Source organism: Hakea prostrata, chromosome 6 (genome assembly GCF_041222555.1).
Source record: "Hakea prostrata isolate BN-2017 chromosome 6, UWA_Hpros_2, whole genome shotgun sequence".
In the NCBI taxonomy this organism is placed as follows: Eukaryota; Viridiplantae; Streptophyta; class Magnoliopsida; order Proteales; family Proteaceae; genus Hakea; species Hakea prostrata.
In genome coordinates, this window is record NC_142605.1 from 31,569,513 (window position 1) to 31,629,228 (window position 59,716).

At 36.7% G+C, this 59,716-nt stretch overlaps 5 protein-coding genes and 2 non-coding genes across 13 annotated transcripts; 3 read left to right on the forward strand and 4 right to left on the reverse strand.

Annotated features, from left to right (window-relative positions):
* Positions 1-963: 963 nt before the first annotated feature.
* TRNAR-ACG (transfer RNA arginine (anticodon ACG)) lies at positions 964-1,036 on the reverse strand. The gene has a single exon. It is a non-coding gene; the product is annotated as a tRNA-Arg (tRNA).
* On the reverse strand, positions 1,005-2,096 carry LOC149013382 (uncharacterized). The gene is given in 2 exon segments (XM_089158138.1): positions 1,005-1,882; positions 1,884-2,096. Coding segments are annotated over 2 exon segments (639 nt in total). The 5' UTR covers positions 2,018-2,096; the 3' UTR covers positions 1,005-1,377.
* A 1,309-nt stretch (positions 2,097-3,405) lies between these two features.
* On the forward strand, positions 3,406-33,094 carry LOC149013383 (Protein kinase superfamily protein). Of its 3 annotated transcripts, XM_089160242.1 has the most exons (17): positions 3,406-3,651; positions 3,748-3,831; positions 19,343-19,483; positions 19,597-19,667; positions 22,249-22,342; positions 23,676-23,753; positions 27,367-27,433; positions 29,229-29,314; positions 29,441-29,491; positions 29,830-29,877; positions 30,332-30,452; positions 30,624-30,804; positions 31,611-31,748; positions 31,926-32,053; positions 32,403-32,474; positions 32,559-32,756; positions 32,850-33,094. In XM_089160242.1, the coding sequence occupies exons 1-16, from the start codon at positions 3,442-3,444 to the stop codon at positions 32,711-32,713; spliced, it is 1,725 nt and encodes a 574-aa protein (XP_089016368.1). In that variant the 5' UTR covers positions 3,406-3,441; the 3' UTR covers positions 32,714-32,756; positions 32,850-33,094. The 3 variants fall into 3 exon arrangements, with proteins under 3 accessions (XP_089016368.1, XP_089016367.1, XP_089016369.1); XM_089160241.1 differs by having other exon boundaries at positions 32,559-33,094; XM_089160243.1 differs by lacking the exon at positions 23,676-23,753 and having other exon boundaries at positions 32,559-33,094.
* A 133-nt stretch (positions 33,095-33,227) lies between these two features.
* On the reverse strand, positions 33,228-40,515 carry ERS (glutamate tRNA synthetase). The gene is made up of 13 exons (XM_089160240.1): positions 40,185-40,515; positions 39,376-39,494; positions 37,670-37,791; positions 36,812-36,994; positions 36,533-36,651; positions 36,348-36,396; positions 36,126-36,227; positions 35,944-36,046; positions 35,751-35,814; positions 35,095-35,209; positions 34,725-34,825; positions 33,813-33,969; positions 33,228-33,692 (listed from the first exon to the last, which is right to left on the reverse strand). The coding sequence occupies exons 1-13, from the start codon at positions 40,445-40,447 to the stop codon at positions 33,462-33,464; spliced, it is 1,728 nt and encodes a 575-aa protein (XP_089016366.1). The 5' UTR covers positions 40,448-40,515; the 3' UTR covers positions 33,228-33,461.
* On the forward strand, positions 37,270-37,373 carry LOC149013385 (U6 spliceosomal RNA). Its single transcript, XR_016174250.1, has one exon. It is a non-coding gene; the product is annotated as a U6 spliceosomal RNA (small nuclear RNA).
* A 1,701-nt stretch (positions 40,516-42,216) lies between the features above and the next one.
* LOC149013386 (dolichyl-diphosphooligosaccharide--protein glycosyltransferase subunit 4A) lies at positions 42,217-47,222 on the forward strand. Its single transcript, XM_089159827.1, has 3 exons — positions 42,217-42,306; positions 42,934-42,969; positions 46,336-47,222. The coding sequence occupies exon 3, from the start codon at positions 46,336-46,338 to the stop codon at positions 46,447-46,449; it is 114 nt and encodes a 37-aa protein (XP_089015953.1). The 5' UTR covers positions 42,217-42,306; positions 42,934-42,969; the 3' UTR covers positions 46,450-47,222.
* Positions 47,223-50,020: 2,798 nt separating this feature from the next.
* Positions 50,021-58,971, reverse strand: LOC149013387 (D-cysteine desulfhydrase 1, mitochondrial-like). Of its 5 annotated transcripts, XM_089158788.1 has the most exons (7): positions 58,762-58,971; positions 58,509-58,622; positions 58,032-58,096; positions 57,740-57,931; positions 56,760-56,857; positions 53,590-53,651; positions 50,021-52,315 (listed from the first exon to the last, which is right to left on the reverse strand). In XM_089158788.1, the coding sequence occupies exons 4-6, from the start codon at positions 57,869-57,871 to the stop codon at positions 53,624-53,626; spliced, it is 258 nt and encodes an 85-aa protein (XP_089014914.1). In that variant the 5' UTR covers positions 57,872-57,931; positions 58,032-58,096; positions 58,509-58,622; positions 58,762-58,971; the 3' UTR covers positions 50,021-52,315; positions 53,590-53,623. The 5 variants fall into 5 exon arrangements, 2 of the variants coding, with proteins under 2 accessions (XP_089014914.1, XP_089014913.1); XM_089158787.1 differs by lacking the exon at positions 50,021-52,315 and having other exon boundaries at positions 52,324-53,651; XR_016173969.1 differs by lacking the exon at positions 50,021-52,315 and having other exon boundaries at positions 52,324-57,602.
* Positions 58,972-59,716: the final 745 nt, after the last annotated feature.

The window sequence follows — 59,716 nt, forward strand, 5'->3', positions numbered from 1 at the left end:
AATATTAAATATGCATGTAAACCTTATTGTGAAGGAAAGAAGTCCAAGGTAAAAAGCTTTCCAAGGCATCTCCTTCATGATAATGGAAAAAAAAGAGAGAAGCAAATCATTATATAGGGGCAACTGTTTAGAAGAAAATTTTCTTTCTTTCTGCCACGTTGCTTTTTTGACCACCATAGTCATTTAATAAAGTAAATATAAGTTGAATATTTTGAACATCATGCTTATTAGTGTGAAATGGAAGAGTAAAAATGGCATTAGCAAATAAAAGATGGAATATCTACGGAGCCTTTTTAATAATTTTTTTGGGTAGATTGAAATTCATTGAAGAGCAAGTGTGGAACACAGCCACAGAATTGTAACTCTTTTAACCATGGAGTGGAACATGATCGTGATAGTACATTTCACAGTTCACAGACAAGAACATCCGCCAAAGCATTAATAGCTCTACAATTAAAAGAAAAATTGCAAGAAATTGAAAAAGAGCAAGTTGTGTGATATCTTTAATAACCAGTCGCAAACTCAAAGAAACTAGCTTCTTTACCTCTTTAATGTAGTTAATTACCACCTGGCAATGTAACTCGATTATGAGATGATCCACAGCCAAAGCAATCCATTCCAATAAGCCATCCCTAATCTCAATTACTTAACCAACAGCAATATCATCAGATTTGGCTAAAATCTAATATTACCTTCTTAATCTCGGATTATGACTCCCACACTACAATTCTTTTCTTTTGAATTTTGAGCTTTTGCATTTTGAGCTGCATCACAATTAAGCTTGAATGTGCATTGGCACAAGATTTCCAAATAAAATATTTAACTTACGGCGCAGAGTCACACCTCCAAAATTAATTTCCAGACCTGCTTGGGTATAGTTTGATCAAGAGTTTAATGGCCAGACTTGCTGGAAAAGAATAAAAAAAATGTAATCCTCTTTTTCTTTGTTCAAAAAAATTTGAACGACTTCACTGGGGATCGAACCCAGAATCTCTGGTTCCGTAGACCAGCGCCTTATCCATTGGGCCATGAAGTCCTATGCAATGTAAGTGGCAACTAAGCTTTTCATACTTGAAAGGAAGAAGGAGAATAAAATGCAATATCGCCTTCTGATGTCATAGAGAGATCTAGATCGAGTTTGGCAGAGGAAGGCAACGAAAACCAAAAAGGTTTAGAGATTTCAGCACTTTCTACCTCCAGAATCCAATTGGAAACAACAACTTTCTACTATATCCAGAATTTCAGATTTGGAGTTGTTGGAATTGTTGTATACACAGGAGATGTTATAGTAAAAAACACACAAACACAAATAAATAAGAATGGTTGCGCATGCATTACTAACGAACCAATAATCATGGGTACAGAGTATGAGAAAACCTATTTCTTCTTCTTCTGCCGGTGTTTACTCTTCTCGTCTTCATCCTCGTCATCGTCGCCATCGCTCTCGCTGTCACAGTCAGAATCATCATCCGTGGGGGAAGAGGGATCAAGACGAGCTGAATCGATCGCCCACTGAATCACCTTTTCTACCTCATCTACTTCCTCCTCATCATCATCATCGCCCTTATTATCTCCGCTTTTAGATCTCAAAAGAGACGCTTGGGACTCTGTGAATGCCTTCGAAGAAGAAGAAGAAGAGGAGGAAGAGCCCTTGAGAGCAGCAAATCTGGCGGAAAGATCCGCTCCGAGAATCTCCTCCAACTCCTCTTCCTCTTTGCTTTTCTCTTCCTTCTGCTTTTCCGGAAATTGTACCTTCAAAGTAGCCGTCGAATTGGATGTCGGTTTTGGTTGCGAGGTTGGAACCTTCACAGTTTTTGACGATTTCAGAGCTTCGAATCGATGGGAAAGATCGTCATCGATTGGAGCAGAGGGAAGAAGAAGAAGAAGAAGCGTGAGCAAGGTGGGAATTGAGATTTAGATTGAGGAGGAGGTCATCCTGCGCCGCAAGAAGCAGCTCCTCCACCTCGTCTATGGATCTGCTCTTGTCGCCTGATGATCTTCCCTTCTTGGAACTCATCTTCTTGTGTTGTCCGATCAAGTCTTGTTGCTGATAGCTGCTGCCGAGCCTACAACTATGCTGGGGAAAGGAACCAACGGTTTGGTCCACAGTGTCAAAAGAAAAAGATCAAGTCTCCGAACATTAAAGTATCGGTATCAAGTCTTGTATTAGTCCGGGTCCACAGTGTCAAAAGAAAAATATCAAGTCTCCGAACTTTAAAATATCGGTATCAAATCTCGTATTAGTCCGATGATTTTAAAAGATGTATCGTCTTGTATTGAATATTTTTTTTTTTTGTAAACATCCTGTATTTGAATATCAGTTTGGTTAAATATGGATATGTATTGACCAATATTATATGCTATCGTAGAATACATCAAACCTTGAGCTTGTTTACGAAAATAAATTAAAATAAATAAATAATAATAATTAAGTAATCCAGAGAACAAATTTTAAATTTAGTGGTAATTTTCAGCACCTATCCTAAAGTTATCCAATAAATTAATGTCACCTTATGAGTTTTTCAATTCATTAGTAAGAGCTTGAGCAGAGATCATCTCCCTATTAGGGACATATTTCTTTACCACAAAATTAGATGGGTTCGTTCATGTGAGACCCACTGGGTCTCATCCTTATATTTTTTTATTTATATTTAGAAGTGATTTTACATCAATTATGTGGTGAAAAATCGTTAGAAAAGCAACGTTTATTCTCACAAGGGGGTGGTGATCTGGGCTTGATAGACTTTAGTCTTAGTTAATTTTTATTTATCTTTTTCTAATATTATCTTTATATCTTAAATGTAAAAACATTAACCATGAAAGCATGAATCATAACTCCCAATTTTGAGATCTCTATGTTTTTTAAATATAAAGTGGGATGTCAGTGTTTAAACTTTCATTTTGACATGCCAAACCAATATAATTTGCTTTTATTTTTTCCACCAAGTTCTACGAACAAGCGGTGCCATAATGAAGAAACTACGATTAAAAAAAATACATAATAATTTGTTTATGTTGAAAAAATGAAAGAAAAAAAACATGGGTTCGGCTATTTTGAGGGAAACGAAAAATATACACCGTTTATTGTTGTTAAAAAAAGATCAAAACATCAAGCCAATGAGGGGTTAGTCTAGCTGTAAAAGACCCGCACTCCCATGGGGAAGTTGTGGGTTCGCACACACTCGGCGGCATATATATATAAGTAAACATTTAATTTATACATTAATATAAAAAGCTACTTGAGGATGTAATCGTGGCTCGGGACTAGCCGGATGAATCTTAGATAAAAAAATAAAAAATAAATAAAAAAATCAAAACACCAATTGGTATCCGTGGCGGTATAACCAGAGCGGTCGTGCTGCCGTTTGACTTAGCTGCACTGTTTTCATCTTACGACAGAAAAAGAAAATCAAAATCAAAACCAAAATCAGAAAAGCCTCCATGAAGGCCGGAGGTTTCAAAATTGCCGCCAAAGCGACGAAAACTCTTTACTTTGTAACTGCCGCCGGTGTCGCTGGTCTCACCTTGCAGGCAGCGAACCCTACTCTCATTTCCAATGACTCTACAACTGTCTCTGCAGCTGCAAGTTTCACGGAGAAGGTTACTTCTGGATTCCAAGGCATTGTTCGCTCCTCCCGAGCTGCTTACACCGTTAGATTCTCTCCCTCAAATTCGGGTGTTGTTCACAGTTTCGTTCTTTTTATGCTTCTATCTCTGATCAGTTTGGTTATTTCTTACTTTCCGCAGATAACTTTGAGTATTGTTGATTATAAGTATTCTTTAGATGGTCTTCATTCGGAATCTGAAGAGTATCGCCGGATCAGGTCTGAGGTAGATTCTTTTCCTGATGTTAAATTTTTAAAGGATTTGTGTTGCTGTGAAAAATATTCTGCTGAAAGAAATTGTGGTTATATAATTATTTAAAGGTACTTGAGATTTAGGCGGAAATCCCTATTTGATATCATGGCTGAACTTGGACACTTGGTTTCATCACAAATTCAAGCAAATTCATTAACTGAGGGTTGAAATAGAACACTGGCAAGCAAAAATTGTAAAACTGGCTCATTTGGCCAGGAAATTGTATAATTTTTTACTTGGAGAAGATTGCTGTGATGATCTAAAAACGTGGAAACTGTTGAGGTGTCTGAGTCATACTCAAATATGGTTTGAGGTATTTGAGTTATACCCAATGTATGTTTTAAAATAGGTCATTGGATTAGTTACGATCCAACAGTGTAATGGGCATTTGTGGGAGAGTCCAATTAACCGTAAAACCTAGTGTTGTTCTGTATGTATGGCTTCAACATTAGTCCCAGAAATGTAAAGTTCAACTATGAGTGCCAGGTCGATGGTAATCTATACCAAATTATCTGACATTTGTAAATTGTTATGAATGCAAACTATGGCTTAGATGAAATTCGAACAATTCAAATAACATAGAATTGGATTAAGACTTTCATATATGATCTTTAACCCCATCTCCCCCACAGTTTTGAATGTTCGGTCTTTGTTCAATCCATTTGTAAGGGCATCTACCATGTTCTTGTTTGATCTCACATCTATCAAAGTGATCACTCCTTGTTCAATAAGATAATTCAGCATGACCTGTCTTAGCCTAATTTGTCTCCTCTTACTATTATAGAGTGAATTATTGGCTATTATTGTCGTTGCTTGATTATCACATAACAAACTCAAAGAGGTTATTTTTAAGTTAACCAATGGAATATTCAGGATCAAATTTCTTATCCACTCTGCTTCATCTCCTGCTATGACTAGAGCATATAATTCTTATTTCATAGAGCTCAGAACAATACAGGTCTTTCTCTTAGATTTCCACACAATAGCTGCTCCACCTAGTGTAAAAATATAACCTTGGTGGATTTGTTGTTTCTTATATCTGAGCACCAAGAGGCATCAGAATATCCTTCTAAAATTGGAGGATTTCCAGTATAGCAAAGGGTATAATTTATAGTACCCTTAAAGTATCTCATTAGCCTTTTGAGGGTAGGCCAATGCTTTTACTAGGATTAGAAGTGAAGCAACTTAGCATGCTTATTGTATAGACTATGTCTAGCCTAGTGCAACTTATTGCATACATGGGGCTACCAATCAATTTAGAATATTTTGACTGATTCACAGCTTTACCATCATTCGGTACAAGCTTTTTGTTTTAATCATATGGTGTCTCTACTGGTTTACATCCACTGTATCCCCACCTAGAAATTCGTTTTTCAATATAGCTAGATTGCCTAGGGTAATTCATTGTCCAGAAAAACTTATTTTCATGCCAAGAATAGTGTTTACAACATCAAGATCCGTCATGTTAAATTCTTTAAGTAAGGTTTCTTTGATTATTCACTACAAAATGATTAGAACCAAGAATCAGCATGTCGTCTACATATAAACAAATGATTATGACCTTATTCGACACAGACCTATAGTAAATGCATTTATTAGAGTTACTAGTTTGAATCCCAAAGCTCTTTACTGTTTTGTCGAATTTTTGATGGGATAATTTAGGAGCTTGTTTTTGACCATACAAAGATATATTTAATTTACAAACTTTATGTTTGAAACATTTCATGACATACCCTTCAAGTTGATCCATGTAGATTTTTTCAATTAGATCTCCACTAAGAAAGGTTGTTTTTACATCCATTTGATACATAACATAGTGTTCAATAAATGCCAAAGCAAAAAGAATTCTAATCGTGGCTAGATGACAGACCGGTGAGTAGATATCAAAATAATCCACTCCACTGACTTGAGTATAACCCTTAACTACTAAACATGCTTTATATCGAGCTATAAATCCATTAAGATTTAATTTCTTCTTCAGACCCAATTTGCAACCCACACACTTAGCATCTTTAGGTAAATCAACTAAAATCCAAGTGTTATTTTGTAGGAAAGAATGCATTTCATCATTAGTTGCCTCTGTCCATAGCAAAGAGTCCCTAAATCTCATCGCTTCCTTATAGGTAGATGGATCGTTCTCTAAGTGGTAAGGTATATAGTCTTCACCAAAATCTTTAGGTACTCGATTTCTTTTGGAAGTGCGTTTAGGTTCTAATTCAAGAATCATATTAAGATTAGTGTCAGAAGCAATTGGTTCAGATTCTATAATCGATTTTGTAACCATTCCTATTGGACCTGGTAAGGTCATGCCTTGATCTTAAAGAAATTTATCTTCGAAGAACATTGTTTCCTTATATTCTATCACCATATCGGTGGATAGATCTAAGAACCGGTTTGCAACAGTATCTTTTGCATATCTTAGATATACACAAATGTTGGTTTTAGGTCCCACCTTAGGTCTTTTAGGGTCTTGTATCCTTACATAAGCAATACAACCCTAGGTCTTTAAGAGGTCAATTTTACAAGGATGTTTATGCCACATTTCATATGGAGTTTCAGTCAATTTTGAGTGTGATAACCTATTTAGAATGTGATTTACAGCTAATGTTGCTTCTCCCCAATAACAAGTAGGCATGACAGTAGTCAGCAATATCGAGTTCAACATTTCTGTTAATGTCTTGTTCTTACGTTCAGCTATGCCATTTGATTGGGATGAGTAAGGTGCAATAGTTTCAAAATTATACCTCCAGAGGTATAAAATGTTTTGAACTCTGTCAAAGAATATTCACCTCCTCTATCACTTCTACGTCGTTTAATTTTTAAATTTAACTGATTTTCAACGCTACTCCTAAAAATTTTGAATTTTTCAAATGCTTCATCTTTTGATTTTAACAGATAAATATGACAATATCTAGAAAAATTGTTTATAAATGTAATTAAATACTTCCGTCCTCCTCGAGTTGTAAAATTTTTAAAATCACAAAGATCATAATGTATCAATTCTAAAAGTTGTGTGCTTCTAGAAATCTGACGAAAAAGTTTTCTAGTAATTTTTGTTTGGACACACACTTCACATTTGTTAAAGTGTTTAGAAGTATCTAAATGTATGTTGTGAGTTTTGAAAAATTGGACTATCTTCCTATAGTTCACATGTCCCAATCTACAATGCAATGTCTTAGGATCAATTAAACTTGAACTAGTATGATTTATTGTCTCATTTCCTAAACTTAATGTACATACCATTAATTAGATAAGCACAACTAAAGTAATGAGAATTAACAGATAAAGTCACACTATCACTATGAAAAGAAATACACATGCCAGCATTGCATAAAAGGGTAAGTGAAATAAAATTCTTTTCTAAATTAGGAACTACTTTAACATCTTTTAAAGTTAGAACTTTACCTGAAGATAAACTTAGATTTGCAGGTAACGTTGACAATGTCAGCTTTTACTTAACTTTTTATTTATCTTATAAAAAAATAATACAATAACAACAACAAGCCTTGTCCCAACTAAATGGTGTCGACTACATGGATTCTTGCCCTCCAATCAATTTTGTTCGAGGTCATGCTAGATACAAGGCCTAAGCTATACATATCATTTCTCACCACTTCTCCTAAGGTTATCTTAGGTCTACCCCTAGCTCTTCTAGTTCTTTCAATATGGATTATATCACTTCTCCGTACAGGAGCATTTATAGGTCTCCGTTGAACATGGTCGTGCCACCTCAAACGACTTTCTCTAAGCTTATCACTTATGGGAGCAACTCCCAGACCAACTCTAATATGATCGTTTCTTATCTTATCCATCCTAGTTTTGCCACTCATCCATCTTAGCATTCTCATTTCTGCTACACTGAGTTTATCTATATGATTCTTTTTAACAGCCCAACACTCTGCACCATACATCATAGCTGGTCGAACAACGGTCCTATAAAATTTTCCTTTAAGCTTAATGGAATACACCGATCACATAAGACCTCGGACGCACCTCTCCACTTCATCCACCCTATTTTAATTCTTTGGGAAACCTAGTTTTCTAAATCACCTCTTTTACTTATGATTGAACCTAGGTACCTAAAACAATCACTCTGAGGAATCTCTTTAGTGTCAAGTATCACCACCTCATCATCTGTCCGATCATGACTAAAGTTATAAACTAAATATTCTGTCTTCGATCTCTAAGTTTAAAGCCTTTTGATCCCAAAGCTAATCTCCATGATTCTAATATGGTATTAATCCCCACTTGGGTCTCATCAATCAACACAATATCATCCGCAAAAAGCATACACCAGGGGACCTCATCTTGAATGTCTTTGGTTAATTCATCCATTACCAATGCAAATAGATATGGGCATAAAGTTGACCCTTGATGTAGCCCAACTGTTATCGGGAATTCATTACTTTGTCCCCCCATTGTTTTAACACTAGTCACCGAATCATCATACATATCTTTAACTATATCTATATATTTACTTGCAACACTTCTTTTCTCTAGTACTTGCCAAATAAACGCTCTAGGGACTCTATCATAAGCTTTTTCTAGGTCAATAAATACCATATGAAGATCTTTCCTACATTCTCTATACCTTTCCATAAGTCTCCTAATTAAGTAAATAGCCTCCATTGTAGATCTTCCCGGCATAAACCCAAATTGGTTCTCCGTAACTGTAGTTAAGTGTCTCAAACGGGTTTCAATTATTCTCTCCCATAATTTCATCGTATGACTCATTAATTTAATGCCCCTATAGTTATTACAACTTTGAATATTTCCTATATTTTTGTAAATTGGAATCACAACACTTCTCCTCCAATCATCTGGCATTTTCCCTGTGCTCATAATCTTATTAAACAACTTAGTCAACCAAACTAGTCCATGGGTTCCTAAGCTCTTCCATACTTCAATTGGGATTTCATCAGGGCCTTGTGTCTTGCCGAGTTTCATCCTCCTTAAAGCTTCTTTTACTTCGGACATCGAAATTCTACGTATATAAGTTAGGACATTGGTGCCTTGGTGAAAAGTGTAATCGTCCGAAACATAAGTGCTTGAAGAATGCTCATTTAGTAAACTAGAGAAATAGGTTTCCCATCTTTTCTTAATATCCTCCTCACAAAGTAATACTTTACCATCTCCATTTTTAATACATCTAACATGGTCAAGATCTCTGCTCTTCCTATCCCTCATCTTAGCTATCTTATAAATAGATTTTTCCCCTTCCTTTGTGCCCAACTTATTGTATAACTCTTCATACTTCCTTTCCCTTGCTTTTCCCGCAATTTTCTTTGCTTCATTTCTATCCAACCTATACCTTTGAAGATCCTCAACATCCTTAGTTCTTTGCCATTTCTTAAAACTAGTTTTTTTATTCCTAATGGCAGCTTGAACCTCACTATCCCACCACCACGTCTCTCTATAAGAATGGATCTTTCCTTTTGATTCACCTAGAACATCTTTAGTCACCTTCTTAATACACATAGCCATCTCATTCCACATTGCATTGGTATCCCCTTTAAAATCCCATTTTCCTTGTTTGACTACTTCATTAACGAAGGATTTAGAGTACTCCCCTTTAAAATTCCACCATCTTATTCTGGGATAGTTTACCTTGGACCTTTTATGTGTTCTTGGGACTAAGCACATATCCAAGACCACAAGTCTATGTTGTGCAGTTAAGCTTTCCCCCGGTATCACCTTGCAATCCTTGCACAACAATCTATCAGTCCTTCTAGTTAGGAAGAAATCTATTTGGCTTCTATGCTGTCCACTTTTGAAAGTAATTAAATGTTCATCTCTCTTTTGAACGTAAGTATTTATAATAGATAGATCAAAAGCAGTAGCAAAATCCAAAATTGAAATCCCCTCCTTATTCCTTTCTCCAAAATCATATCCTCCATGAACACTCTCATATCCTTTTTGATCTTTTCCAATATGTCCATTTAAATCACCTCCTATAATAATCTTTTCTCCTTGACGAATTCCTTGCATTAATCCATCCATATTTTCCCAAAATTCTAGCTTTAGACTTTCATCTAATCCTACTTGAGGTGCATATGCACAAATTATATTTATGAACTCTTTCTCCATTACAAGCTTGATAGCAATAATTCTATCACCCACTCTTTTAACATCCACCACATCATGTTTTAAATCTTTATCCACTATTATACCCACTCTATTTTTATTTGTTTTATCCCCAGTATACCAAAGTTTAAAGTCATCCAACTCTTTGGCTTTTTTACCCCTCCATCTAGTCTCTTGGATGCAAGCTATATTAATCCTTCTTCTCCTCATAACATCTATCAATTCTAAGCTCTTACCAGTTAAAGATCCTATGTTTCCAAGATGCCAATCTAATCCTACGCTTATGGACTAGCTTCTTTACCAGCACTCGTCCACGGCGCGAGAACCCTTGCCTACTTATCACTGCATCCGGGCGCCGATGCAACGTGTCGCTTACAGGGGACGCCCTAGCTAACCCTTGCCCACTTATCACTACACCCGGGCCATAGTGTAGCGCGTTGCTTCTTTTGTCGGGGAACGCCCTAGCATAGATTTTATCATATAAGGTCGAATCCATGAAAAAAGGTTTGGCTAGATTTTTTCCGGTGTCGGCTGCCAACCTGACGCACCAACCCTCCTCCTTTACCTGGGCTTGGGACCGGCAGCAAAACACTGGCGGAGTTCTTATAAAAAAATAATAATAATAAAATAAAAAAAAGTAACGTTGACATAAAAAAAACTTTTGTTTCTTTCTTTATATTTTTCTTGTCACTTTACATGATTAAGTAAAGTGAATGATACTTTACTAAATATGATTCTGGTTATGTGGTAAAATGATTACATGTTTAAAATTTTGATAATTAATCTATATGGTTTGTTCCTATCGAATTTGTATTGCATGTGGGAGATTTTGAAAATAAGAAACAATGGTTTCTTGCAGTTCAATTTTTTTTTTTCTGCTCATTCAAATTATTTCATTAATTTTAATGAAAGAAAAGAAAATAACAATTAGTTAAATTTGCTTAATTTATCTGATAAAATATTGGATTAAATTATTATATGTATCTTCTTTGATAAATTGTATTTATTATATATAGGATTATAATGGATGTCGTTCCAATTGATATGGTCAAACTGCAGACTTTTAATGGGTCTGAGTTTAATGCCTGGAAAATAAATACATAATTTGGAATAAAATTTATGAATGTGTTTTATACAGTACAAACCTTCTTTAAAGATACTGTTGAGAATGTTGATGAAATATAATGGAAAAAAGATGTGGATTTCGGTAAGGATTATTTGTTGAATGTCCTATCAAATAGACTTGCAGAAACCTATGACAAATATAAAAGTGCTAAGGAAATATGAGACAACCTAGATGCTCAAAATAGGAAGAATTGTCCAAAACTCATCTAGTGGACAAGTTCATGGACTTCAAATTTATTGAAGATAGAGAAATACCCCCTCAAATTACAAATCTAGAAAACCTAAGATCCAAACTACTTACAAAAAAAATACATGTTTGTGATTAACTTTTTGTTGGGACAAATTTTTTTTTTTGGATGAATAATAAAATAAATTACTGAAAGCACATGTACAAAGGGAAGCCCAATCAGCAGGGCTGAAAAGAAGAAGTGAGACTCCAAGAACTAACAATAAGCCTATTTCTTGGAGAGTCAACAACATGGGGGTGGGGGATAGATAAAAGTCTAGAAGAAACGTCAAAATAGATGGCATTCCAAATCCTATCTCGAGATCTGGATTTGGAAGTCCATCTTCGCAAGTTACGCTCCCACCAAAGATGATGGACAGTGGCGGCAAAGACATAGTTGTCACGGTGATGAGGCGATGCGAGACGGTTTTAGCTAGTTGGGGCGATGAGTCGACGAGGCGCCCTCTGAGGCGTTTTTGAGGCGGTCGAGGCGTTTTAAGTGAAATTTTTACTTTTTAGTGTACATCTCATACACTAATTCATTATAAACACATCTCATGAATATAATCCATTATGTGCTTCCACAAGATAACCACTGTAGCAGACCAACAAACCACAAAGAGGCGAAGAAACCAGCAACTAATACATAATGAGAACTTTCTCATTTGCCCCCCAATCAACCAAATATATCTAGGATGGAGAATCGCAATCCAAACCCTCTTGAATGCTAAAGACAATCAGACTAATCAGTGGAATCAGCACGGTAAGGTTGAACAAAAAAAATCCCCGAAAGAAATTTTTTTTGCTTGTGAAAAATTCATGCTTGGGAACAAATCGAAGGAAAAAAAAAGCAACGCACAGTGATAATACAGTCATACACCAAGCAGTATATCAAGAATGCAACAACCAAACCAGAAAAAAAAAAAAAAAAAAAAAAAAAAAGAAAAGAAAAGAAAAGAAAAGAAGCAAGTTGTAACAATCGCAGGAAGAAAAAAAAAAAAACAAATCCAGCGACATACCGTCGCCTGAGATGGTGACCGATGCCACTGCAACTACGGTGGCTTTCGTATGAGCCTATGGGGGGGGGGGGAAGAAGCAGAAGTAAGAGAGTAGCATGAAAACTGCAGAAGTCGATCAATTAATTAAAATTTGGACTGAAAAAGAGAGTACAATACACTATTGGTGTCGCCTAAGATGTTTCGCGTTGTTGCCGACATCGTTGGCTGTCACCGGTGTCGCTGGCTATCACTGGTGGCGTCGTCAATGCTCAGGGAGAGGAGTAGCAGAGAGGAAGAAGACTCCAGAGTCCGTCGCCGGTGTCACAAAGGGCGTCATCAATGTCGCCGGTGGCGTCGCCGATTCTCAAGGAGAGGAGTAGCAGAGGGCGACAGTAGCAGAGAGGAAGAATCGAGACTCGAGAGACAACTATATTTTGTCGCCGGTGTCACAAAGTGCGCTGTCGATGTTGCCGGTGGCGTCGTCGATGTCTCCGGTGGCTTCGTTGATGTTGCCGGTGGTGTTGCCGACGCTCAGGGAGAGGAGTAGCAGAGGGCGAGACCGTGAGAACAGCAGAGACGAAGAATCGAGAGGGAAATGAGAGTTAGGGATTTGGGTTGGGTTTCGTTCGATTTTCCCTTTTGTGTTTTTTTTTTTATTGAATTAATGTTACAAAATGATCCCATGTTTCTCAAGTACCATTTATGTAACCATTCAGCCATTAGATGATTTCCAATTGAAATCTAGTTTCCAATTCAGTTTTGACCTTTGATTTAGAATAAAAAAAATTGTGAATTTTTGAAAAGCCATAAGGCGGTTGCCTAGCAGTAAAATGCGTCCCAGGGCGTCGCCTCGACGCTCAAGCGACGCCTCATACACTGAGGCGACCGCCTTATGTGATTTCTCTGAGGCGCCGCTCGCCACGCACTCCCTCATACCTCCAGGACGCCAAGGCGACGCCTTGACAACTATAGGCAAAGACAAGCTTACCCATTAGGTCGCAAAAAGAGTTCTCGGCAAAACTATGTAGGATCCAATTCCAATCTCAGGCAAAACCAAGAGAACGTCGCGATCTTGGCCAAATGGAAGCCATAGCAAGGTCCAAACTGAGCGGGAAAGCGGGCAACAGAAAAAAAAGGTGGTCAAGGTCCTCTGAATTATTCCAACATAGGGTACAATTGGGGTTAGCGGGTATATAACGGCTAATGAGAAATGCTTGGGTAGGGAGAGCAAGATTGAGGGCTCTCCAAAGGATGAGGGAGTGGCGGGGGATATGACCTTTGAACCAAACAAGGGGGGTCCAAAGGACAGGGGGGATGGGGTTCGAAGGAGATTCCAAGCTGAGGCAGTGGTGAAGGATGTGGTAGAAGGGTAAGGCCAAGGGATGCGATCAGCGGCGGTGGATGAAAGGGGGGAGGGAATTCCAAACCTGTGTGAGACCTGGGTGGGGGCAAGGAGACCAAGAGCCAGCAGAGATAAAGGTGGAGAGGGGAGTGGATTTAGGGATGCAGGTATCATAAACGGTTCTAGTGCCAAGGAGGGAGAACAATATACCCATCGGATGCCAGGGATTGAGCCAAAAGGAAGTAGTGGAGCCAGTGGAAACGCGGACAGAAATAGCAGAGAGAGCACGACCACGAAGGAGAAGAAGCTTCCTCCAGATCCAGGAGGGGTTAGAGGGGGGCGGGACAGTCCAGAGAGAATCAAACTTAAGGAGGTAGGAATAGACCCAGGAAACCCAAATAGAGTCATGCCCTGAGGCAATCTTCCAGATGAGTTTCATGTGACAGGCCAAATTCATGTCAAGAATTCAGCGAATTCCAAGACCTCCTTCAGATTTTGGACGGCAAATGTCCTTCCAACAGATAGGGTGTAGGAAACGGGAAACTTCCTTTCCTTTCCAGAGGAAGGCACAGAATAAAGACTCCAAAGAGTGGATGATGGATTTGGGAAGGGAGAAACTACCACACCAGTAAAGGTAGGAGGATTGGAGGACAGCACGGATAAGCACCACTCTACCGGCAAACGAGAGTAGCTTGCCTTTCCAGAGTTGAAGCTTGCCTTTCCATCAACTTGACACTCATTTAGAACTGAGATGTATAAAAAAAAAAGTACAAGTGGACTGGATGATCTTAAACGATTCATACAAAACGAAGATGAGAATAGACTTAGAAAAAACTTGGAGATGGTGAACAAACAAAAATATGCCGCAAATATGCTCACTCATCCAAAGCATAATTCTAAGAAAACCAAGCCACACAAATAAGTTGAAGGCTGAAAAGACTATCTTAAAGAATAAGAAGGGGGCAAGTTCCACAACTGTGGGAAATGGAGACACTTTGCAGTTGATTGTAGACTACCAAAAAAGAGTGATGGACACAATAATTAATTGTTGACTGTAGACTATCAAAAAAGAGTGATGAATAAGGTCATACTTAATTGTTGAGGTATTTGAGTTATACCCAACATATGTTCTAATATAGGCCATTGGATTAGTTATGATCCAACGGTGTAATGGTCCAATTAACCATAGAACCTAGTGTTGTTCAATAAATACTAGCTAGAAGCAACTGTCTGGGTATTCAAAATTAGATACTCAAGGTGTAATGCTCTAAGCAACCTTGTGCTTAAACCCTAAACCCTAACAATCTTAAAGCATTACAAATTTCTTTGTGAATTTCATTTAAAGGTGATTCACAAGTTGTAATTCAAGGGTACCACCTTCAAACTTTAAATTGGATAATCCAATTGTACGGTACGTTCCTTATTCACGTTTCTCTTTGAATCAAAATAATAATTAATTGTTATTTATCTTGGTTTGAGAAATAAGGTGCTTCCTTGTTGATACCAAAACCAACAAGGAATTCGGTTAGTTTTTTCAAATTGAATTTTCTGAGAATTACATGGTTAACAAATAAGGTGCATGGATTTTTCTTTGCCCTATGGATTAAAGAAAAGTAGGAATATTATTCAGTGCTTGTATTTTGTCATAATTATGATGTTTGACAATGCCATGATTACAATGAATTGATTTCTATTTTTCAGTTTTGATCTCAAGATTTTGAAAAGTGAAAAGCAGTAGTTAAACGTTAGTTTTGTACTTTTTCCTGAAGTTTGTTTACTCCTTTGGTTTTGACGATAAGAGGAGGAACAACATTACTTCGTTTTTCTCGGCAATGCTATGATTGCATTGAGCTGTTCATTCCTTTTTGTTTTATCATTTAAATCTGTACCCTAGGTGGGTCATACCCACACAAAAAAAAAGGGAAAATGAAAAAGGGATTTCCTGTGGTTTAAACCTTTTTTGTTCTTTCAAATTACTTGATTAATTGTAATCAAAGGAAATAAAATAACTATTTGTTTAACTTGTTGTGATCCCTATTCTCTCCACTTTCAGGTGGAATCGGTCCTTTATTATTAATTAATATTCTTCTTCTATTATTATAACCCACAAAAAAAAAAAAAGAAGAAGTTAAAGGAGGCTATGTTATGGAATCTAAAAGATGATTTCTTTTTTCAGTGGCTGAATTTCTAAGTTGACCAAAATCCTCTTCTTCTGTTTTATAATCATGGCGTATTAGATGGGAAATACTTAGCATAAAAGACCATAATTAAACATTGAAGCCATGAAATTTGAAATAGAAAACACAACTGATGTGTTAATCATAGTTTTGAGGAAGCATGGTTGTCAGTTGTTACTTCAATTGATTGAAGTTAAAGCTAGGAAATAAAATAACCCAATTTCGAATGGGTTTGGTGGTTATTGTCTTCCAACTCTGCAATTGACCAAGTACAAAAGAAAGAATTCAGTTAAAGTGAACAAAGTGATGCTTTTGTGACTTTGTCACTATTGAAATCCTGAAAGGGTCGCCACTTACTCTCTTATGTAAAGAACACCTAAATGGAGATATGTGTCCAAATTAACTTGACCAAGTTGGAGACCTTCTGTGGGTCTAAAATCCATGCAAGAAAGAGAAAACAAAATTTGGATGAAAGAGTTTGAATTTGTTCCACAGAAGACTGATGTGGTTTTGATTCAGCCTTATGAATTCTGTGTCATTGATTTCTGGTCTTGTAAATAAAAAAGGATGTCTCTAAGTTTTTGTTTCATATCAAATGATTCATATCGGTTTTAAATTTTCTGGATTCCCATAGGGTGAATGATATATTGATTCTTGGTTTTGATTACTCGATGGTGAGTAATATCAAAGAAACCTTAATATAAGAATATAACCCGAAGAAGGTGTTGTAGACACCATTCTTGGTTATGAAAGTAATTTTCACTAGCTATCTTGAATTGAATCTTGTACAAAGATTATATGCATTGAATTGTTGACTGCTGGTATTAGCACCTTAATAAGGTTGGTGTTCTTTGCTTTTAGGGCTTTGAAACCCTAGTGATCCCTAAGCAGTTAAAATAAGGTGGAATCATGTGGATGACAATTTTGAATATTTCCATTTACTTTGAGCTAAGATGGAAAAGTTGAATATTTTTAGATGCTTTAAGCAAGAACATGAAATCAGTCCATTTCTTTCTTTTTGCAAATCCTGATAAAATCTGCATGAACAAACTTGAAAGGTATGTCATGAAAGGCTTTGAACATATAGACTACAAATTAAAAGCTAGTCTTTTTATGATTTTAAACAATCACCTAAAATTACATCAAAATTTGACAAAAGTAGTAAACTAGAACAAGCAATGATCACTTTAGTTGATGTGTGATCAAAGGAGAACATGGCAAATGCCCTTACAAATGGATTGAAATACAAATTGAACATTCAAAACTGTGGGGGAGATAAGGTTAAAGACTATATAGGTAGGTTGGAAATACAAATTAAACATTCAAAACTATGGGGAAGATAAGGTTAAAAACTATATAGGTAGGTCTTAATCCAATTCTATGTTATTTTGAATTGTTCGAATTTCATTTAGCCATTGTTAGCATTCATGACAGTTTACATATTTCAGATACTTTGGTAGGATTGTGGAGTATAAAGGTGTGCAAAGTCATTCCATATTGATGATGTAGCAACCTTTGTATGAAGCTTGATTATCTTATTATTCCAAACAAGGAATATGAAAATTGTTTATATGTTTCATTGATGTTATTATTATCTTTATATCATTCCACATTTGATGATATGTCTTCTATAGAAAGGTTTGTCATTCCAAATTCGATGATACAATCGATAACTAATTTGGATATGATAACTATAACATTCTAAATGGAAACATATAATGGTTCTTTGTAAAAAAAAAACCATATTAGATCTTGTTCTTGTATAGAAACTTGATGAGAATGCAAATGATTTTTCAGCTATCATGTGGGTTGTACTAACTTCTTTTGGTTGAACTATATACTTGTGCAAATGATTGAATTCATATATTATGAAATTCATATTTAGTAAATTTGCAATGGATGACGAAAATGTAGGAGCAAATCCAGTCCTAGGGCTTCCGTCAAGATGGATCTCGACGAGGATGATTCATTTTATGAGTAAATCGTTCAAGGATGCAAGGAACAGTTGTATTATTCTTTGTGAGAATAAGTAATTCACTTCCAAGAAGAACTTCTAATTAGATTGGGTTTAGATTTGTTTTAAAACTCATGTATTGATTCAAAGTGTTCATTTGGTTTTAATTGGATGTTATTCTCTTTTTGGAAAGTTATGAATGATTCTGCATTGAATTTGAGCATTACATTTCTGGGACTAATGCTGGAACCATATGTAGAATATAGGAGGAGATTGTTGAGGTATCTAAGTCATACTCAAATATGGTTGAAGTACTTGAGTTAAACCCAATGTATGTTCGCCATTGGATTAGTTATGATCCAACGCTGTAATGGACCTTTGTGGGAGAGTCCAATTAACCATAGAACCTAGTGTTGTTCTATAAATACTAGTTGGAAGCAACGGTCTGGGTATTCCAAATTTGATACTCAGGGTGTAAAAATGCTTTAAGCAACCTTGTGCTTAAACCCTAAACCCCAACAGAAACTTCTGTTATAAAATCTCATAAGGCAGGGTTTTATTGGTTCCCCAATGAGCTTTTCCTGGGTGAAGGGGATGTGGCTAGTTTGCCTAGCAAAGCTTGGATTGCTAGTGGAAAGATGCGCATTTGATTCTGAAGCTGTCTACTTTGTTGGAATGCTAGAGGTCATGGCTGACCCCAATCCCCTCCATGGGACCAAAGTGGGATATGCACCATGGTCTTCTTAAATTTTTGTCCATTTTACTTTGTGTAATGATGGGGTAGAAAAGGGAAGAAATGCATTAAAATTAGGAAATCTATGAAGTTTCAAATAAATTTTCAGAAAACCGCATGGAATTATATCCTTGAGATTTTGGTCTAAATCTTTCTAACTCCATGCACGACCTATGGTTTTGGCGATTAGATGTGGAGGATCACATCTAACTTGGAAAATGCAAAATTGTATTAGTCTTTCAATTTTGTCTGGTGCATGTCCTTTTGTAACCAACTTGGAGGCCTGGAATGTGGAGTACAGGTGGGCAACTATCCCAGCTTGCATGAGTAGAATTTCTCAGTTACTTGTAAAGAGGGTATTAGGTTAATGATTTTCTTTAAGTTGTATTGCTTTGTGAGAGTGGGTCTTGATCTACATTAAGTGTCCATTAGTGTGAAGTTCTGGAAAAAAAGGTATGAGAAAGAGGTAAGCTTTGTGTTCCTTTGCTACTTATGTTATTCCAGACTTATATAGACCTTGTAGTAAGTAAACTCAACATTACAATGTATATCATGCCCAACAAGATTAGCCAAATACTTTGTTTTTTGCTCAACAAGGTTTGCTATTTTGTTTTCTGTTTGTTCATTGAATACTTTATCTTGATATGGGGTTTACTTGTATTCTCTTTGCCTTCTTTCCTTCTTGCTTATTTAGCCTTTACATTATTGAAGTTAGTCACCATTGGAGCTAGAGTTACTCTTTCCTGTCCAAGAGAGTAGTCAATGTTGCCGATTTTGCTTATAGGCATTTATTCTTATTCTATAACCTTCATGTTGTGGTTAAACTTAAAAGTTACGCTGATTAGGTTCACCTACGCTCAGCAAAGAGGATTTTGAAATTATGTGAAGCTAATAAAGGGTTCTATGTGAAAGCCGGTCAATTTGTTGCAGCTTTGCGGCAAGTTCCTAAAGAATTTTCATCAACTCTTTCCTCCTTGCAGGACCAGGTATTGCTAGCTTCTCATGATTATGTGTGCTTCATTTGATAGTTATTTTCCCTGGGACATGGTGTTAATTCTTCTAATTTCACATCATATTGGTTTACTATCTTGGTCCATAGGCAGTTCCTTATGAATTCAAAGCTATTAAAAGAGTACTAACCAACAACCTGGGGCAAGATTTGTCTGAGGTGTAAGTTTTTGTTTTATATATTTCCTTTGAATGTTTTCGGACAGGCTTTTTCTTAGATTGTGTTCCCATGTTTCTGTTTTCTATTTTTATACCTTTGAAAAACCATAACCATGCGGTTTGTACTTGTATGCTCCCATTTTTCTATATATTTTTTTTTCTTTCTTCTCAATCGTGTAACACCCAGCTATAATAAATGGATCCTTCTTGTATATTAATGGATAAGGTTAAATTGAGCATTGACTTTCGTCTAATTTATTTTAAAGAAAGGATTAACTCTCTCTGTGTGAAAGGATCATAATGTTGAACAGAAGGTCCGGAGCAAACTGACATACACTTTAGTAACTGAGTAGAATTTGAAAATAGTAAGTGCCAAGTAAAAGAGAGAGGAAAGGATGATGGGAAGGAAGAGAAGATTTGATGGAGTACTGATATTGGTAGATTCAATTTGTGTATCTTTTGTGTTATGTCCCCCTTTTTTTTGTATATATAAATAATAGCAAAACAAAATAGAGTCCTTTTTTTTTTTTTTTTGGATACATAAACGGGGTTAAAAAACCCAAATCAATTTAAAGAGAGCTGGTCAAACGATCCACCTGAAGGAACTCCTCTATACCTTGAGGGGGTTCCTGAAAGAAATGCATAAGAGACTCCAATGTTGTTGTTCTCTTCGCCATCCAATCGGTAACCATATTTGCTTCTCTATTAGTATGAGTAATGATGATATTTCCATGCAAATCTACCAACTCTCGAATCGCCACAATAATCCTTGTCATCCTTCCTTGATGTTGAGCACTCAGTTTCAAACAATCGATTGCTTGTGAAGAGTCAGACTCCATGTAAATAGGTAACATATTTCTTTCTACTGCATAGCATATGCCTACACAAATAGCATGGAGCTCAGTTTCAAGAACACTTGTCTTGGGGATTCTATGCACAAAACCTCCCAAGTACACCCCTTCTGAGCTGCGAAAAACCCCTCCAATTTGATTGAAATCTTCTTTACCACCTGCAGCATCTACATTGCATTTTAGCCACCCTTCTGTTGGTCTTTTCCACTTTGCCTTTCTTCTAACACTTCGTGATAATGATTGTGGATTATTTTCCTGGGTCCAAGCTGCCTCCACATGTGAGTAGTGTTCTTTTATCATTTCCACCCCTCCTCCTGGTCGAGTGAAGTCTTCTTCATGAGTATCACGATTTCTCCAACCCCACAGTAGATATAGTGTGATGGCGAAATTGGCTGACCATCCTTTCTGTTGTTGTGATAGATTTCCACAAATGTTTAGGTAAAGCCAATAACGACGATCACAATTGAAGAACTGTCCTTGTTGATTCATTGGGATTAATCGTTTCCATACTCCACTCGCATATTGGCAATCTCTAAACACATGTAGACTAGTTTCGGCTTCATGAAGACAGAAGTACAGAATGAGTGGTTCATGAGTCCCATTTTCCACTTCCTATCATTAGTTAGTAGTCTGTTCAGACTTAGAACCCACATGAAACAAGAGATTCTTTGCGGCACCTTTAACTTCCAAATGGCCTCCCAATACCTGTTATCAAAAGAAATGTCCACACCAAGACTATTGGAATCTTCTAACACTTCATATGCAGATTTTATTGTAAAACATCCATTCTGTGATGGATTCCATAGCCATACATCCTTTCCTCCCTCTGTACTTGGCGGTGGGCATGCTTCAATTTTAATGCAACAGTCAGAAAGTAATATATTTTCAAAATTTTCCTTTCTCCAACCTCCATTTTCATCCACATATGATGATATTTTTTCCTTACTCATTCCACTGGGTATATCATATATATCTTTTGACTTAAGGTTCTGCCCCACCTCCAGCCAATTATCTTCCCAGAAAAAAGCTGAAGTATAAAGATGAAACTCAAAGTGACAAATCCATAAGGATAGGGACACCCCCACCATCGTGATCAACCAACCAAACCAAATAGAATAGAGTACTGTAGGGATTTGACAACCATACTGATGCAGTTGGCTATCTAGAACCAGCAACAGGCGGGGGAATACTTCCCTACATCACCACTACAGTTGATTAGGTAAGCGTTGGTATTTCCCCCACACCAGCACCAAAAATCATGAATTCAGAGCATTTAAAATGTTATTTAGTCTTTTATTTGAATTAATGGGAATTTGATAGTGAATCCTAGTACTTTTTTTTATAGTAAATCCTAGTATAAGTTTCGAGTCCTTGATGCAGTTAAGATTGTCCAAATCTTCTTCTGTTGCTGACATTCCCCGTATCTTTGAAAATGTCCTGCAAACCCTAAAACCTGCATAGACCGAACCTCCCATCAGAATCATCCTATGTTTGGACCAAATGTGTCCCACATCCACTGGGAAATTCGATAGCACTCCATTTTTTACCACTAATGTTCTTTGTTCATTTTCTTCTTTCCAAAAACCTGAAAAGGAAATCTTCTTTGTGACAATTGTGTACTTGTTTGTGCAAGTGAAAAGTTTCTGTCATGAATCAATTTCTACTCATTCAACAAATCTTAGAAGGTGAAAATGTGATCCCTATTGATGCATTGGTTCTCGTTTAAATATCAGGTTTTTGGCATTCAATGAACAACCAGTTGCTGCTGCATCAATTGCTCAAGTCCACCATGCAGTGTTGAAAGATCATCAAGAAGTGGCAGTTAAGGTAGGTTATGTGTTGCTGAAAATTTTCTAGATATTCTCATTTTTAACATTTCCTTGATGTGTGTGTGAAAAATTTAGTTGGAAATGATAGGAAGGATAAAAAAAATTTAAGATAGGAGGAGAGATCAAATGGGAAGAAAGAAAAAAAGGGGGGGGGGGGGGGGAAATATGCCTCTCTATTATAACCATATGTAGGTCAGGCACAGGACTTTCTGCTCCCCCTCCCCAATACACACAGCAAGTAGGTCTTAGGAGATTAGAAATCCTGGAGAAGAGAAAAAAGAAGAAATAAAAGAGACTGAATACCCTGTCTGGCATCTCACAGATATATTTAGAAGTCATTAAATTGTTTTATGATAACAAGTATGCCCCTGACCATAATACCCATAATAAAATATCAGAAATACCAAAATTGCCCTGCAACAGTACACTGTTTTTCTTAACACTCTCCCTCTAACTGCAATTTTCAGAAGCTGTATGAGGCATTGTTTGGCATACAGCTGCGAGGTTCTTACTCCTCCCAGTAGCCAATTTACCACAAGGTACAATAACCCAGTATAGACTTGTCCTCCTCATCTCCAGCTCATTCTTCATCAGTATACCCCCAACATCAAGATGTTGATGTGGCTCTGTAGATCAAACCTAACCTTGGAGAACATTTCAGGTATCGAAGTATGAAATTCTGTCTCCTAATGCACTTATTGAGGACTGTCCATAAATTGACTAATAACAACAACAACAAAAACAAAAAAGTTGTGCCTGGTTATAATTTGGTATAAGAGCTAACTAACTAATCTCTGATACTTGTTCCTGGTTTCTCTTCTAGTAGAGCTGATTGGAGAGTGAAGATTCATGTATTTGATTTTGACCCCACTTAGTTGGTTTGTGATGTTGTAATTTTGTAATGATGCTGTTGTTGTATTACATTCCTTTTTTAAGCCTAGAGCAAAATGTTAGGCAGTTAAGCAGCAGTTCCTAGCTTAAGAGAGTCAATGCACTAGATTTTGTATTGATGTTCTCTGTCATCCTTTTTTCTTCTATTTTTAATATTCTGTCTGTACTCAGATCCATGTAGCCGACCCATTAACTTGAGATGAGGCTGAATTGTTGTTATATCCAACTCAAATGAAAAACTAAGTCCCACAAATGCTTCATCAATTGACTTTTTAGATCCTAGTACAATCAAGCAAAAAAAGTGGGGGAAGAAAAAAAACCCGAAATCCATATCACCCGTCCCTCCCACAATTTATTTATATTACACTTTCATGTCTTAAAATAATTATGGATGGTTTGTAATTATATTCTAACCTTTTTTTACTCGTCGTGGAAGACAGGTTCAATACCCTGGCCTAGAAAACCAGATGAAATTTGATGTTAGAACCATGGCTATGCTGTCAAATTGTGTTGCTTGGGTATGGAATAAATTTCTGTCCACTGTATGCTTCTCTTTTTGTTAACTTCTTTTATATATTTTTTTTAGTAATTTTTATGTGGACACCCTTGAGTTGGTTACGAACTCATGACCCCCCCCCCCAGTGTGCCAAAAACTACTGGGGGTCCAAAAAAGCTAATATTGTTCCAAGGGTGTAATGTCTGATGCAAAATGACCATAATACCCTCAAGTAAAAAAAGACAAATGAAATTACAAGTCTACCCTTGCTCATATCGTTTAAAATTACAATTGTACCCCATACCCTATTATCAAATAACCAAATAGGTGAGTGAAGGGATTCCCCCCTTCACCCATCTTCTTCCTTCACCCTGTTGGGAATCCCCGCCACCACCCCACCGCCAAAAAAACGAAAGAAAGAAATTCTTCGCTTTTCCCCTTTCACCCACACCCTCTGCAGCCACATCTCCCACTCTCCTATTGATGAGGAAGAAGTCCTCTAAGGTTAACGGAAAGCTAACAAATTTGCAGCAAAACCCTAACATGCAACAGCAAGTCAGATCAAAGGTTAAGGCAACCAAAATGAAAGCAATAGAAAACCCATCAGAAAGAGAAACTGAGAAGCAAGCGCGGAAAGCCAGGAGAGTACAACAGATACAATAGCATCGCAGTCCGAGGGAAGAAAGGGAAAAAAATGGAAAAAATTCAAAAGGGAAGGTAGAATGATAGGCCTTGACAACTTGAGGCGCATCCTGCATGAGCAAGACACAGAATAGAAGAAGAGAAGGATGAAAAGCCGGACTAGATTTGGATACAGAATAGGACCAAGCTTAAATAACTAGGGAGAAAGTGGAGAAGAAAGGAGGTAGCAAAGGGGGCTTTGTTGATGACTTGGTGTTGGGTCATCTCTCTCTCTCTCTTTTTCTAAATTACTGCTGGGTGGTTCCAGCTGCTCAACTTAACAAGTGAAGTAGATGGGTGAAGGGGGAATTATAAGGTTCAATTTCTTGAAGATAGGGTTTAAGTTAAAGGGCATTTGAGTCATTTTAACTCATAAAGGGTATTTTGGTCATTGAATTTTTTAGTAACGGTCCTAAACAGTTAACAGTGGACTCCCCTGTAGTTTTTGGCACACTAGGGGGCTCATGAGTTTCATGATCAAAGTAAGAGTGTGCATGTAAAAATGTATTTATTTTCCCTTTTTTTTTCTCGTGCCAATAAGAATGGTCCCTGCCTAGCTTGCCCTAATAATGTTATTGCTTTATACTGAATGGAATATTTCCTCGCTCAATAAAAGGAAAGAGAGAGAAGAAAAGCAGATTGCTCATACTATCAATCAGTCCCTGGACGCATAAGATGAGATAGACTTGTATAAATAATAGGTGAATTCAATTAGAAGTACAGAAGTGTCTAAAGAAGGTTAGTTATGTGATAGACTTTTTCTGTATAGGATCTCAACAGCAAGAACTAGAGGCCGTCTTTTGGTTGCATGGATTCACTCAATTCTACATGAATTCTCTGAAGCTTATTTGGCTGGTACAATTTAACAGTAAGGAAGCTTTTATTCTCTGTATGCAAATGACAGGTTGTGCTAATGAATGGCAAGGAATATATGAAGTGATGCTTAGAGTTAGAAGACACAAGCCCAAAATTGGGAAATAAGTACGATTTAAAAAACAGTATCTACCAGAAAATATCCAGAGGCAGCTCTCCCTACGACAAGATTCTAGCAATAAACCTTCAGAGTCGTAGAGTTTTTATTATAGTCGTGTATAAATTCAGTTTTCTAGCCAGAGAGTGTTGAAAAGCTGACTATGATGATCTCAAAGAACCAGCTGATCTCATTCTCAAACATAGTATTAAATCTTGTTCTGGAAGGTCAGTTTGGCCTGACCTAAATTTCAAAGATTACCAAAAAAATTCTGAAATATTGTACTTTCTATGAATTTTAATTGCCGGTTTCGGGTGTCAAATGCTGAGATGTCTGAAATGACTGAACTTTTGAGAAACTTAGGCAATAAGGGAAAACTTATGGAAGACTTGCCCAGAAAACCCTTGATAATTCTGGGCATCAAAGCTGAAAATTTTCGTATATAATCAAAGGGTTTTCTATTCAATTTACAGGGGTGCCTATATATAGCCTTACGACTAAAGTCCTAGTGAAAACAGGACTGGACGACTAAAAAGCAACTCAAACTTAAATTGGGTTTCATAGTTCAACCCTTGCAAGGACTTCTCTTCAACTCCAATTAGGATTAATTAAGTGGCATGTATTAGCCTCAATAAGGACTACCTAAACAAGATGCATTAACTTTAACAAGGACTAATAGAATAGTATATATCAACCCTAATTAAGACTCTAAAAAAAACACCAAGTTGTGGGAATTTTCATACTCAACTCATGTACCCATGTTTTAGATCCATTAAGTTGGTCAATTACAAGGGAAATGCATTTAATGAAGGCCCAATACATATATGGCCCAAGCCTAGGCCTATTCCTAGGAAAGAGAATCTAATTTAGGGCTGGATCTGCATCACCAAAACTGCAGGCTGATCAAGAGAATATTGCAGCAACTGTGGAACCACAGAAGTGTCCAAAACTGCTCCGCAAAAATGATTGATTGAACCATAAAAATGACATTAATTTTTTTTATCAAGTGCAATGTGTCCTAAAATGCAGGAACATCAACTGGGTAGTGTAAACATCTTCAACTTCAAAAAACTGAAGTAAAGACAGTATCCAAGAAATAGAAACCATAGACAAAATCTTCCGAATTCCAGACTACTTGAGACCTTCATAAACTTCAGTGGAATGTTAAGAGAGAAGCCTAGTGCATATCTGGAAGGCCACCAAGTAGAAGGGTAAAAAATAGCAGCAATTAGGCAGCACAAGAATTTCTTCAGGTATTTTCAGTCATTTTCTGAGGAGACTCTCGAACTAATAGTAAGATGGTTCAGTATCTGGTTTATTAAAATGCTCTGGTACTATGTGACTAGAAAAAAAATTAATAAGCCAGTGACTGTAAGAATAAGAAAAAGCAAAGAAGAGAACTGAGGAAGAGCCTGCCAAGAGAAGGAGCAGTCACATTAGGCAGTCTTACACTCTTACCCCCCCCCCCCCCCTTTCTCCTTGGGAGATATAAATATTTGAGAATTAGGGAACCACAGCCTTACAGAAGTGTAGACTTCCTAACCTAATTTCTAAATAGGAAACTGACCAAATAGAAACTACAACAACAAAGATCACACGAGGTTAAACTTGTGCTAGAATGTTTCCTAAAGCTAAAATGGAAATTATGAATAACATGTTCACATGAAGCTTCCCAAGGTATGACCCTTGCAACATAGAGCGGTAGGCTACAAGCCACTTTAACACCTCAATTTTGAGGGATGTTACTTCTCTTGTGACCCTGAAATTTTGGCCTTCTAATAACTAAATTCTGTTAGGAGGAAAACTATTCCTTGTAACTATCTCACTGTTTTGTTTCTTGTAGTCTGATAATCTCTTTCATTATATCAATTCTGAAAGTCTGGTAAATGGTAATCTCTTCTATTATAGTAAACGAATGGGTACTACAGTTCGTTTTTATTGTTGGCTGCTAGCTTTAAGAGTCTTCATTTCCTTCTGGTTGCAGATGTTTCCTGAGTACGGGTTTAAGTGGATAGTGTCTGAGTTTGAGAAGACAATATCGTTGGAACTAGGTGAGCAGTAAGATATACTGGGATGTATGTCTATGTGTTCGTATAACTCGTATTTTTCACTTATTTGGTTGAATCTTGAATCACTTTTGTCCTCTATCAAAACTTCTAATGCTTTGACCTCTTGCATTCTTTTATTATTTATCATGACCATATTTCTTACTTTTTCTTCTTTGAAACTTAAGAGCCATCACTAGGCTAGAAAAAAGGAAAAGAACACATTTAAAGTGTACTGCCCAAATAATTTTTTTTCTACTCTAGGTTAAATTCTGCTTTACCATAGCCTCTATTCTTGTGTTTCTGATGGAAAGGGCGTTAGATGATAGAAATTTAGTAATGGTAGTTTGGTGTCTAGTGATAGTTCTTTACCATTTTTAGCTGTGATATAAAAGTTTGTGATTAAGGATACAACCAAGAGGTTAATTATTGGTATTGGGCAGTATGTAGGAACAATGGTTTTAGGAGACTTCTAGTAGACATATTGAAGAGATGCTAGATATGCTTTGATACGCATAGATATTCTTGTGAGTTGTGACTCATGCAAAACTCATATTTGTTAGCATTGTGCATCATAGATAATGCTATCTAATCAAAGTCAGGTTATATAGTTATATGTAACTTGCAGAACCATTGTGATTCAAATTTTCATTGGCAAGCGCGGTATTAAACTATTAATAAGTAATAGGAAGCAATTCACCTGGAAAGTTGATAAAGAAAAATCAATTTGCAATTAAAAAAGTTACCTATTTTATACAATTTAATTTCCTAGAATTAGTGAAACTTAGAAATGAAAAAAAAAAAAATCGAAGTCAGGAGATAACAGAGATCCATTGAAGACAAAGCACGTATATGCTATTGAGTATTCACAAGTGTATTCTTTTGTAGGGGCTTACCTAGTGCACAAGGCTCTAAGAGGGTAACCTAATCTGATAATGTTCACAGCCTCACCCCTTTGTTTGCCAGAGGCTATTTCCAAACTCAAACCCGTGACCACTTGGTCATAATGGAACAAACTCTGTTTAAATCTGATACTTGCCCCTAACCCCCCCCCCCCCACCTCACCCCCAGAAAATAAAAAAATAAAAAGATTCAAGCAAAAAGGTGAAAATGTTTCAAGACACTTCAACCTGCAGCTTTGATGTTTAATGTCCACTTTAATGAGTTCTAATGTAAAGTTTTGCATGTTTAATTTACTTCTTGTAGCCAAGGTATGTGTCTTGATACATATCAAGCTTGAAGGGTGTTAAAAGAAAAAACCTGGGTAATTGAGTGTCTTGACCATAGTTTTTTATTTGGAAATAATTCAGAGGGAGAAAAAAGTTGAATTTAATTTATTTCACCAATTCAAAAATCTGGTCAAAATTGAGTAGTGTCATCTACCAGTTGACCTCATGCATTTTGATGAAATTTGCTTGATTGCACCATATGTGTAATATCGACAAACATGGCCATCATATCCTTACAAAGCTTGATAAGAGCTACATTTATGTTAGCTTGGGATGCAAAGAAGTACTATGATTTATAATTTTTATGAAGCTACTGATTTCTATTTAGATTATTGCAACTGCTTTGGAGTCTCCTGATATCTAGATGCTTTGGTCTTAACAGCTACTTTTATTATGTCAGCCTCCACCACTTTGTTGCTTCACTTGTCTCCAAACTCCAATCCTTACTTCCAATTAGAATTAAAGATCCATTGCAGACAAATATTTTGAAAAAAGATTCTTTGAACATGGTTTCTTGTATCATTTTCTTAAATTTTTAACCTGATGGATTATGTTTTTGCTGGGACCTGAAGATTTTGTTCAGGAAGGGAAAAACTCTGAGAGAACGGCTGAAAATTTCAAGAAGAACAGGATGGTCAAGGTTCCTTGTGTATTCTGGGTATGATGCTTAATCAAGTGTAAAATTTCATTTTTGTTTGCTTGGCAAATTGGTTGATTAGGCCAGATCTATGGGTTTCACCCTGTGATTTTTGAGGCAAGCTGATGCAAAATAAACTGTGTTCAGGATTTGACCACTAGACAGGTCTTGACCATGCAGTTCTGCAATGGGCATAAGGTATATCTATTCCAAGTTTCTTACATGTTGGGTTATAGATCATGCTTAAAAATTATGTTTGGATGCTTTTAACGAAATCCACAGGTTGCATTTCTTAATCTATGGGCTTGTTTTAGAAATCACAGTAATTTCATGTCTTTATGATTAGTGGACTAAGTTTTGCATACCTTTCTATCTTTTTCCTTCATGATCTGTATTGGTTTGCTTCAGTCATAGACTAATTCATGTCACAGACTTTGTTCTCTTTATAGTGTATTTAGACGCAACATGCATCGCTTAAGTTGCAGTATACTGCTGGTATCCATATTCTGCTGACAGGAAATTACTATAGCTTTCAGGTTGATGACTTGGAATCTATGAAGGAATCAAATATAAATCCAACAAAGGTTTGTTATTGTTTCCAAATAATTGTAATTTTCTTATCTTTTAGCAAGCTTAAACGATAAGTGCAAGTTTGGTTTTTTTTTTGGCTTTTAACTACTAATATCCATAAACGAGGAATTTTGTTTGGCCATAGGGTGCAACCAATGCCTTATCGAGTTTCAAGGTTTATGACTGCATTGGTTTCTTCTGCTCTTATTTGAACCTTCTGAACAGAGAAGAAGTGATTTTATAAAAAATCATTTACATGTTCTCTTAACATATGAAATTTAGAAAATAGCAATGGTATAAGTCCACGGGTAATTTATTTTGTTTTAGTATAATTTGGCTATAGAGATAATCTAACCACCATGGAGCATATAGGCACCATATTTATAACTTCTCCCATTTATCAACTTAGGCCCATAGGCAGAATCATACTTCTGAGTAGAGCTGATTTTTGCATAATTGATGGTGTAGGTTGCCGAAGCATTAGTGGAAGTTTTTGCTGAAATGATATTTGTCCATGGCTTTGTGCATGGAGACCCACATCCGGGTAACATACTAGTTTCTCCAGATGGTCCTAATGGTTTCTCTCTTGGTATGTTATTACTAAATATTCCTTTTTAATTTCTTATTTATTTTTCTCTGAACTTAGTAATGAATAGTGTTGTTCATATATTGTTTTTATGGTCCTTTGTATCACAAATTAATTGTTCTTGCTGAATGGAGACATTTCATTTCTCTTGATGGATGACATCATGACATGCAGTGCTATTGGATCATGGGATCTATAAAGAGTTGAACGAACAATTCAGGTTGAATTATTCTCAGCTATGGATATCTCTTATTCTTCTCGACTCAAAGAAGATTCAGGAGCTTGGTGAATGGTTTGGTGTTGGGAAGTACTCTAGGTACTTTCCTGTTATTTTTACTGGAAGAACAATCGACAGGTATTCTTCTTAATTTTGAATGGATGACAAAGAAACCTAATTAAGGACCAAGGCATCATTTTTGAGAGTGCAAAAAACTGCGTGAATAATATTTATGAAAGAAATTGGATCTTGTAATCCCTGTTTGAGCATTAGCTGATTCATTTTGGAGGACAAGGAACATGTCTCTGATTACATTGAATATCTTTATTATTTTTCAAGGGACCATGTTCCCTTTACATAGCCATCCTTATATGAAAGCATAATCACCCTCAACCTAAACATTGACCAAATCTAATCCTCTACTTTCTCAAATATGTATGAAGATGCATCTAGAGTTTCGACTGGTTTCTAATGGGACAGTGGTAAGTTAGAACTATACATATTCTTTCAATTTCTCACCCATCAAAATGTGGGTGAGTAAAAGCCACACTCAATGTTGAGTCCTAGGAAACCTTTCCCTTTTAGAATACTTCTAAAATGACAGAGAACAATTATTTTATACTAAACGTGTAGGAGAAAATTCATTTGGAGCTTTTCAGTTCCACTTATGGGCGATAAACTTAGACTTTGTTTTCCTATACTCTTAATTTATCCTCTTTAAACTGCCTTGATAGTACTAGCTGGATCCCTTCATCAAAGAGTGAACTAATAGTTCGATATCTTCAAAAATTCAATGAAACAAATGTTGAAGTTGTTTCCTTTTTCTAGAGAACCCACAATGCATGAGAAGGTTTATTGCTGCATTTGATTGTGCATATACATATTTGACAAATCCAATGGTGAATATGCAATTTGGTCACATAGATTTCTCATGTGGCCTACAGTAAATCTGCTCTTGGGAGAGGAATGTCAAAAGAAGAAAGCAAGAAACTGAAGCAGGAACTACAGTCTCTGAGTATGGGAGATTTTTCTTCATTTGTGGAAACTTTGTCACCAAACTTCCTTACAATATTACGTGCAGAGTAAGAACTGTCCCTTCCTACTTAAATAGCTCATAACCAAAAAAGTAACTCTTTTTTACCTCTTCTTTTTTTGTTGGTTTTTCACAGGTTGGGGGGGGGGGGGGGGGAGGAGGGGATGGTAACTGCACATACATTTTTGAATTTTTCTTAATGTTCTTCTAATTACTTTCTTTGCAGTGGACTTGTAAAATCTATCATAAGAAAGCTAGGTGCTTCACAAAGGTTACGTTTGCTTGTATATGCTAAATATGCCGCATATGGTCTGTCAACCGAGTTGAATTGGGAAGCTGGCAAAACCCAAAACGGTATTACTTCCTACTATAAAATTTTGGCAGGTTGAATTGGTGACCTACAGGAGTCACAATCTATTTTAATTGTGTAGTAGATGAAAAATGAAATTCTACGTTTAAAGATAAGGATGCAATGCTGATCATCGGATTCATTTCTATTTCAAGTTGGCCTGGGATGATGACATGACTTTATTTTCTGGTACTTGGACATAAAACATAATAGTATGGACTGCTAAAGAATTTTTGAGTGCTTTTAACATAAAATAATGAGTTGTTAAATTCTGTGCATTTCACAATGAAACAATCAGAGCCTTACATACAGAAACTACCGATTGGATTTCTAACTAAAAATGTCATCTCGCAGGTTATACAGTAAAATATTTGTCATCCAGGTTGAAGAAAATGATAAGTTATATTCAGTTGACATTGACTCTAGGTAATCCTGTAGCTTGTGTGTTTCTACCCAAATGTGTTGTTTGTAGATGAGCTGAGGTTTACTTATAATTATATTACTTTTCAGAGGTTCTGAAACTGCATTTGTGGATGGAAGATCTTGGACGTTTGCTCGCGAGTAAGTTGAAAAATATTTGGCTGAATCTTGGTCATTTTTTAGTAGGAATATTGAGAATGGGTGAGCAGCAGCAGCAAACGTTATTGATACAAGTAAAGAAATAGGAGATATTGCAGCCAGAGATGCTAGAAGACCTTTGTAGCTATGGTATATGAAATTCAAATACTATTCACTATTGTATAGTCTCCATTTTAAGTTTTGTCATTTATCAGGTCACTGATGTGAAGATATGTTTTCTAGGCACAGAAACTTATTCCATTAAAACAACAGAACTACTTTTACAAGTGACCCAAGTGAGGCTTTCAATCTGCAGTTTGGAGCCTCAAAGGAGTCTTCTAAACAGGGTTTATCTGGGATGAAAGACGATTACATTATCTAAAGACTTGGAGCATTTAATTTGACCAGAAATTGGGGGTTTAATCATTTTGATTATTCCATGGCCTGTTCTAAAGATGTTTTAGAAATTGCTTTAAATGCACTCCATTTTATCCACTTTATTTTAATTTATTTTATGATGTTACATCATTTTTCCTTCATTCATGATTGAGCAAAGCCAAAATCCAGTGAGGGAAAGACACGTAAATGTATGATAAAAAAAAATCCAATTCAACTCAGATTCATACTCTTTTACAGTATCAGTATCCAATCACAACAGTTATGCATTCCCTTATTTTACATATCTAATTCCCACTCAGCTGCCGTCCCCAGGAACACGTATACTAGTGTATGATATAACATATAAATAGACATCTCTACCAAAAAAACAAATAAATAGACCCCAAAAAAATCAGGGTGAGACCTTGCGAATTTTCATGAACTCATACATCAAGCAATCAAAAGTCCGTAACAAGCCTAGGGAGATACGATGGCTGCAGATTCTAGAGGAGTTGGATCCTTGTTAAATGTGTTCAAGTCAACCTCCCTCAGCATTTTGAACCTTTCGTCAAAATTTAAAAAACCTGTTTGAGGGGTAAGCAGCCCACAGGTTCCAGCTTTGTGGAGTAAGATCACACTTGCCCCTATGTCTGGACCATGAAGCTTTCCAGTCAGCAACACACGGAGAGGCATGAAGAGAGATTTTCCCTGTGCCATGATCAAAGAGATGGAGATAGTTATAGATTCAAGTTTACACGTAGAAAAGAGAAGCTAAAACAAAATTCGGTCAAGGGTGTAATCAACTGTATCCATCCAGCTAGAACCAACCTTGAGCTTCAGTGACTTGCCAAAGTTCTTTACCCACTTCTTCCAACCATCATGGCCTTCTTCAAGTGCAGCATTGAACTCTCCACTGTCATAAGCAGCTAACAGACTAGCTAAAACTTCAGAAGGCTTGTATTCCAGAAAAGTTTTTCCCTCAGGACTGCAGATGGAACACATGCAGATACATTATCAAAAAATAAAAGAAACAATAGAGTCACTCGACAACCAACCCCAGATGAGACTTGAGTATGTGAAATTTTTAGAATGTTAAATGTCATCAATTTCAGAGAACAGAAAACTATGTATCCAATTCATAAAAGATGGAAGGTGTATATTTACTGTGACTCTGTCTTGGCCTCTTGGCAATTCAATGATGTCCATGCATTTAAATTCTTGGCTGTTTTCACATTCAAGCTCAAACGTGCTACTAATCTACATTACGCTGACACAGTTTCAAAAGAAAAGTTGGGGAAAAAAATAATACCAGTAACCAAAAGGAAGAGAGAATAGGACCAAAGAGGAAATGGAAACATAAATTGCAATTCCCCATATGCTACATTCCAAGATCTCGGATGCTCTTGATTAGGAAATGCTTCCAAGTCTGGAAGTTAGTTGATCTGTTTCATTGGCTCCTCTATATATGTTTCTACAACATGAAACCTGTTTCTGGTTGCCCCTTGATTTATTCTGAAAATTCGTCTACGTTAGGGGTATGAAAACATTAAGAATTGTTAAGTGACATCATTATGTTAATCATCAAAGGAAGTCATTGTCATGCATCTGTTTAAATGCACCTGAGATGACACTATTACCCTAGGAGAAAAAAATCCAGGTTTGAAAGTATTTGAGATCTAGAGTGTCAGTAAGAAAATCTCAAAATGTTAATGTAACATGAATTTAAATGCAAGTTAATACCTTGACAAAGTATCATACAGTGGATATGACAGCAAGTTTGAAAGTGCTTTCTCCCCATCAGTTACCACGTCAATCCCGTCTTTGAGTAGGTCAATAGCTTCCTATTTTTCAAAAAATTTGCTTCCCAAGGATCAGAACATGGCTATCTAATAAAGTGTATAGAAGTTCCAAACAGATACCTATTTTGAAGTACAAACTAAAACAGATATGAAGGCCCAAAAAACAAAAAGATCATCGGTGCCCTTCGTAAAGCATTAGAAATAAATAGCTTGAGGGAAAAGATAAACGAAGATAAGAAAAAAACAGTGGTGTCCTTCCTGCAGCATTAGAAGTTAAATAACACAAGGGAAAAGAAAATTCTTTTTCTTACTCTTATAAATGGCCCTTCTGAATCTGTGAGGATCCCAGTGCTCTTCCAGTATTCACCTAAAAGCTTTATCAACTCTTCTGATGGAAGAGCTCTTAAATGCTGACCATTCATCCACCTTCAGTTTGCAAAAGGAAATGAGAATCAAAGAACTATTTTGGAGAACCAGTAAAAAACCCTATAACAATAATAGAAGAAAGAGAGGCAAAATGACCTGTGAGTACCACACCTCTTCCATTATGGCACGCCCTTATTATGCTATGTGGGTAGATGAAGTAGCTACCATAATCATTGGATAGAGAAGGCAATTGGCTAGGTGTCAAATTTCAGCTTAATTCAATGACATACCCCATATTGCGTGCATCCACTCATGTCAATGCACATGTACATTGCTGTTAACTGCTACTGATCACTCTCCCATACTCCTGGTTTTTCTAAGGTTTGTTTTGCCATGTGGCAAACACCGTTTAGGATACAACTGATACCTGATCAACCTTAGGGTTTAACTTTCCACAAAATTCAGCCCTCCGTAGAGTTGTCCCTGACCTATATTTGGGTCGCTCAAAAAGGCATTCTTATGTGGACCATCCAGGAAGAGGGCTTTGAACAGATGTATCAACAACATGTGAGTGTGGGAAAAAACGGCAAAACATACTTGCCTTAATTTTGTCACATCAAATATAGCCCCGCTCTTGTTGACACGATCAATAGAGAATTTTTCAACTGAAACCAGAATTACAAATTGAAGTTAAAAGACAATTGATGAATCAAAAACCAGCCTGTTCATATTTTCAAAACCAACATAAAGAAAAACCAAAATTATCAATGAGAAAACCAGTGAAAATTACTAACCAAGCTGCTCAAGGGTGAAAAACTCATTATCAGTCCCATCACCCCAACCCAATAGTGCTAGATAGTTCACCATTGCTTTTGGCAGAAAACCCATCTCCCTGAACTGTCATCATAACCAGGAAAATATTCAATACAACATGAAACAATTTACCAACACATAGGTAGTAATAACCATCGAGTACCTGACCCACAGAAGTTGCACCATGACGTTTTGACAGTTTACTCCTATCAGGAGCGAGAATTAACGATACGTGTGCAAACTGAGGCATTCGAAATCCTAATGCCTGTGATAAAATAACAGAGATGTTAAAGAATTAATGATCCCAGGCAGCAGTAAAAGAAAACATAGCTACCTAAGGAGGAGATTAATCAGAAACAAAAAATTAAAGAGAAATATGATTTACCTGGTATATAAGTGCTTGTCTTAGGGTGTTGGGCAAGTGCTCTTCTGCCCTGAAATATGAGTAATAAGACATAGGTCCGGATTGAGAACAAGAAATTTCATAATGGAATTGCAATTACCTGTGATCAGTAATTCAACTATGAACTAACCTAACAAAAGTTTCACTCTGAGAAGATAAAAAATTACCTTATAACATGTGAGATAGCCATGGTAGCATCATCTACTGTCACACAGAAGTTGTATACAGGTTGGCCATTGCTTCTCATGATGACAAAATCTCCAAGCGTGTCTAAACCCCAACTAACCTTCATGACACTATGAGTAAAATTAACAAGATATACAGGGAGATTTTTATAATTGTCTCTGGCAGGAAATGTGAAATGCATTACAACAATATATAGACCATATTGGAAGAAAAAAAATTATAATGAGCTCACTGCAAGAAAGTTTATGAACGGAATTTACTTGACCACGAATAAGGTCATCAATTTTTAGAGTTCCATCCTTGGGCACACGGAAGCGATATGTATAAGGTGTTCCTTTTTCTAGTTCTTCTTGTACTTCTTCAGCGGTTGCATGGGCCCATCTTCCAGCATATACTGGTGGCAATTGTTTTAGTTTTGCTATCTCCTTCATTTTTTCCAGTTCCTAGAAAAAAATCATATTGAAACCTTGCATAAGCATATCATATATTCCAGACAAAGGAACACAATTAGTTGATGGAACAATGAGTCTTAAACCAAAATATGTATACGAAGCAATTCTCCAATGAATACTGTACAGAAGTTTACCCACAAGAAACCATCATCTTGTAGATAATTCCAAGTGAAAGTTTCAAAAAAATTCCAGAGGCTAATCATAGAACTGGCCCAGTAATTACACCATAAAATATTCAAGCTTTTATGAGCATAGCATAAACTTCTACGTGCACAACACGGCATCCAAAAAGTAGAAACAATACAGAGAATATTATCATGGCCCCTGCGCAAGGATCACATGCACAAATCGAGATATGGTCCTAAACTTTTTCTCAGGATCGAAACCTGACTCTGATAATAGGAAAAAGGTTTCCTAGTGGAAATTTTGACCTACCAAAGAACAGTATGCTATATATGCTTTCCACCCAAATGCACAATGTGCATAACTCTGGTGTCACTAAAGAAACCTCAACAAAAAATATGCCTGCACACAAATTGATCCAAACAAAGCCAGACTTGGTTTTTTAAATTCTTAAACCCAACCAGAAGCTCTTATTTTAACATATTGCAATTGGTAATTGAATGCTATAAGCACCCACAAAGATTAACTAATAAATGCCAATACCTCATTGGAACAGAAACATTGATAAACATGACCGCACTTCAGAAGCTTCTCCGCGTATTGCTTGTATAAAGAATTTCGTTCTGATTGCCTGTATGGGCCATAATCTCCACCAACATCAGGACCTGCATGTTTACAGTTATAGAATAACATCATCATCGTCTACTGCTTCATGGATATTTTAAGATGTAGGACACACCAAAGGATCCTAGAAATAATTAAAAAAATAGTCAAGAGCACTGGAACTCAGAAAATGCTTATAGCCTGTGGAGCAGCAAACCATGCAAAGTAAATCCTACCTTGCCGTAGATATTTTAGTTCCTTCCCCGCATGAGTTCTTTCTTTTACAGCAACAACCATTTGTCCACTTGTTCTTCATTCTCGACAACAACAGCTCCACCTTATCCCAACTAAATGCAATCACCTACACGAATCCTAGCCCTCCAATCAGTCCTATTCGAGGACATACTTGATATAAAGTCTTAAGCTATACATGTCTTTCCTCACTACATCTCCCAATGTCATTTTAGGTCCACCCTTGGCTCTTTAGTTCCTTTAATCTCAATCACTCATCCATATTGGAGCATCCAACAGCCTCCACTGAACATGAGCATGCCACCTCAAATAACTTTCCTAGCGTATCATGTATAGGAGTTAATCCAAAAAATAGCTCAAATATGATCATTCCTTATTCCTTACTTTACATTTCCTACTCAGCCATCTCAACATCTTTGTCTCCAGTTTGTACTAAGTGTATCTAAAAGATACTCCTTTACTGCCAACATCGTGAACCATACATCATTGCCAGAGTTACAACACCCTAGACACGCCTCTCTACATCACCCATCCAATTCATATAATGATTCTATATGAAGTATCATCATCTACAGAACATTTTTTATTATGATTGAGCCTAAATACTTAAAATAAATAATCACTATGTGAAATCTTTCTATCGTCAATTTTCACGACTTCATTATCTGTCTTGGTGTAACTAAAGTTATATGTAGTATATTCTATATTCATTCTACTATCTTAAAACCTTTTTATTTTAAGGTTGATCTTTGTAACTCCAACTAGAGACTAATCATGTTTGTATTTAATCCAATAAAACAATATAAGTAGCAAAAGGCATACACCAAGAAACCTCATCTTAAAAGTCTTTGGTTAAATCATCTATGCTAAGTGCAACAAATTAAGGGCTTACAGCTGATCCTTGATTTAACTAACTGGGAATTTCCACCTTGCACGTCCCCCCCGGGGCAAATATACACACACACAGTTCTTTCATGATATGTTAATTTTTGTAAAGATATTATTTCCTTAACCTATGCCATCATATGTATAATACAATATCCTTAAGCATATTATATATATAATGCAGTTCATGCATGTCTCAGTTTCCACCATGCAGTTCAGGGAGCTTGGAACCCTGAATATGCCTCTTGCTTTAATAATTCTAGTATCACTCATATTGAAAGAATTGAGATGTTTGATTCAAACGCCAAGATTCTTGTATCTGATTTTCTCTAGCCCATTTAAACATTACAAAGTTTGATTTTATTGGTTTCTTATGTTAGTTTGTATGCCTTAAAAAGACGATGCACTGATTATTTTTAGGCCAGTCTTAATCAAATAAACCTCAATTTCCTCTACCCTTTTTGATGCACAATGCCAAAGCTGGAGTGACTAATTAGAGAGACAAATACCTTCATCCCAATCAAGACCAAGCCATGATAGGTCTCGTAGCACTGCTTCCTCAGACTCCTTTGTAGATCTCTCCAAGTCAGTATCTTCAATACGAAGCACAAATTTTCCACCCTTGGACCTGCCAAAGAAATGTTATTTCATCTGTTCCCACGGAGAAAGAATGGAAGCTTGAAATACTTCACGCTCCCATACATGAGATTAAAGCCTTTGTTTCTCCGATGCATTATTACATACTCCTCACATCAGACAGATAATATTAAGCTAAATGACAGAGGGAACAACTCGGGGGTGCACATAATAAAACATATAAAAGAGTTAGCATCGTTGATGCAACTGACTTGGAGTATCAGATTCTATTGCTTCAGTCCATGATTTCAAATAGAGCTAGACAGACTGAAAGAAAGAAATGTACATGATATTTCAACTCATACAAAATCTACCATCAGATATCTCTCTCTGGAATTCTGTTATCTGAATAGGAGAGAAGCCACAGGTTGTCCACTGAAACTTCAACCAAAAAGCCTTTAAAAAAATCCATACATTTTCAGTTAAATTACTACGGCTGCAATCAATATCATATAACGCGAAGTTGCAGCTCTGCAAAACGTGAAACTTAATTACAGACTAATGCAACAATGCTGGAAGGCAATGCCTTTTGGTCCCCTTGTTGTACTTCAATATTCTAATTGATTCTATTCCTTGGGTACAAAATCTTCAATAAGGTAAATTTGCTTCAAGGCTCGCCAGAAACGATTATCGCAATGTCAACGAGATAATAAAAAAATGACAAACACCAAACTAGACGAACCTTGCGAATATGTAATTGAAGAGAGCCGTTCTTGCTCCACCAACATGTAGGTTCCCCGTCGGCGAAGGAGCAAAACGAACACGAACTTCCCCTTCAGCTCTCGTTGGAAGACCAGCACCAGGATTTGCAGAGGCGCAGACAGAGAAATTCCTTCGAAGAGGAGAGAAACAAAGCTTATATATAGATTGATGACGGAAAAACGGAGGAGCTACCTCCGGGAAAATCCTGATTCTCATCCATGGCGATCCTACTAAAGTCGCCATTTTAAACACTCTGCAAAGCTTTTGCTCTTCGTTTCAACAAAATAAAGCTTCAGAAGGAAAGCTATCCAGTTGTGATTCGAACGCGTCTCCTTATGGGGGTGTCTCGGTAAATATACAACTCACTGACCAAGAACCCAAGAAGACCATTCGTGGGAAAACCCAAACTTACCCTCGAAGCACCAATCTTCTGAGATTTGTCCCGTGCACCTGAATTCCAGAAACCATCCACCTTTGCGTGTGACTTTGTACTGAAGGCTGTGGGTCCGTCGAGCATAGAACACAAGCATGGGTAGGATCCATGGTTTTGAAATTCAGTGGAATACTGAAACCATAAAAGAAACGGAGGTTGGTCCAAGTGGTAAGTAGCTTGGTTCGTTTAAGCAATGTTCTGGTATCGAATCCTTGTGGATGCAAAAAATTTCCGCTAAGAAACTCACCCACCATAGCCAGGTGTGCGATGTGGGTGGAACACCGGTTTATAAACCGGGGTTGACAACAAAAAAAAAAAGTGTATTTGAATGGATGTGTTTCTAACACAACAGTAATAGTTTTCTATTTTCTATAGACAGTATAATCGAGGAAACGTCGTCTCTTCACAATTTATCAAGTCTATTTAATTTAAAATGAACATTTGGATGTCACTAATGGACACATGTCTTTCATCCAGAGGGAAATGGACCTGATAAAAACTATACCTAATTTGATGATGGAAACAAAAACTATACTTCCATGATTATGCAAAAAATAAAAACTCTACTTGCATGTATTATACAGTTTAAACCCAATTTGTCTATAAGATAATAGATGAGGGAAATTTTAACTATGAAGAAATCATTAAAGCTTGGATGGAACTCCAAGAAAACTCTGTTTTTTAAACTAATTAGACTATAACTTTAGGAAGTTTGTTACCTGGAGATCAAAACAGAGATTCAAAATAGACCAAACTATGGAGCAAAATAAAAAAGGGGTGGGAATGAATCAGGATCATCCTAAAAACTATTTGATCGACAGATTTGGAAGTGCAAGAAGCTTTTGAAATCGGCCCCACCCAAAATCTCGATCCCGTTTTAGTGTAAAAGGGAATCTAGAACATGACTAGAGATTTTACAACCAAACGGGATAATCTCCGATTCATGAATCCAGAGATTTCAAATCTCTAGATTCATGTAACCAAACAGGCCCTTAAAAAGTCTACTGTTAACTAACCAAAAAGAAATCTATGGGTAGTATAGACATGGTTTTGATGTATGAAATTGAAATTTGGTGGGCATGTTGATCATATGATCCTTAATAGGATGATAATTTTTGTCTTAATGAGACATTGAAATAAGGTTGCAAGAGGTTGGCTTGCCCTCTTCAGACCTATTTAACTTTGAGTATCCTTTACTAAAGCTTAGCAAGATAGACGCATTGATTGATCAAGTTGTGAAGAAGAAAAAAGAGCAAAAGGGCAAAGTAGGGTTGGACTCTTTCGGATCAAGCTCAGCGTAGGACCTTAACATTAGTATGTCCTATCAGGCTCAAACTTACAACCTTAAATTCTCAAACTTTTTTTTTTTTTTTAATTATAATTTTTTTTTTTTTTTCAATAACTATCTGAGAAGCATGGAGATGGGGGGGTGGATGAATTCAGTTTTGGCCCTTACATAATGAGCTAATTTAAACAAGTCTGAACCGGCTGGTCTATTAAACCCAACCATTGATAGCCCGTGTGGTCCAAAAGAGGGTAAAATGGTCATTAGTCATTCCCCACACCATGCTGAAGAGGTGATAATTTCTCTAATTCCCCCAAAGCCCAACTCGTGTGTAGACTGTCGAAGGGTGCCCGAGCGAGATCGCAGCAGCAACGAAGCTTGAGGGTATGGTTATTTCTCTCCCAATTATCTCTGGGGCTTTTATCTTCAACCCCTGATCTCTCACTTGCTTTCTCTGTTGATTCTTTATTTTAGAATGTATAGAATTTAGATTTTTGACTGTTATCGCTAAGATACTCGGGTGATGGAAGGAGATCTGGTATATTTCGTACGTTGTTCCGTAAACCTCTATCTGAATTGATTAAGTATGAATGTTTCTCTATATCTCTTTCTCTCCCTCGCGCCCTGGCTTTTAAGTACTAGAATCTGTGCCTGCTTTTTCTTATACAATGCCTCTGTTGACTGAAGTTGACGTTGTTATGGATGCGGCTCTTTTCTTTTCTGGTTTCGCAATGATATGTACTCGGAAGGGTGTTGCTTTGTGCGAGTGGATAGAACATTGTTCTGGGGTACACGCCTCGAGAAATTTTACAATCCGATTTGTTTCTGATCTGTGAAATGGACAATTTTTATATTTTGATTTAGAATGATTTTAGTTTTTCCTTTCTGAGATCAGAGTCAGACTTTTTAACATTAGTAGGGTGAAAAAACTATGATTTTTGTGCAAACTGTTGGATGTTGTATAGAGATGGGTGCCTGATTGGTTACGTGCGGTTCTCAACTTTTTTGCAGGAACAGCACAATCAGGAGGATTTATAATACTACAATGTGAGTGCCAATATATGTCAAACACCGGGCTTTCTTATTTTATCTGATTTTTTTGGGATGTAAATGTTGTGTCATAAATTTTGTATGAAGTTTGCTTCTAAATTGAGAGTTATAACCTTCTGGATGCTTGATTTAGAGTTTCCTTTACCGTTTTGTGGAGTGAATTATGGTAAATGAATAGTTTATGTGATCTGTTTTTAATATTTTCGTTTGGTTTTGTTTATTTATTTTCCTCTCTGGAGGGGAGTGGGGTTATCGGTTACCAGTTATATGAAGGATCTTAAGTTTGCTATTTGCAAGGGTACTCACAGTGTGTAGATCCATGCAAATTAGATACTTATTGTTGAAACCATGGTTGCCCTAAGTTAACAAAGGGAACTGGCTACACGCCATTTCAACTGTTAGTTGTTGAGTAGATAACTTCAAGGGTTCAGGCAAATAGCGAATTCCACTTAACCATATGCTAATTGAAGAAGAAGCGCTCCTAACTAGGATTGTGTATTGTGCACAGTAGCTGATGCAAGTAACAGTGCTTGGCCATGATGTTCTAGAGAAGATTTACATCCCTTCTGATGTATTGGATGTGTTCGTCAGGGGGCTAAGTTGATATTAAATGAAAACTGACTGATGACCCATAGTTTCAGTATGGCTGATTAAACCAAGGGCAGCATTCTTCTTCTTTCTTTTTTTTTTTTTTTTTTTTTTTTTTTTTGGGGGGGGGGGGTGTGGTTGGATAAACAAGAAGATTGTGTTACTAGTAGACCATATTTACAGTGTGTTCGACACAGGACACCCAGCAACCTGGGAAGGTTTAACATCACCCAATACAACAGTTTTTTAGACCATAATGCAGCGGTTGCTTAGTACAAGCAGTAATATTTACATTAACCAAAAGCGGGGTCAACATCAAAGGCCAGATTTGTCCCCTCGGCAAAGGGAGCAAGCGAGGCAACTCCTTGCTGTTAGTTCAGATAGTCTGCTGATCCACACCCTTCACAAACTCCTGTTGCAAAGCAAGCATTAGCCCATCTAACACTGCTTCAAGGAGGGTGTCAAAGCCCAAGTCCTCAACCTGCTGCATATAGAGACATCCTGAATGGATCAAAAAATAGCCCCACCTCCACCCCTTCAGTTGAGTGGAGTGAAAACATGCAACAGCCATAGTAGTTGTTTGAATATAAGACCAATTCTGTAACTTATTCTCAGCAATCATATCCTCAGGGGAAGGGCCATTAATAATATCCCCAAAGCTAGGTGATTCATTCATTAGTTTCTTGAATCAAGCTCTAATTCTGTTTAATGAGTTTGGACTTGATGCTTGGTCTTCGGTTAGCACACAAATGGTAGAGAATGCGACCGAGAAGATAAGAAATCTTTGAAGAAAGTCTGGTTCAATGACCAATCTTGGAAAAATTCTTCAGGTAAGAATACCAAGTAGTGATTGAATGACATAATTATCATGATTGTACTAAAAAAAGAGCAATGATTGTCCCTCCAAACTGCAACAGGTTCCCTTTTCTCCTCTTTCCACAAGTGATTTGTATTCTAGATTTTGGTAATTTTTTAGCCTATATGGTTAATCCCAATCTCTCCAGCAACTTTCCCTGTGGAATGGACTGTTAGAGATATGTATTCTGAGGGTAGAATGGTAGAGAGTACAGGAATACGCACTTATATGAATGTGTAATGTTCTGTTAGCATAAGGGCAGTCATGCAGTTTCTCACCACTATTTTAATTTAATGACAAGTAAAATAGGGAGTTTGAATCGGTCACTGCAATTTTTCTTCCTACCTTCCTACTTTTTCTCTTCTCATCTTTACTTCCATTATTTCAATTATCTAACTTGGTACTGGAGATCCTTGGTTTGAGAGCAACCTTGGCAATGATAGAGTATTCCAGAGCAAGGAATACTATTTGAATATCACAGTGATGAACCATAATACATTTAATAGATGTAGCTGCAGATGAAGTTTGGGGCAGTTAACACTAAATAAATGGAAATCTCAGGCTGGACAGTACTACTACCAGGTCTGGAAACCCTTAATTATTTCTCCTCCTGCTGAAACTTGTTGGAGCCTGATCCTGGTTCTTTGGAGTCGCCTGGGGTCCTTTTCAAGCCTATTTAGTAGGTTCAGATAGTAATACCCAGCCCTTATTCTCTGCAAAATTGAATTTACTGCTCTGTTTTATTGTCAGCTGTGGACCGTGAAATGGTATTCTTTCTGTAAGTGCTGCTTTTGAGTTAGTCTTCAGTTCTTTGCAAGTTGAAATACAAGGGATTCCCACTTTGAAATACTAGTTGATTGGATATTTTTCAAGTTTTAACTAAGATATTTGGGGTTCTCTCGTTGCTTAGTTGTTGTTGTTGTTGTTGTCTTTTTTTCTTTTTCTGTTTCCCCCCCCTTCCTTCTTTGGGTGTGAGTTTGCTGAAATCACTATTTGTTGGGAGAAACTTGTGGGCAGTTGGCAGGGCTGAAGAAGGCTATTAATGCTGCAAAGAAACATAATCTCAGGACCGCAATAAGTTAAACAGTTGCCTTAATTGGAGCATGCAGAAGTATGCTTAATTAACAAGGCCGTGATGCTGGAAACTTTTTCCACAAATCATTCAACTGATTGCTATACTGCATTCCTTTAAATTAGTCAACACTTGTACCCTCCATTACATGGCTGACCATATAGTTTACAATAATCAGTGCATTTTCTTTTGAATGGTAGCCAAATGGTTCATGAAAATTCACTAATAAAATAAGGTCCATCAAACTAGTCGTGTCTCCTGTCTCTAGTCTTCATCTTGACCGTCAACCACTCCTATAGTCCCTCCTCTTTGCTTCACAACCCCCCTCCCTGGGGGTCTGTTGACTGTTAGGTATCATATGGCTGTGTGGATTTTGGTTTACTTTGTCTCCTGTGTACGCTTAGGTAGTGCATATTTTGTGATATGGTGTGTCAATGTGGGGTTTGTTTTTCCACAATATTTTATTCTATCAATAGTTGTTATTTTGCCATCAAATCCAGTAAAATATCACCAAGAGCTCATACTGTTTGTCTTTGTTGTTTCCAACCTGATATTTGTTTTTGGGTCTTCCCTCCGTGCATGCCCAGGGGTGGGCGTTTGTGTGGAGTTTGTAAATGGACAACTGTTTAGTAGTGGCTCATATTCATTTCTTCCTGTCGTGATCTAATTTAAATGCAAATACAAATAGATGGACTTCAATATTAGGTTTCCTTTTGCTTTTAGTGTCCTTTGTAATGTTTTCTCTCTTCTTGTTTCTTCTCTCTGCTATTGAGGTATGATGAATACTCATTTTAGAATTTTGAGCAGCTTTTTTAACTAATATATGGTTCTTGTATGTTTGTTGCAGATGATTGATGACCAAGACCTTGGATTTTTTGCCAATTTTCTTGGCGTTTTTATATTTGTTCTAGTAATTGCTTACCATTACGTGATGGCTGATCCAAAATATGAGGGGAACTGAGAACTGAGCTCATGTTTCCATAGAGATTTTCACTATTAAGTTCACCTTGGGTGGCATATTGTAATGTCAAGTTTTGTGACTGAACCATATAGCAAATTAGACACAATTTGAAATAGTTAAGTTCCTTAAACTCTTGCATCCTGATTATTAATGCTGTGGTTGGGTGAATGTTTAGATTGATGATGAAACTAGGAGTGGACGAGCCTCGGTGTAAACTGTTTCTTGCAGGTGTAAAATTTGGAATTGGTAACAGCCCTTTCCTGTGATGCGGGGGGTAATGCTGTTATACCTTCCCTTCCCAAACATATTTACATGGCTTTGGTACAGTCTGCATGGTTGACAGGATCACCTGCATAATCTAACCATCTTGATGGTTATCTTCATTCTCCTTTTGTTATTAGTTATTACCTTTCTCCATGACTGAACTTTAGAGGACAATGATGATACATGTTTTCCTTCGCCAGCATTTCAAGATTTGATTATCTTCTATTTCTCCTTTTGCTCCTTATTGTACATGATCAAGAACCCAGATCCTCGTTCATGATATTACACATTAAAGTTGATCTTGTACCATCGATGGGGATGAAAGAAAGATTAAAGATCTTTACTGGTTTAGCCCAAGTGGGCGTTCTCTCTTTCTTTTTTTTTTTCTTTTTTTTGGGGGGTAAATCTCAAAACCTTTCCTTTACCGATGGAAAACCAGATCTAGTCTCATTCGATATAGAAGTTGTCTCGTTTTGCTTCTTAATGGTTCCAGCATTCAAATTCTTAAGCAATCAAATAATTTAGGCTCTTTTGGCAATAGTTTGTGTTTATGTTTATGACTTTTTTTATGATTAATCAATTATGAGCAAAATTTTATTTGGTTACTACTAAACATAATATATTATATAATAAAAAATAGATTTTGTATATCATGTATTATCAGTTTGGTTTTCCGTTTACTTGTGAAAGAGATGTTTGCTTTAGTTTTTATTTTGGCTTGCTTTTATTGGTTTGGGCCGTTTTTAATATTCTTAAAATATGTTAAAGTGGAAGTCAAAGTAATGGGAAAGTTCAGAGGGAAAAACAGGGTTTTGTTCTAATTTTCTGTAATTTTATCTTTTTATTCTTATTTAAATAGTAATTATGCACATGTTCATTAATAATAGGTACTCATATAAACAAAAATTAACAATTTATGGTGATACTTTATAAATTATTGTAGGGCCTCTTTGGTTAGACGAGTCAAAAGATTTCAAATATCTAGAGTTTTCAAATCTATGGAGTCATAATTTATAAAATTTACGAATTTGTGGAATGAAATATGTGGATTCGCCAATGCAGGATTGGTAGAGTGGTAGAGATCCATACTTCTCAGCGGAGAGGTCATGGGTTCGATCTTTGCAGAGAGAGTCTCCCCCCGAGGATGTAAACAAAGTGCGCGCAAGCTGGCCCGGATGAACCTTAGTTTCCAAAAAAAAAAAATGTGGATTCCTCCTGAAAAATTATTTGGTAAACATGATTTTTGTGAATGCGCAACGCTTTTATAATATGGGGTGAAATCTTTGGTTTTCACTTTATTTCCATAAATCTACAGACTTACATTTTAATGTAAAAATATGAATCTCTAGATTTCATAAATCCATGAATTTTCACAACCAAACGGGGCAATCACACGAATTGGCCCTTGTTTTTTCCAAAAGAGTTTCAATCCTGGGCTGCAATTTTCACATTATCTAATTTGATTATGAATTTAGAGATTTAAAATCTCTGGATTTATGTAACCAAACAACCTTTAATATTTTTATAAATTTTTATATTTAAATTGATTTATTTTAATAAAAAATAAGAAACCAAATGCATCTATTTATATTTATAGCTCTATTAATCACAAATTTGAAGTATACCAAGGAAAGCCTTAAATTTGCCATGTCATTAATCAGACATCAATTCTTAAGGCAAGTTTACCAAAAATAATTTAAAGCAAAATAATCATTTCACCAAACCAGTATAGTTGATAGCAATTGGCTTTTTCCCCCTCTATGATACAAAATGACTATTATTAGTCATTAAGGCCCTTATTTATGATGATTTCCTATCCAATTTCAAAGGATGATTTTTATTTCTAAAATTGATTAGTTTGACTTTCACAACTTATTTTTAGATATCATATATTGATTTATCTTTTTCTTTTTCAAGCACATAATTAAAGTGTTGGGTAGAGTAATTTCGTGTTAAATACATTCTTCTCTTAATGGTTGCATCGTGCCACCACCTTTATCCAGCCCTCTCCCAAGAAATTGGGATGCAATTTGTTGACTTTAGCGTATCTTAGTATTCTACAAGAACTTGTTGTAATTGTAATTTGAACACGTCTTGGGTTTGGGTTCGTTGTTTGTACCAAGATTAGAGTTCTAATTATATGGGGACTAGAGCATTGGATTTCCTATAAATATTAGGATATCTAAAAGTCAAGCAAAAAAACAATACTTTGTAGGGTGAAGAATGATGTGGAAAAGCATTCGGAAAATAGTGGAATTTTTTCTTCTCTTGGGTTGACGTAGGCAGATTTTTTTAAAAAACATGATAAATTCTTTGCTATTGCAAGTGTATTTTGCTTGTATTCATCTTCATGGTTGTGCATCCATTCGCAAGACAATTGTGGTCCTAATGGCTTGAACCCCTCTTGGCCTACCCTGTCTTGAGTTAATAGGGTGTGTCGGATTTTTCCAACATAATTGTGGTCCTAAGAATTTGTGAAATCTTTTTTTTTCTTGGGTGGGATGTAAGCAAATTTTGCTGAACCATGATAAATTTTTGTTGCAAAAACATTTTGCTTATATTCTTCTTTGTGATTGTGCATATGTTTCTAACTAATGGTCGTAATGACTTAACTACATCTTGGCCTACCCTGCCTTGAATTAATTGGGTGTGTGCTGAATTTTCTACCCTAACTGCAATTGGGGTAAAAAGGCACCCTACGTTAGGGTTGAGACCATCCTGAAACCTGCCCAATCTTATTAATAAATATGTTTCAATTTTATTTGGTAAATATTATATAATTATTATATAAGAATAAGTTCACAAAATATCTTTCGTTTTCTTTTCTTTTTTCTTTTCTTTTTTTTTTCTTTTTCCTTCTTCTTTGTCGAGAAGGTATCTTTTACCATCAATTTGTTTTTTTCTGATCAGGGCTGCAAAGATGTCATGTTAACTAACATGTCACCACTCACCATTAATTTTATCTTTTACCATCAATTTGTTTTGTATCATGTATTTATAACATTAGGGCTTACATGATAGGGCTCACATGACAGACTCATGTGACATTATTAACATCGGTAACGACCAACCCCTCGTCAATGCAGGGTTGGTAGAGTGGTAAGATCCATACTTCTCAGTGGTGAGGTCATGGGTCGACTCTTGCAGATGACAAGTATCCCCTTGAGGATGTAATCAAGGTGCCCGCAAGCTGGCCTGGATGAACCTCAGATACCAAAAAAAAAAAAACCGACCAACCCCTCTTCGTAAAGAAAACATAGGTAAAGTACAAAATCTCAATAACATATGTAATAGTCTCACCCCTTAATATAAAATTATTTATTTGTTCTAAATTAGTATTGATTGAAATAACTAGACAGAGCAAAAGCGTGCGGAAAACAACTCCTAGCAAGAGGACAGTCTTTTGAACATTCGCCGAAGTATGTTTCACACTCACTTCAGCCTTCTTTGGTGGCAATGCTTTCTTCGTCGGTCTCTCTATACCCACAATACTAACCAATGCTTTGTATTGCGGAATGCTTTGCTAAAAACTATATACGGTAGGCTTAAGTTTCCGGGCAAGGGCAAAGTGCTATTTCTTATTTATTCTATAATCTAATTTTTCTCCATTTTAATTTAAAGAAATTTTCTTTTTTTATTCGATTTTCTATCCTATTTTACTTTGACTCTTTTTTTTTTTTTTGTCAAAATTTTACTTTGGATCTTAAAATAGGTTAGAAAATTATCAATTCCAAATAATAATAAATAAAAAAAATCAGTAATTTCAAAAGTTACAGGGTTTATTAAGCTAAACTACAAAGGACGTCATTAATTATCCCAATCAAAATCATAATTAATCAACCCTAATTAACCGTTTGGATTTCTATCCATTTTTGGTGGGTTTTAGGGTTTCAAGCAAATTCAAAAACAAAAGGAAGGTAACTCACTTCTGGTGATCAAATTCAAAATAATCTTACGGCTAGCAGACGGCGTTATGAAATTGAGGATCTTTCTAAATTCTCCTTAACTATTTCAAAATTAGAAACTCAATTTTCAAGTATACGTCAGAAGTCCCCAAAAAGGAGAGTTTGTTAGCGAATCTCGGCTGAAGTGGTGTACGGGTGGAAGCAACGGACGGTCCAGATTGACATACTCATAACCACGTTAGCTTGCTCTTCAAACTTCCACACTTCCCACAGTCCAACTCGAACTCAACTTCCACTCTTCGCTTCAACTCAAATTTCCACTCCCGGTGCTTCAATTTCCAGAAGGATTCAATCGCTGCTGCAAACAGATCAAACATGACTCGATTACCATACGACGGAGATCTTCATGTTGAACCCGCGTGCTGTCCTGAGGCTTTAGTGACATGGTACCAGTTTGGATCCAAGAGATCATCGACAATCAAGAACAAAGGAGACTTATCTATGCGTGCCAAGAAGCATCTGGCTTATCTTGGTTGGGATTTCAAGTACATTCGAAAGAGATCCGCTGGTCGTGAATTGCGCTATATTGCACCAGGAGGTAAGATCTTCAACACTCTTAAGTTAGCCTGTGAATATTGCATAGAGAAGAAAGGATATTCCATAGAGAAAGAAGAATCTAGCGTGGAAAAGGAAGAATCCAGCATGGAAAAGGAAGAATCTAGCACGGAGGAGGAAGAATCCAGAATGGAAAAGGAAGAATCAAGCACGGAGGAGGAAAATTCCAGAATGGAAAAGGAAGAGTCAAGCACGGAGGAGGAAGAATCCGATGGAATTTCTATAGACGTACCCCCATTAGAATGCATAGTCCCTGAAGAACCAGCAAAACCGATTTCCATTGAAACTAAGCGTGCTCCTGGTCGACCGAGAAAGTACCCACCTGATAATGCTCAGCAGAAAAAGAAGTTGACAATGGCAGCTTCTGTCGAAGCAGTTTCTAACATTAAAAAGCGCGGTCGACCACGAAAGGATGATCAGAAACAGAACAAGAGAAGGAAGAAGTTTTTTTTAGCGTCTACTCAGAATGAAACAATTTTCGCTAAACAACAGAAGAATGTGAGCAAAGAAGAGGAAACAAATCCCAGTGGAATCACCAGTATTTCTCAATTAATAGAGTGGAAGGTCGTACCTCAGAATGCAGAGGTGCATTACATGGATGCTGATGCTCCATTAAAAAGAGGGAATATAACCCGTGATGGCAATGTTTTGTGCAGTTGTTGTGACCAGAAATTTGATCTCAAGGACTTTGAGGTTCATGCCGGTGGGACTTTCAGTAAACCTGCTCTTTGTATCTTTTTGGAAGACAAATCATCACTGCTCAAGTTGAAGAACGACAAGATTGATGGTTTATGCTCCATCTGTCATGAAGGAGGTGAAATGATAATCTGCGATCGATGCCCTTCTACTTTCCATCAGAGCTGTCTTGGTTTGGAAAAGCTTCCTCATGGAAATTGGTTCTGTCCATGCTGTACGTGTAGCATATGTGGCAAAAGTCACTTTAATCAAAAGGGAGAATTCGCAGAGAATTCTAGTTTAGTTTGTTATCAGTGCAAGCATGAATTCCATGTAGGGTGCTTGAGGAGAGAGGGATTCAAGCAGTTCAATGCTGGTCCTGAAGACAATTGGTTCTGCAGCAGCAACTGTAAGAAGATATTTGGGGGTCTTCAAAGAATGTTAGGGAAAGCAATTCCTATAGAAAATTCTGATGTTAATAACTTATCTTGGACAATTTTGAAGTACAATAGCCATGATATGAATTCTATGAATTCTAAGAATTCTGAGACTATGATGGAGTTTCACGCAAAACTAAATGTTGCGCTTTCAATAATGCATGGAAACTTTGAGCCGATTTATGAGACTTTTACAAATAGCGATCTCATCGAAGATGTTATTTTCAGCAGGGTATCAAAGCTAAACCGGCTGAACTTTCAAGGATTTTATACAATTCTATTGGAAAAAGAAGATGATGTGATTTGTGTGGCTACTCTTAGAGTTCATGGAGAAAAGGTTGCAGAAGTGCCTCTAATTGCTACTAGCCCAAACTATCTTCGACAAGGTATGTGCCGTAGATTAATGGATGAAATTGAAAAAATGCTTGTTGAGTTTGGAGTGAAAAGACTGATATTGCCTGCTGCTGGGCAAGCATTAAGCATGTGGATTGATCACTTGGGATTCTCTGAGATGACACATTTGGAGAGAATGAAATTTTTGAGTTATACTTTTCTACATTTCCCTAAGGCTACTATGTGTCAAAAAACCTTAACAAAAAATCAGTGTCACAAGAGCAGTAGTTTTGTTAGGTACACTACAGAGGAAGAAGATGAGGAAGAAGATGAGGAAGAATGGAGAGGAGGAGAACAGATTCATTAAGGGAGGAAGATCAGATTCTCTTACCAAAACCATCCTGTGCAATCTTAGGCACACAGACAAAATCAAAGAGAGAAAGTGGATTCCACAAACAAGACATAAAGGAAGGCAATGTGTTGCAGCAATTTAAGCAGTGATTCTTTCTATTCTTCATGAGCTTTTCCATGTGATTTTTGGTTAAATGTAGCTACAATGTTCTTTATTGATCTGTCTGTTCAGAAATAATTTACAATTGTATCTATCTATATGTAATTATGTATGCTCTTGCACTTTCAATTATAATTTTTCCCCTTAATCCAGTCATTTGGTTTCACCCCAAAAAAAAATTCAGTCATTTGATTGATTTGTGTACTTCATGCTATGTCAATCTTAATAGTTACTGTTGGGATGGATTGGTGTGGTTCTAAAACATATTTCCTGTCCTATCCTTTCTCAATACAATTTCCTATAGATCCAGTCTCTGCCAATTCCCAACTGTTGATGCCATCTGATCAATTTTATAATACAGTCCAAGAAACCATACTTGTATGCTCAAAGAGAACCTTACCAACTTCCCACTACACTGGGTTTGCTGCCATATCCTAGAGCATTCCATAGGCAGCCTTCCCTCTGAAATAGTGTGTAACCCATTCCAAAAATACAGTATCAGTAAAAAGCAAATATTCAAGACATGCGAACAAATTTAACAGACCGCAAAGAACCCTCTCAATTTAAAACAGGCAGATCAAAGCACCAACTCAATGTAAATCTTAAGATACAAGATTATTCTGGGGGAGCCAAACAGATAAAGCTTCACAAAGTATGTATATACTGCATACTGATTAGTACCTTAGATATATAATATAAGAACCTGTTCACATTCTAATATTTTGGAACCTCCTAATAGGCTGACCATACCAAGATACCTTTATGGAATATTTTGAAATGGGAAAAAGAAAACGATCAATGAGCTTTTGAAGAATTTTCAAATCAGAACCAATTTCCCAATCTTGTGCATGGACTAAGGGAAGAAGCTGAAGTTAAAAAACCAGGTCAGGTTGATATTGTAGACAGGCTGAAATCAGTATTTCACCACTGTAATAAAATACAAAAATCGAATACCCCAAAATCCTGTAAAGTCCACTTGATTGACTAGTCAAGGAAATGAGATAAAAATAAATAAATAAAATTGACAAAATTGCAGATATTCTACATTCTTTTCTTAAGAAGAGAATATTTCTAAGTAATTCTTCAACCCAGATGAACTGCCGGAGAACATGGTTATGTGCGCTAACCATTGGGTTGTGATGCCCAAAGGACCAGAAGGACTTTGAAAACCATTAGTTGGTCAACAGATTGCCAAGTCAAAAAGTCGGATCCCAGACCAATCAACTGGACTAGTGGTTATAGATGTTAAATATATCACAAATAAGTAAAGAATTTTTGGAAGTTCACAATGAGAGATGGAGGCTGACAATTTAATCACAGGGGATTTCAAACATGAAGTTCTGAGTACTGATGCCTTCAGCAGTAGGGCAAGCCCTCGGGTTGGGAAGCCACAGGAGAAATTAGAAACAAGGAAGAGGGGGAGAGAAAACATAACCCCCTCTTCCAACCAGAGAAAACAACAAAAGGAAGATGAAATCAGATGTAAGGAGTAAGGATAATACAAAAAGAATGAAAATCACAATATCTTTTTATCTTTTCCACAAGAATCGAATAATAAAAACTTGCTTGAAGAAAGATAACTGATTCTCTCAGTAATTAGGGGTTTAACAAAAATAAAATTCAACAAATAGGCAAGGTGTCACTGTTAAAAATAAAGACTAGTGAAAATCAATGAGAAGCTCATTTTGTGGTCTTTACCTTACATAGTTGAAGTACAATCTTCATCTAGATAAATAAGCATAAATTATTGGAGTAGTCCTCACATATTCTGGATGACCATATCAATTCAGCACTATGGTCCCCAAAACAAATTAAGTATTTGGATGTTCATTATTATGTTTTCTTTTTCTTTTTTTTCTTTTTGGATGGGTGGGAGGCAGAGGGGTTGTCATAGTCACTTTAATACATTCAGCCCTCCAAATTACCTGGCCAAGTTCTGTGAGAGAGATCCAGCCGGTTCTCTTACCAGGTTCAAGTATATTGGATGATTTTCAGGTTGACCCCCATGTTGCTAGAACAATTGTTATAAAAGGCTTCAGAATACAACAAAATTTAGTTGCACGCTATTTAAATCATCAAATCTTTTTATGTAAAACTAGAGTTTGTCTAGACTTGAAAAAGATTTCTAACTGAAAGAACCTCTTGTTCTTTGCACCAGAATCTAGAAAGTTGGAACGACTCCAGAGTTGAGAAACATGCCTTAGACAACATTAATTGCTTTACAAAGGCTAAAGTACAATTACGAGGAAAGCTTAAGTATCAGTAAAATACAATATCCACCAAAAGGCAGAATTACTCTTATCGATAGCTAAATAAATTACAAGCACCAGAAAAGTGATTCTCTTTCACGAAGTCTGGAAGAACATAATTTCAGGTTCAAATTATTAGCAATATATTCGGTCTAAGGGATGAAAATATCATCTCATCTAGAAATGAAAAGATTTCGGGGAAAAAACATTTAGATCAACAACCTCTCACCAAATTGGTAGATGATCTGTTTAAATATATCAAGCAGTAAGTAACAGAGAAAAATGGTCTCCCTGACAATCCTTTTTTGTTTATTAAACTCTATTAAGTGAAAACAAAGAAAAAGGTTTGGCAACCCCTTTGTTTACAGCATTTATGGCTTCGCATATCCAAACATGGATTTTGCAGTTTTTCTAAATTCTTGTCTCCCAGCCTTTCTTCTTCTCACCCCTTCCATGTTTCTCTCTCTTCCACAGAGTAAAGAAGATGGAAGAGGTTGTATTGCCCTTTGGAGGCAGTAGACCAGTAGTAATAGCTTGACCTTTGTTAGAAAGGATGTACCAGTTTTCACACTGTAATACTCTTGACATATTTTTTTGGGGTCAATGTAGTGTTCGAATATAGGTTGACCATATGTTGTCCCTTTGTTTTTTCTTTTGCTTTTGGCTGGGCTTTGCTTCCCCCCACTTTTTTCCTCTCCTTTGCTATTGAAGTATTATGTATCCAGAAAAAAGTAATTTGAGTAAGAAAAACGGGATTATGAGATTTTGTTCCTCAAGTTTAATGTTTATATTTCCTTTCTACAAGAAGAAAACTTTCACCAAATTTGGATCAGTAGTGGTATAGTTGACTTTCAAGATACCAATATTCGCAATCTAATCCTTATTACATGAACTTCGATATGAAAAAGTGACAAAAACATGAACTGTTTTGGGTGAGACACTTGTCTCCACCTGACTTTTACAGCATGTGGGTTAATCCCCTCACAAATAAGATTGTTCTTGTGCGAGTCATTGTTTTTAAAGTCTAAGTCATCTAAAAGAAACTCAGAAGTCCCCCCATAATGAACAAAAGATGGCCTCCGTTAACAGTAAATAGAAAAAACAAGCATAGTAGAACATAATCTTAAAAATATTTAGCTTAAAAACCACTTTTGTCCATTTACTACCAATTAATAGATCTCTAACAATGATTAGGCAGATGATGCTCACTACTGGGCACTGAAGCCTGAATGTATGCCAGAGTGGCAACATCCCATGAACAAAACCCAGCCACAGAAAACAGTAAAGATATTAGATGTGTAATAATGGAATTTCAGTGCACCTGTAGTCTGGGTCAAAAACAAAACCAGTTGCCAAAGCAAATTCGCCAACAAATTTGAGCTCCTTAGCAACGTTCAAGACATAGCCCAGACATGTGGCCTGTAGAAGTAGAAGTAAACATATAGCATCACGTTATACACCACAAGAACAAAAGCTGTGAGATGGTGGAAGCATCGAGCAGGCCTAGTGCCAAGAGGTTTCCTCTTCCTAGGGAGACTTAGGATTGTGCCCCTAGGATTCTTCAATTATAACAGTGTATGATCATCCAGAACCCATTCTCTTAATTATGGGAGACAAAAACACATTAAAATTTAAAAGTGGAGAGTGGGGAAAGGAAGAATGAAATTAATGCACTGAGATATGTTACACTACAAGAAAATGTCACACGGGATTTTTCTGAAAATCTATACTGATCCCCTTTCCTCCATTATAATGTGATCTAAAGGTTCAAAAACCTTAACTTTTGGGTCACTTTGGACCCAGCAACTCAAACTGATTATATAGAGAAAATGACGCCTTCATATTATCTTGAACCCAAAAAATGAAGGGAAAACAGATCCTGGGGACAAAATAATATAATTTCTAACCTTAGGTCCTACAGAAGCACCCAACTGCAAACCTGAAAGATCATCTAATCCAATAACAGGGATAACTTCAGCCAAGCTCCATGCAATAATACTGAAACCAGACTCTAGTTTTCATCTATAGCTAAAAGCAATGGGAAACATTGGAGCGGAGCACCTGTGGCTCGAAGTTTCCTACAAAGGAAACTTACTCCTAGAATTCAAGAGAGAAAAGAGCACTTGACAGGATGGGTGCAACCAAATAGGGCTGCAAGTGACACCTAGGAAAAAGAACAGGGGAAGTAAATAAGTAGAGCAGGAAAAATAATGGAGAAGTGAAAGTGGAGTCATATCAGGAAATAAGAAAAATGATGATGCAAGGAAAAACATTAGTTGTAGGATGAAGAGCACTGCTTACCAGCAGGCAGTTACACAGCTTCACAACTTCACCACCATGAAGAACCCAGAGTAAATCAAAATAATGAATACTAATCCAGTATCTAAGAGACCTTCTGTTCAGGAGATAAAAGGATGGTCTACCGAAAGCCATACTGCATATGTTGCAAGCCAGTTAGGTAGAATCAACCGTTGAGTAAATCCCCTTGGACATCTATTCCAGAAGTTAAACTAAATAATTAATACAGATGACCTATCTGAATCCATAGGGTTGTCAGTGAAACCATATATATTTGGATAATCCAAGCACGTACCTTCAGCCAGACTTCTGATTCTTTGGCAAATTAGGAAGATCACTTATGTGGATAGCAGTTGGAAGCTGGAGGATAAAGAGTCAAATCATAAACAACACTTGGCATGAAAGTAAAAGTTCAAAGAATATGTAGTCAACGAAATGCAATTCCAAAATGCATTTTCTGAAACAGTTCAAGATATAGATTTAAAGATGTTTACACGGTTGAGATATAAATGCTTGCAAATGGATAATCTCATGCAGATTTTAGAATTGTGCTTGAGGATAACTCAGTAATCTCAAATTCCATTACGGTTCAATGAAAATCACACTAGTATTTCTTATTGGGGGGAGGGAGGAAATAGAACTCATTTTCCTCCACCTATTGTAAGGTAAATCCAACAGTCCCATACCAAAACCAACCGAACAATTAAATAATTTGCCACTGATTCCTATTGTAATAAAAAAAATCTCTGAACCATTATCCTTTATTTCCTACCTGTGCAGATCTTTTCAAGTAGCATAGATCCCTCCCACTGTCTGTCCATGTTTTCAACAATTCAGACCCTAATAGCATTACATTTCTGATAAGTCGACAACCATTCCCCTTTCCCTACCATTAACCAGAATCATAATTAGCATGATAACATCAAGCACACAATATGTGATTCAGTAAGTTCATGAATGAGAAAGAATCCAATCAAAATCAATCTGCGAATTCTTCATTGTCTGATAGGATGACAGAAGCTTACATGTCCCAAGGGAGATGACATGAGATCTGGGTCGAAATGGGACTCCATGAGGGTGAGCCGTAAGCTCTCTTCGCTAGAAGCCCGAAGTTTGAGTCGGAACCTTGGCCTTCCATAAAAAGCAGATGAGTTTCGTCTGCAGGACTTCTTTGCATTTGGCTAACAGATCTGGGTAGAGTGTTGTCCGAAGGAGGGATAGAGCTTCAGTGCGTGCGCAGCACTGAGCTGCGTAGAGGTCAAAATCTTGGCCACTCGTTCCGTACTGGTCGAAATCTCGAGCACTCGTTCCATATGTTATTTTTTTTACTTTTTCAACCATACATATCCGTAACCCAAAAAAAGAAAAAACATGCAAAATGAATGGGCGAAATTGCGACCTCGACCACTCGGTTCAATCATGGCAATTTGCAGCTCAGTGTTGTGCATTAAATACGTAGCACTGAAGTTAAACCCCTGAATGAGATTCACAAGGTAGGCTTAGATTATGCCTTCTATATTGACATTCTCTCTCATCTTGAAATCCATTAGAGTAATCAGATCTTCATCTTAGTCATCCACCTCCATAGGTTAGACTTCCGAACACCCGGACTCAACTCCTATGGTCTAGAGTTATCGCTTACTTGCAATCCGAATCCGTAGTCCTAAAACCAATGAATTAAAAGGTCAGAAATCGGGAGATTTCATACATCTTGTGTTCTCACCTACTGAGATTGACGAAGGGTTCTTTTTACCACCTCATTTTCCCTTGCAAAATGAAGTCCGTCAAACTGATTCCTAGTCATGGAACCAATTTTGCAGCCAGACGTTGCAATGCCACTTGCTAGGCTTAGTCACCAACCTCGAAGGCCTTTCTCCCCAGCCGACAATTTTCGAAACTTTATAAAGCCACTCTTCAACCGCTCCTTCGTTTCCTCAGCTGAACCCGTAGACCGTACACTCTAACCCATTCAAAGCCTAA

Excerpts from the sequence above, each read along its gene's own strand:
- LOC149013386 (XM_089159827.1), top strand. The coding sequence starts at position 46,336 with ATGATTGATGACCAAGACCTTGGATTTTTTGCCAATTTTCTTGGCGTT.
- ERS (XM_089160240.1), bottom strand. The coding sequence starts at position 40,447 with ATGGCGACTTTAGTAGGATCGCCATGGATGAGAATCAGGATTTTCCCG. Across the intron at positions 36,397-36,532 it reads GCTATCTCACATGTTATAAG|GGCAGAAGAGCACTTGCCCA; the intron begins GTAATTTTTTAT and ends CTCATATTTCAG. Across the intron at positions 36,228-36,347 it reads GACAAGCACTTATATACCAG|GCATTAGGATTTCGAATGCC; the intron begins GTAAATCATATT and ends ATTTTATCACAG.
- LOC149013383 (XM_089160241.1), top strand. The coding sequence starts at position 3,442 with ATGAAGGCCGGAGGTTTCAAAATTGCCGCCAAAGCGACGAAAACTCTT. Across the intron at positions 3,832-19,342 it reads ATCGCCGGATCAGGTCTGAG|GTTCACCTACGCTCAGCAAA; the intron begins GTAGATTCTTTT and ends TACGCTGATTAG. Across the intron at positions 22,343-23,675 it reads ATCAAGAAGTGGCAGTTAAG|GTTCAATACCCTGGCCTAGA; the intron begins GTAGGTTATGTG and ends CGTGGAAGACAG.
- LOC149013387 (XM_089158788.1), bottom strand. The coding sequence starts at position 57,871 with ATGGCTTTCGGTAGACCATCCTTTTATCTCCTGAACAGAAGGTCTCTT. Across the intron at positions 56,858-57,739 it reads AGCTGTGTAACTGCCTGCTG|GCCACATGTCTGGGCTATGT; the intron begins GTAAGCAGTGCT and ends CTACTTCTACAG. Across the intron at positions 53,652-56,759 it reads GTTTTTGACCCAGACTACAG|AGGGAAGGCTGCCTATGGAA; the intron begins GTGCACTGAAAT and ends ACACTATTTCAG.